General features: G+C 42.1%; 4 protein-coding genes and 1 long non-coding RNA gene across 11 annotated transcripts; 4 read left to right on the top strand and 1 right to left on the bottom strand.

The window, feature by feature from the left end:
• Positions 1–8,228: 8,228 nt before the first annotated feature.
• Positions 8,229–9,968, top strand: LOC124281443 (neuronal acetylcholine receptor subunit alpha-7-like). Its single transcript, XM_046717491.1, has one exon. It carries the CDS (start codon positions 8,229–8,231, stop codon positions 9,480–9,482), a length of 1,254 nt encoding a protein of 417 aa, XP_046573447.1. The 3' UTR covers positions 9,483–9,968.
• Positions 9,969–15,121: 5,153 nt separating this feature from the next.
• Positions 15,122–18,122, top strand: LOC124281442 (neuronal acetylcholine receptor subunit beta-3-like). Its single transcript, XM_046717490.1, has 3 exons — positions 15,122–16,279; positions 17,286–17,492; positions 18,051–18,122. The coding sequence occupies exons 1-3, from the start codon at positions 15,122–15,124 to the stop codon at positions 18,120–18,122; spliced, it is 1,437 nt and encodes a 478-aa protein (XP_046573446.1).
• An 8,309-nt stretch (positions 18,123–26,431) lies between these two features.
• LOC124281406 lies at positions 26,432–34,244 on the top strand. Its single transcript, XM_046717441.1, has 3 exons — positions 26,432–26,526; positions 30,391–31,256; positions 33,423–34,244. The coding sequence occupies exons 2-3, from the start codon at positions 30,448–30,450 to the stop codon at positions 33,523–33,525; spliced, it is 912 nt and encodes a 303-aa protein (XP_046573397.1). The 5' UTR covers positions 26,432–26,526; positions 30,391–30,447; the 3' UTR covers positions 33,526–34,244.
• Positions 34,137–35,249, bottom strand: LOC124281411. The gene is made up of 4 exons (XR_006899923.1): positions 35,204–35,249; positions 34,834–34,980; positions 34,266–34,412; positions 34,137–34,186 (listed from the first exon to the last, which is right to left on the bottom strand). It is a non-coding gene; the product is annotated as an uncharacterized LOC124281411 (long non-coding RNA).
• Positions 35,250–37,186: 1,937 nt separating this feature from the next.
• LOC124281408 lies at positions 37,187–58,314 on the top strand. 7 transcript variants are annotated; one of them, XM_046717449.1, is made up of 2 exons: positions 37,187–37,702; positions 56,202–58,314. In XM_046717449.1, the coding sequence occupies exon 2, from the start codon at positions 56,527–56,529 to the stop codon at positions 57,163–57,165; it is 639 nt and encodes a 212-aa protein (XP_046573405.1). In that variant the 5' UTR covers positions 37,187–37,702; positions 56,202–56,526; the 3' UTR covers positions 57,166–58,314. The 7 variants fall into 7 exon arrangements, with proteins under 7 accessions (XP_046573405.1, XP_046573403.1, XP_046573401.1 ...); XM_046717447.1 differs by having other exon boundaries at positions 37,187–37,754; XM_046717445.1 differs by lacking the exon at positions 37,187–37,702 and adding an exon at positions 43,329–43,428.
• The last annotated feature ends 13,775 nt before the right edge of the window (positions 58,315–72,089 follow it).

The following is a 72,089-nucleotide window of genomic DNA, read 5'->3' as shown; positions in this document are numbered from 1 at the left end:
TTTATTTTTGACGAGTCTACACATCTAACTAAACATCTTTGATAGAATGGTTTAGTTTCACTGAGAAAATATCCTAAAACATGTAACACTCTTTCGATTTGCGTAGCGATCCTTTGTTTACATAGCTTGTACGGCTCCACGTGCTGTCATCGAAGCTGAGAGCAAACGATGCAGCCAGTGCGATATCTAAGTATGTACTGTCATAAACCTTACTGTCTCAGTTATTGAAGAATACATATGTAGCAATGTAAAACATTGCGAAGAGCGCGCGGAAAAGCTTGCATAAGGCCAGTCTCTTCTTATTATGAATATGCGCGTTTGTTTACAAACAAGAGAAATGTCCGGTCACGTGATATGCAAATTAGCCTGTGGCAGTGATGTTATGCTAAGTCATCACTGCGCCGGAGTGTGATACTAACAGATGCTGATGCAAAGACATGTTTTGAAATGCGAGAAATGTTACAATCAAAACCAGAAGTGTTACCACACTATTGTTATTCGAATTCAGCATTCAAGGTCATGGACAGTGAATTTTGGACAGTGTCAAATGTTACTGGCATTTTAAACGGTAAAACCCCAGTGAGTTGAAAACCCCCCATTATATTGCACTTACGAAATCACCATGTTTATGTTAGTTGACAATTCTATTGTTTTCATTTGTGCAAAAGTTCCTTAGTTTGCTGTCAACATTTGAATATATTGAATATTACATTGAATAACATATCTACATGTATAGCGTTAATCTCAGAAGTTACCTGTATTTAAAAAAAAGGAATTGTTCAACGGACAGTGATTACGTGATCTAGATGTTAGTTTAATTGCAAAAACAACGAAAACAGTTACATTTGCTACCACAGAAACTAAACGTTATGTACTAATAACGATGATGCTTTTGCGCTTCGCCACAGATGTAGAATGTTTTACGTTTATAAAATGCGACGAAGATAAGTGCATAAATGCAATACAGATGACATAACTTTGCGGAACTTAAATTTGCGCTTTATATTGACCACAACTTTGAGCAAGGGCTCGTCACAAGCCACACGTACAAAGGGAAATCACTCTGAGCTGAAGTGTGAAATTTGATTAACTGCCCCTGAATTATCAAAAAGGTCACGGTCACTACTATAGTCTACACGACCCCATCCGCTGCTGGTACTTCTAAAATTATCCAACAGGTAAGTTGTTTCACTTTTCTATCAGAATATACTGCGATAGAAAATACATATTTTGGCTATCGACTACGTAGTTATGGGACTCGTTATCGGCATATACATTATTTCTGACGAGAAATCTGTGGAGCGTTCTTCGTTTGTTCGAAGGGTCGATTTAAATGACAACAGTTTACATACATGAACTGTTAATATTTCAACAGGAAATGGAATATTTCTTGAAAACATTTATACGATAAAGTATGCAGCTATCTTGGATGACTGAGAGGTATACAACAGGTATGGAATTTGTTTGGAGTTAAATGAAGATCATGCCACAAGCTATTGCTAATGTGGTTTTTAAAATATGCTGCGACAGTCTACGCATTCCCTAAGATAATTTTATGATATTTTTACGGCTAATATCGTTTGGAAAAACTAGATCCTGGAATCTAAACTATAAAATAATAACGTTACTGAATTATCAGGTTTCAGATGTTAAGTTTTATTACTGTGAGAAAAGAATGGATGTACATCATTCTTTTTAATTTGGGAGATTGTAATACAAGAGGTGGTGTTCAATATATATAACATAACCGGTTGAAGGAATGTGGGCGGTGCAGCCGACAGTGACTGCATGTGTCTCACATTAAATGCAAATTCATTTTGTCTGGAGATAGATGTCATACTAAGGTTTGTTTCTATTCACCCGATAGCTTTCCTTCTGTGGGTGACGCCAGAGAAAAGAAGGCAGTTGAACATGTGCTATTTTAGAACTAAAGTGCTCTTATAACGCATCACATAACATCTTGTGGCGATTTTATTGCCAGAACAGGTCATCATCAGCAAATCTTCATTATGTACGAAGGCAACAGGCCCATATACATAAACGAAACAGTTTCTCAAAACGCATAGCATGTACCTGCCTACCCGCATAGATTATCGTACACCCTCAATAAAATATATTAGTAGCATACATATTATAGCTCAACTGAAATCTTAATACCTAGGAGGCTTGGATATTATGGATAGTTTTGACATTCCACCTGCTCCAAGGGACTCTTGAGACAAACAACTATGTGAAAAAAAGATAATAATCTTTGTTGCTGCTGTGACAGCCACATTGTTAATGGCAGATCAACATGATGACCCCCATGGTGCATTTACATGTTAGCAGAGGTGCAAGTCTTGAGGACTGTGTTGTAGGTTCCAGTGAACTGTTTAACTCAGTGTTTGACTTTACTGTTGTACACCAGTTGAATCTGAACATTACATTACCAGAAGTGTTTCTTTCAGAATATCACTGACAATAATATATGAACCATTAAGAAACATTTGTGGCCTGCTACACTTGCAGACAACTTTGAGAAGACATTAAACAAGAAATAGCATTCACTCTCACTGGAGGAGTTGCAGGACATATCTTCAGACAACCCATACCTGTTGGTTGATGTGGTTTAAATCTAAACTGTTGATAAACCCTACAACTTTAATATAGTGACATATTATGACTTATCCATGGTTTGATTAACACAGTTAAAGGTTAAAGCATAGATGAACTATGGGATGTTTTGGTTGACATTTGTTTTGTTTGTTTTATGTTTTGTTTTGTATTAATTTTGTTATGTTAGCACTAGTTGGTTATGGGGGATTATAAGCCACCTAAAAGACCAGTTTTGATAAGTGATATGTCCAGGGCTTTGAAGGTTTGGGTGCTATTTAGTGGGATTTGGTAGTGTTAGTGTCCAGTGAACTCTGGAGCACCATCCTGTGTTGTTGGCAGTGTTGGCAGTGTAGTAGGGCGTTTCTGGTTCATTGCAGTGTGTGCATTTGTCTGTTAGGTGATTTTTGAAAAAAATTATGTAGATGGGACTTTTTTTGTGACCTGTTTGTAATTTGATTATTGCCCTGTCAATAGTTTTGTATTTATGGACATGGTAGTTTTTTAGTTTTTTGGAGTAGTTTTTGGAGTAAATGTTTTAGTTTAAAATTTGAATTTTGGTATTTACTTTGTCACTTTAGGTAGATTTCTTGTTTTGATAGTTTTTTTTGCATATTTAGGTACATTTAAGTTATATTAGGGTATATTTAAGTTCTGGGAGTTTAAGTGCCACTTTGGTTGTTTGGTCTGCATGTTCATTGTCAAACACAGCAACATGGCCAGGGATCAATATGAACTCTACCTAAGGCCTGTAGATCCTGACTGGTTTTCAGTATCTCGTTTATTAGTTTAGGTTGATTTTTGGTGGTTTGGATTTTGATTGCTTCCAGCCTACTGAGTGAGTCTTAGAATTAAAATTGTATTGTGTTGTTTGATGAGCGGGTCATGGAGTGCTGTTACCATGCCCATTAATTCTGCTGTGAAACATATATTGGCTGTCTGAGAGTGTGAATCATTCAGTTTGTCTTGAGGGTTGTGATGTGTGGATGCCAAAACATGTTTTGTAGGGGTCAAAGGATCCGTCTGTGTGAATGTGGCACCAGTTTGACCAGTGTATGTAAGCTAGTGTTTTGTTTTTTTGCTAGTTTTGTTAGTTTTTTTAAAATTTATTTCGGACGAGAGTTTTGTGTTTATTTTATTAATTTTTAGTTTAGGTGCGAGGACACTGGATGGGGTGGTGTTTTGTTTTAGCTTATTTAGGTTGTTTTCAGTTATGAGGTTTGTAATGCGTTGCAAAACTGGGGTTAGAAGTTGGTTTTGCGAACAAGCTGTTGGAGGTTTGAGCACATCTTGCTATGTATCAGTTGTTTGATTGAGGGGTTTGTTTGGTTTGATGCCCAGAAAATTGGTTAATTGTTATGGTCTTAGTTCTAAGTGGATTTCGCCTGGTAGTGCTTATGTTAAGTGAGGTTCCTTGCTGTGTGCTTGTTTTTAGGGCGTTGTATTGTATTGAGTTTAGTTTAGTATTTATTTGTTTGGAGTGATGTAGCAGATGTAGTCTATTTTTGAGGTCATTAGTGATGTATATGATGTTGACAGGGTGTCCCCACAGGTCCCCCAGTCAGAGCCAACCAGGGTGTTTAGGTTTTTTGTGCCCCTGCTTATTAGATTGGTAATGTGGGCATCCGGGATGAGGTGCTGATCGAATATAAGGCCTACAAATTCAGTTTGCTTTGTAAAAAATTGATGGAACTATTTTAAGCTGAATTGATGTCGTAATTGGGCGCATATGATTACTTTTGAAGACTACTCCAGTGTTTTTTCGGCGTTCCATTTATCGGCCCAAGTTTGAACTTTGTTAAAAGCCTGCTGGTGTAGCTTTTTTACTACTTTAACGTTGAGTTAGTGCACAGAGTGAATATATATAGATAAAACATGATTACACAACTCAAAGTGGGAGAATGTAAAAAGATAACAATATAATACGAAGCCAATTAGATAGGATTGATGTAGAAACATGACACTGTAAGGGTGAAGCCAATTACATAGGATTGATGTGGAAACATAACACTGTAAGGGTGAAGCCAATTAGATAGGATTGATGTGGAAACATAACACTGTTAGTGTGAAGCCAATGAGATAGGATTGATGTAGTAACATGACACTGTAAGGGTGAAGCCAATTAGATAGGATTGATGTAGAAACATGACACTGTAAGGGTGAAGCCAATTAGATAGGATTGATGTAGAAACATGACACTGTAAGGGTGAAGCCAATTAGATAGGATTGATGTAGTCAATAACATGACACTGTAAAGGTGAAGCCAATTAGATAGGATTGATGTAGAAACATGACACTGTAAGGGTGAAGCCAATTAGATAGGATTGATGTAGAAACATGACACTGTTAGGGTGAAGCCAATTAGATAGGATTGATGTAGAAACATGACACTGTAAGGATGTGAAGCCAATGAGATAGGATTGATGTAGAAACATGACACTGTAGGATTGATGTAGGTGAAGCCAATTAGATAGGATTGATGTAGAAACATGACACTGTAAGGGTGAAGCCAATTAGATAGGATTGATGTAGTAACATGACACTGTAAAGGTGAAGCCAATTAGATAGGATTGATGTAGAAACATGACACTGTAAGGGTGAAGCCAATTAGATAGGATTGATGTAGAAACATGACACTGTAAGGGTGAAGCCAATTAGATAGGATTGATGTAGTAACATGACACTGTAAGGGTGAAGCCAATTAGATAGGATTGATGTAGAAACATGACACTGTAAGGGTGAAGCCAATTAGATAGGATTGATGTAGAAACATGACACTGTAAGGGTGAAGCCAATTAGATAGGATTGATGTAGAAACATGACACTGTAAGGGTGAAGCCAATGAGATAAACAGTAAGACAATGTAAGATGAGGCCGATAATTATAGCACAATGGAGTAGACACTGGGAAGGTATATGACCTAGTCTTGGTTAGTGGCTGGCTTCTCACTTTGGATTTCAATGCTTTCTTGAACTTCATGGTTGATGTTGGCATGTAGAATCATGTCAACAACAACGACCACTCTCAACGAAGCTGCCCTTCATGAAGAATTGTATGGTTTGTTTGTTGTTTAACGCCGCACTCAGCAATATTCCAGCTAAATAAGGCGGTGGTCTGTAAGTAGTCGAGTTTGGACCAGAAGATCTTGAGATCAACAGCATGCGCATCGATCTATGCAATTGGGATACGACATGTGTACGAAATATGACAAGCATGGGTTACTAAAGACTAGTTCTAACCCGGATCTACACGGGCAGAAGCATTACATGGAATCAACCAACCCGGATCTACACGGGAAAAAACATTACATGGAATCAACCAACCCGGATCTACACGGGAAAAAACATTACATGGAATCAATCAACCCAGATCTACACGGGTAGAAGCATAGCATGGAATCCACCAACTCGGATCTACACGGGTAAAAGCATTACATGGAATCAACCAACTCGGATCTACACGGGTAGAAGCATTACATGGAATCAACCAACCCGGATCTACACGGGTAGAAGCATTACATGGAATCAACCAACCCGGATCTACACGGGTAGAAGCATTACATGGAATCAACCGGAAACGGGTAGAAGAATCATGGAATCAACAACCCGGGGTAGAAGCATTACATGGAATCAACCAACCCGGATCTACACGGGTAGAAGCATTACATGGAATCAACCAACCCGGATATACACGGGTAGAAGCATTACATGGAATCAACCAACCCGAATCCACATGGGTAGAAGCATTACATGGAATCAACCAACCCGGATCTACACGGGTAGAAGCATTACATGGAATCAATCAACCCAGATCTACACGAGTAGAAGCATTACATGGAATCAACCAACCCGGATCTACACGGGAAGAAGCATTACATGGAATCAACCAACCCGGATCTACACGAGTAGAAGCATTACATGGAATCAATCAACCCAGATCTACACGAGTAGAAGCATTACATGGAATCAACCAACCCAGATCTACACGAGTAGAAGCGTTACATGGAATCAACCAACCCAGATCTTCACAGGTAGAAGCATTACATGGAATCAACCAACCCGGATCTACACGGTTAGAAGCATTACATGGAATGAACCAACGGTCGACCAGATCAACTTTTTTCATCAACGTTTGATGTCTGTCAGTATCGTAATTGTATTCTGCTAATAACTAATTGTGAAACTCGTGCTGCAATGCACTGTCTGGTTCCAACTTCCAAGATGCCAGCTGTTCGCCCCTGACGTGACAGACGTGTCAGAAGCTGAATTGAGTTTAAAACAATATCAGAATAAATTTGTAAATACATATACAATCGTGATTCGTAAATAATATCACCCCAAAATGGAATACCCCCTACCTTGTATATGTTTTATTAGGTTTTGCAAGTAAACTATAGATGGACAAGTGTTGCCGTATTGGCAAAATGTGCTAGAAATTATGTTCGTATTGATTTCTAAATACAAGTCGAATTGAATTGGTTTAAATTGTTACAAATGCAAATGCATCTTATATTTTATAACATGATTGATATCCTATGCAATATTATATATTATACAATGTTGACCATGTTGGTCGAAAATCACGAGTATATATGTTACAAATGATTAAATCAGTTATGGATATATGGTTCTGTTTGGGAATTGGAAATAAATCATACAGGAATTTTATCTCAGGACAAGTGATTGTGAGATACTTGATACTTACTCAACTATCAAACATAAATTTGTATTGAACCATATCTAACCATATTAGAATCATTTTTGCAAGATGCATGAGTTAGAATAACAATGTTGAGAATCGGTGCACTACATTTATATACGAATGTGTGATAGAGTGCCCTAGCATCAAACACTGTAAAGGCAACTTTGTAGAGGAATTTCATTTTCTCTTTGAATCATGTCTTCATATATTGATCTGTCATTCTATATCGCGAAACAATATTACATAGATACACTTTTATACAATAGTGTTGAAATAATATCAAATATACGCTTTAAACAGAGATGTTTTATGATTGTGGAAAGGGTTTTACCGTCTATATTTAACAACTCAATGTTCTAAAATCAAACATTAACATATTATTGTGTGGGAATGATAGCACCCACGCCGGTAGAATTACATTGTCCATGTTCCATAAACTAAGGTAAACAGTGCGTGGGCAATACGCTAGAACTAAAGAGAAAGAGGCCGAGTATTGATCTAAAATAGCTTGTTGAGTTTCTTTTATAACGGAAACATTTTGTAAACAGTTTAGTGCTGTGTCAATTACTATATATATTCCCTTGCTCTTGCAGGCACCAATACATTAATGTATCACTGAAAGGTAGCGATAATTATCTGTTTGCAATTCTTTGTAGGTATTATTGAATTCTCATTTCGCCATGTGATCAGTACACTAAAAAACAATTCGGCCCTTAATTGTCCCGTCAAAAGAGTGTAGCATTTTATAATGGTCGGTCATAGATTAACTCTAATAGAAGCACCGACTCAAAGCGCAATTCCAACAATGTAGAGGTAAAAGCTATAGTCGACGACAAATCAGAAAGCCCTCTTTATCTGATTTACTCTATGACTCAGCACTACTGCCTTCCAGCCTAACAGGATACCCACATTGCTGCTGAAGTACAAGGTAGAGAATGTATGTGTTGGGGCTGTTCACAGAGCTAGGGCTGCGTCATCTCAAAGGAGTGACATGTGTACTGTGTCTACTGTTGCTACTGAAGGCGAGTAGAGGTCAGGACGACCACCATATATTTCGACTACACAATGACATCATCAGAAACAACAACCCACTGGTCAGACCAGTCAAGAACAGCAGTGACACTATCACGGTCTCTTTAGAACTTCATCTTGTCAGCATGTCTGATTTTGATGACGTTACTCAGACAGTGACAGCTAACGGGTTTTTGTTAGTGTCCTGGAAAGATGAGTTTCTAACCTGGAATGCCAGTGAGTATGGGGGAGTCAGTGAAATAAATCCTGACTATGGCAAGATTTGGAGACCTTACATTGCTGTCCGCAACGTGGTGGATCGCGTTCAGCCTCTGGGACTCGACTTTGGGGTCATGAAAGTGACAGCCCAAGGAATTGTGACTTGGGCACCTGGCGATACCTTCAAGACTTTCTGCCAAATGGATGTTACCAACTTTCCTTTGGATGAACAGGAGTGTGAATATATACTGTTTGCTTGGGGAAGTGATCTGAAAGAAGTTGATTTAAGATCGACTAACAACTCTATAGGATTAGGTTTGTTTAACCCCAACAGCCAGTGGGATATCACCGACACATCTGCTTCAAGAATTGTCTTTGAAAACAGTGGCTCACATCTTGCTTTTGTATACTACAAAATGATCCTGAAGAGAAAACCATCTCTGGCGATACTGACAACTCTCCTGCCTGCCCTGTTGCTGGGGTTAGTCAATGTGGTGGTGTTCCTCATTCCTGTGGAGTCTGGCGAGAAGCTGTCCTTTGCCATCACAGTGTTGCTGTCTTTCACTGTATCCCTGTCCTTCGTCACTGGACTGCTGCCACAGAATGGTGACTCGTTACCTATGTTTACTATCTTTCTTGTTGGCATGTTTATTATGAGCTCTCTCTACGTGTTCCTGACCATTTGGATCGTGCAAGTATTCCATCGTGACGCAGCCATCAGACCTGTTCCGTCGTGGATGGGACGTATGACAAGGTCCTGGGAGAGATGCATCCTTGGCACTCCTGCTGTTGGTACGGAGATCCTGTCACTGGACAAGAAGTCGAATGAATCATGGAATCCACCACCAATGACTTGGAAGCGGGTCAGCAGAATGATGAGCAGGATTTTCTTCTGTTTGTTTTTTATACTGTTCATCATAGTGACAGTGTGTTTTTTTCTGAAGACATCTTATTTTTAATGTAACGGAAACGATGATTAGTATATATATGACACAAGTAACCGATGGACACGGAGACAATACGATACTATGGTACTCATTGATTTCAGTGTGTTGTCAGTATTGTCTGCTAACTAACTTAGACATGTTACTTGCACCCCATTGGTTGATCATCGCAGCTGTACGGCTAAAGTATCGACAAATATACCATACCTGTGTATATTGCTATTATCATTTACTAAAAGAATTGACAGTTCTAGTCTTGTCTCTTACCGCACTGATGTACTTTTAAGTCGACTTGTTCCATTGTCATTGTAAATATTTCTCTGCATGTATTCAGGCCAATGTGTTTTTTGATTTGTGTGTTGATATTTTATAAAATGTCAACGAGGTGTTATATTTCTACTTAAGTATTACAGCATACGTATGGTATGGTTGTGTGCACCCCCAGGACAGAGGTTTCTGCAGCTGATTGTTGATTGTCCTTTACAACCGGGTAGAATAACATAGATATTGTCCGCAGTTCACATGTCAGTTGTAAATATTATATCAGTAGAATAACATGTGTATGGACGTGTCCATTGTTAGGATGTGTTTCTTTTAAAAGTTTCCATTACATAACAAATCTTTTAAGGTGATCTGAAATCGTGGACTGGTGTCCGCAATTGTCACTGTCGCTTCACACACCTGCCTCCACTGAATCTGATTGGGACATCGCTCAAATTGTAATAAAGAAAGTCAAAGTCCATAAAACCTTAGTGTGAATTTTATTCTCTTCTTTTGTCTCACGCAGTCCAGACAGTGATTGGGACTTCTCCCATCCCACAAAGAACTCTCGAACATAAGCCTTCTGCATTTCCCAGAGAACCTGGACACTTACTGATCTGCGCCAAGGTTATTTTTAAAATTAATTTATTTTAATGAAGAAAATTTCTTTGATGCAAATAAGAGAAGGAGAAAACATATTTGTTAAACATACATGTATGTACTAATGTAATTATTTCCAGAGGTTCACCTTATACTTCCAAATTTATGTTTCTGAATAGGGTTTACGAATCATACATGGGATTTGTTTTATGGAATATGCAAATAAAATATAACAAAATCAGCTATATGCATAATTAAATATACTTTTCAACTGAACATTCGTGTAACCTTGCTGTCATACCCCTGCTAGAATTTTAAAATGAATGCGCTGAAAAAAATGAAGGACCCCAGAAACGTCAGTCTCAAACATCCCCAAAGATGTTAAGTATAAGCCCTGTGTTAAAGATTAAAGCTGATAAGTATATATTAATATTATATATTGTTTTGAAACTCGCAGCGATTGTATAATTATATTATCTTAAATTGTCGGAAAGGCGGACGTAAAATCTCCAAAACCAGCCCGTAAGATGGTCAAGAAACACTCAGCACAAGCAAACTGAGGCGCAATCAGGGTTGGGCAACAGACAGAACAATATAACCAGTCTTCCTATTTTTTGGGTACATGCCAGCGAAGCAGTTTGCCTGTGGTTGCTCTCATGAGAGCCGTTACGTGCGTGTATTTGAATCTCCTACCATTCATGGCATTATTCTTATTTAAAACTTCACATTAGGCAATGCGAGTCTGTTAGCTATGTTCTTTGTACTGTCCATATGACGATTTATATATTTTCACGACTTTTAAACATGTTTCCATAAACGATTTAGTACACGGGATTAGCACCGCAACCATTACGCGCGTTCTGATTGATTTGTGGCATTTCCGCACATAACAAGCATCGATAAGGGGACGCGTCTTCTTGGAGGTTACGGAAAGGGGCGAGTGGTGATGAACGGTTCGGTATAGTTTGTAAGCTTTTCCTGAATATTGGCAATCACACTATCAAAAGGGAAAATTCAATAACATAAAAAAAACTCCTTGACTTTATCAAACAGGACAAGATCAGGTTTGTTGTCAGGATAGGCTGCATGCAGGCCCATTGTTTGATAGTGTGGCATGGTCACGCTGGATGACCTGGTTGAAATTGGGGAATGGTCATGCCTCATCACTTGGTTGATGGTGTGGCATTGTCATGCTTTGATGACCTTGTTGGATAGTGTGGCGTGGTCATGGTTTATGATTTGGCAGATAGTGTGGCATGGACATGCTTGATACCTGGTTGAATGTGTGGTATATGCCCTGTAACGTGGAGTTACGAGTGCTTCCTTCACTCGTGTCCCGCGCACAATGAGTCCCAAAAACACGGACGATACGACAAACGTACGGAAGCATTCAGTAACGCAACCCCGAATTCACACACTCAAGTGTGTTACCCATCATATGATAGAACGTTAGAACTACGTGGAGGAGCCACGTACTGTATGTTTATCCAAATAATCCGCGCATAACAAACACGCATGCCATCCTTATATTGAATATTCAAGAGTTTTTGCACCATTTGCGACGTGCACACAACTTGACATGTAACACGTGGACTTCAGGCATGCAGGTTCTGACTGCGTAGCTGAATCGCCTGCCCAGTTACTCAAACATGTGTACCTCTGTGAAGCTCATATGCCATTTGATGGGCACATTGACCAGGGTTAAATAACACAGTCTTCCTGATGAAACGGCCGTCTCGTACGCCAGCTGTCCACCTCGGTCGACCAGATCTGTCATCAACGTTTTATGTCTGTCAACATCATGATCGTAATCTGCTAATACCTAATTGTCAAACTTTAAGAACTCGTGCTGCAATGCATTGTCTTGTTCCAACTTCCAAGATACCAGTCGCTCGCCCCTGACGTGACAGACACAACTTGTCAAAAACATTTAATTCTGTTAAAAACAGTATAAAACAAATTTCAGTCTAGTTTGTATCACTGAAATGTGCAACAGCACACTGACACGTTTCAATGTCAATTTCGAATTTCACCCCGACCATGTGTTAGACGTAAACTACAGATGAACAAATGCTGCAATATTGACAAATATGTGGAACAAAGTATACTCATGGAAACGAATAAGGGAACACATGAAAGTACAAGTGTTCCTATATTCTTTTCCAGGCTTCTTCCCATGGAATTTATTACACTGTGAGTGAAATTCTGGAAATAAATAAAGGAACACTTGTACTTTCATGTGTTCCCTTGTTAGTTTCTATGAGTGTGTATCAATATTGATTTCTAAACATGAGTCGAATATTTTTGGTTTACGTTGTTGTAAATGCAGATGCACCTATAACATGATATATATCCTAAGTAATATTATGTAATGTCATACAATTTTGGCCATGTTGGTTGTAAAACATTGGTATATATGTTAGAAATGATTTATTCAGTTATGGATATGGTTTTGTATGGGAATTGGGAATACATTTTGAAAGAATTTTATCTGAGGACAAGGGATCGTGAGAAATGCATAAACGTCCACCTCCAGATACTTACTCAACTATTAAACGTCTATGTTTAGTATTGAACCATGTTTAACCATATCATAATGTAAGATGCAGAGTTAGTTAGATTTACCATGTTGAGAACCATGTTGGTTATATAAGAACATGTAATAGAGCGCGCAAGCATCAAAGACTAAAGAAATTTTGTAGAAGAATTTCATTTTCCCTTTGAATGTCCTATTTACAATGATCTGCCATTGTACAATTATATATTACATATAGTATGACCAGAAATTATTGAGAATTTTAGGAATATGTTTAATTGGATTTCTAGTATAAACAACCTTGACCAGCTATCAAGTGCTTGGTTTCATTCAAGAGAGACAACTCCGTTAATCCTTTTTCATTAGTTTGTGAAGAGTTATCCCCCTTTGTTTACTTGCTAGCAGACGACATTATCAGTGATCCTCAGTATGGATGATTTAGAGAAGAGGAAGTTTGATTTAAGAGTATTATAACAAGGACATCAGATCAGCTAAAGTGATTTCAAGTAGAACAGGCATCCCTTTGTCCACTGTTTATCGTGTTTTGAAAGATATTGCAAATGGATATGGCATTGAGCACCAGGGAGGCGCAGGTAAGCCCAGAAAATTGACTGTCGGTGGCAGGAGGCGGCTTGGTATTTTTGTTTCTAAAAACAAACGAAGGAGTATAGAAAACTTAAGGCTGAATATGATTGATAGAGGAACTTTGGCTGTCTGTAAGGAGACAATTAGAACTGAGCTGCATGCAATGGGTTGGCAGAAAAGTCGAAGAATTCCATCACCGATCATGAAACCTGAACAAAAGGAGCGAAGGTTGAACTGGTGCTTACAGCATAGACATTTTAACTGGGACAATGTGATTTTCTCAGATGAAAGTTCTGTGTGGCTGTTTCTTAATACTCTGAAATTCTGGACCAAACAAACTGAAAACCTTTGTATCAGCGCCCAAAGTACAATCCGAAATTTAACGTGTAGGGTGGCATATCTGTGTTAGGGGCAACGCCCCTCTGTGTATTTGAAGGGAATATGAACAGTGAGCGGTACACAGATATTCTGGAGGGACATTTACTTCCATCTGCTCACGTGTTCTATGGAAAGTTTTGGATTTTCCAGCAGGACAACGACCCAAAACATCGTTCAAAGCATTCATGGGCCGGGTTTCGGACCCAAAATATGACATTACTAGATTGGCCAAGCTATAGCCCCGACCTAAATCCAATAGAAAATGTTTGGGGATTTATGAAGGAAAGTGTCAATAAGAAAAATCTGACAAATATTGCTGAAATGAAAGAATATGTGGTCCGATATTGGGACAGCATGGACCACGACTTTCTAACTTCTTTGATCAGCAGTATGCCCCGCCGCATTGAAGCCTGCATTGCTGCCCATGGTGACTTGACAAAATACTAACTGTTCACCTGTGTTTGAATCTGGAGTTATGTTCTGCTAATATTCACATTTAATGCGTGAGTAATGAGTGAATTGTTTTTTAAAAAAACTATACAATCTTTAATTTCTCAATAATTTCTGGTTGTACTGTAAATACGCTTTTGAACAATAGTCTTGGTATTATATATAAATGCTCTTTGAACAGATATAATTCTTGATTATGGAAAGGGTTTTACTGTCTATATTTTAATTAAGTGTAAGGTTATCTGATCAGATAACTCATTTCAATCTAATTGTTGAATGTAGGCGGGACAGCTCACACACCGGTGGAATTACATTGTTCATGTTCAATAAATAACGCAAACAGTGTGGGGGCAATGCACTAGAACTATAGAGAAAGAGGCAGATTATTGATCTAAAAGTGCTTGTTTCAATTAATGAGTTTTTATTGTAACGGAAACATTTTGTGAACAGTTTCGGGTTGTGTCAATTACTATATATTCCCTTGCTCTTGCAGGCATCCATACATTAGTGTATCACTGAAATGTAGCGGTAATTCTCTGTTTGCAATTCTTTGTAGATGTTAATATGATCTGTACACTAAAAACAATTCAGCCCCAAATTGTGCCGTCAGCTTGAGTCTCTGCTTGGGTAGGCAACTCCATCACACAGTATTTTATGATTGTTGGTGATAGATTAACTCTAATAGAAGCACTGACTCAAAGCCCAATTCCAACAATGTGCACGTAAAAGCTATAGTCGACGACAAATCAGAAAGCCTTCTTTATTTGATTTACTCTATGACTCGGCACTACTACCTTACAGCCTAACGGGATACACACATTGCTGCTGAAGTACAAGGTAGAGGATGTACGTGTTGGGGCTGTTCACAGAGCTAGGGCTGCGTCATCTCAAAGGAGTGACATGTGGACTGTGTCTGCTGTTGTTCCTGAAGGCGAGCAGAGGTCAGGATGACCACCATGTACTTCGACTACACAGTGACCTCATCAAAAACATCAACCCAAAGGCTAGACCAGTCAAGAACAGCAGTGACACAATCACGGTCTCTTTAGAATTTCACCTTCTCAGCATGTCTAATTTTGATGAAGTTACTCAGACAGTGACAGCTAACGGGTTTTTCTTAGTTTCCTGGAAAGATGAGTTTCTAACCTGGAACACCAGTGAGTATGGAGGAATCAGTGAAATAAGTCCTGACTATGGGAAGGTTTGGAGACCTTACATCACTGTTCGCAACGTGGTGGATCGTATTCAGCCTCTGGGACTCGACTTTGGGGTCATGAAAGTGACATCCCAAGGAATTGTGACTTGGGCACCTGGCGATACCTTCAAGACTTTCTGCCAAATGGATGTTACCAACTTTCCTTTGGATGAACAGGAGTGTGAATATATTACGTTTGAGTGGGGAAGTGATTTGAAAGAAGTTGATTTAAGATCGACTAACAACTCTATTGGATTAGGTTTGTTCAACTCTAACAGCCAATGGGATATTACCAACACATCTGCTTCAAGAGCTGTCTTTGAAAACGGTGGCAGATATTTTCCTTTTGTAACATACCAAATGATCTTAAAGAGAAAGCCATCTCTGGCGATTCTGACAACTCTCCTGCCTGTCCTGGTGCTGGGATTAGTGAATGTGGTGGTGTTCCTCATTCCTGTGGAGTCTGGCGAGAAGTTGTCCTTTGCCATCACAGTGTTGCTGTCTTTCACTGTATCCCTGTCCTTCGTCACTGGACTGCTACCACAGAATGGTGACTCGTTACCTATGTTTACTATCTTTCTTGTTGGTCTGTTTATTATGAGCTCTCTCTATGTGTTCCTGACCATCTGGATCGTGCAAGTGTTCCATCGTGACGCAGCCATCAGACCTGTTCCGTCGTGGATGGGACGTATGACAAGGTCCTGGGAGAAATGTATCTTTGGCACTCCTGCTGTTGGTACGGAGATCCTGTCACTGGAAAAGAAGTCGAATGAATCATTGAATCCACCACCAATGACCTGGAAGCGAGTCAGCAGAATGATGAGCAGGATTTTCTTCTGTTTGTTTTTCATGCTGTTCATCATAACAACAGTGTGTGTGTTTCTGAAGATATCATATTTCTGATATTATGAAAACCATGCTTAGTATATATACTCATGCCGATAATGGTTGTCACCCCCTTCATTTTTTTAATTGGAGAGGGGTGTGGGGTGTGAGGTGTGTGTGGGGTTGGGGTTGGGGTGGGGACAACCATTATTGGCATGGGTATATATAAACTATGTGACGTAAGTAACCGATGGACACGGAGACAATACGATACTATGGTACTCATTGATTTCAGTGTGTTGTCAGTATTGTCTGCTAACTAACTTAGACATGTTACTTGCACCCCATTGGTTGATCATCGCAGCTGTACGGCTAAAGTATCGACAAATATACCATACCTGTGTATATTGCTATTATCATTTACTAAAAGAATTGACAGTTCTAGTCTTGTCTCTTACCGCACTGATGTACTTTTAAGTCGACTTGTTCCATTGTCATTGTAAATATTTCTCTGCACGTATTCAGACCAATGTGTTTTTTGATTTGTGTGTTGATATTTAATAAAATGTCAGCGGGGTGTTATATTTCTACTGAAGTATTACAGTACAGGTATGGCACTGGTTGTGTGCATCCCTAGGACAAACGTTACTGATTGTTGATTGTCCTTTACATTCGGGTAGAATAACATAGTTATTGTCCGCAGTTTACGTGTCTTTTGTTAATATTATATCTCGAGTCAGTAGAATAACATATGTATGTACGTATCCATGGTTAGGATGTGCTTTTAAAAAAAATGTATCCATTACATAGCTAATCTTTTAAGGTGATCTGACATAGTGCTCTCGTGTCCGCAATTGTCACTGTCGCCACACACACTTGCCTCCACTGAATCTGATTAGGACATCGCTCCAACTGTAACAAGGAAAATCAAAGTCCATAAAACCTTGTAATTAATGTGAATTGTTTTCTCATCTTGTTTCTCACACAGCCCAGAATAGTGAATAGGACTTCTCCCATCCCACTTAGAACTTTCCAGAGAATTTGGAGACGCCGAAACAACAGCCTTCTGCATTACCCGGAGTGTCCGAAGGGCTGGGCTCCCTGTGGAGAACCTGGACACACTCCTGTTCTGCGCCAAGAGATCAGGAGGAACCAAATCAAGGGCACCGAGAACAATCGGGAGCCGGACGACAGTGTACGTGGGATGCAAGCAGGATATTTCAAACCCGAGTGCGGCATATTTAACATGATTTTCCTAAATCTTGCCAACCACATTTTCTAAAGGGAATATTCAATAACATACATAAATTCCTTGGCTTTCTCAAACAGGACAAGATCAGGTTTGTTCCGAGGATTGGCTGCATGTGGACCTATTCCAAATAACGTTTAAAGTATGATTTTCCATGACGTCCTTGACATGTTCAGGGTCGTACCATGGATGGACCTCTAAGTCAAAGCCACAGGTATTGCCAAGACGGTAGAAGAAGCAGCGAGCCATGCCATCATGTCTTTTAAGATATGCTGTTAGTGCCAAGGAAGGGCATCCACTGACAAGGTGTTGGACAATCTCTGCAAGTTCATAACACAGTCGACATTTCATCTTAATAATGACATTTTGGCGATTGCGATTGGGGAATGATTAGTCCTGAAAAGCAAAAATTGCAAGTTTTTTTATTTCCTCTTTGACACCATCTTAGTCAATTTTAGTGATGTGTTATTCAGACAAATCGTGAATACCCAATGTGTCCTACAGGTGATATCTTTGTCTTTCCACCTGAATCGGTATTTTGACTACTTCAGTTTGATCAAAGATATGGAATGTTAGCAAGACGTTAAACCACAGTTTCAAGTCTGTAGATGACCTGTTTGTTGTGGACAAATTAATATCCTTACCTATCCACCAGAACTGAAAGAATGTAACCTGAGAAACCACAGTGAATGTCCTCTCAGAAATTCAAAACGACTCTCCAGACTTTACTTTCGGACGATGTGACATTGACCTCAGATTATGCTACAGTTCACTTGATGTCATGCATTAAGGTTTTGGTTGATAGTGTGGTATTGTCATTCCATGATTTTATTGATGGCTTGGAATACTTGATAGTGATGAGGATTGTTTGATGACTTGGTTGGATCGTCATGGTCATGGTTTGATCGTGTGGATTGCATGTTTGATGTCATGCTTGGTTGATAGTTGGTTGATAGTGTGGTATTGCCATGCGTGATGTAGTATTGTTTGATGAGTGTGGTATTGTTTGATGACCTTGGTTGGTGGTTGATCGTGTGGTATTGTCATGTTTGATGACTTGGTTGATAGTGTGGTATTGTGCGTTGATGATAGCTTGGTTGATAGTGTGGCTTGGTTGATAGTGGTTGTATTGTCATGTTTGATGGCTTGGTTGATAGTGTGGTATTGTCATGCTTGATGGCTTGGTTGATAGTGTGGCATTGTCATGCTTGATGGCTTGGTTGATAGTGTGGTATTGTCATGTTTGATAGCTTGGTTGATAGTGTGGTATTGTCATGCTTGATGGCTTGGTTGATAGTGTGGTATTGTCATGCTTGATGGCTTGGTTGATAGTGTGGCATTGTCATGCTTGATGGCTTGGTTGATAGTGTGGTATTGTTTGATGACTTGGTTGATAGTGTGGTATTGTCATGTTTGATGACTTGGTTGATAGTGTGGTATTGCCATGCTTGATAGCTTGGTTGGTAGTGTGGTATTGTCATGTTTGATGGCTTGGTTGATAGTGTGGTATTGTCATGCTAGCTAGCTTGGTTGATAGTATCTCGTGGCACCTTGATGCCGTGGCCGCTGTCGCATGGCAGTATTGCTTGGAGCAGTATTAGCTGCCATTATTGATTTACGCTAGCATATGCATATATCTTTACTGTTTTGTTTTTCTGCACGATGGAGTCTGTTAAAGGTCACATGCAACGTAAAATACAACTTTGCAGATTCTGATACCTTTCGGTATGGACTTACCGAAACAAAGCGTCAAAAATGCAAATTCAACTTATAAAGTTGAAAAATAACGCGATGAAAAAAACCGCGCGAAATCGTAGTTCAAACAATTGACTAATTTTCCCCCAGCGCTTGGGGGAATTCAAGTGGTTTCAACAGCTGGGCTGCGCTCATAGCACATGCGCAGTGAAATAGGTTCGCGCAGGTTGGAAGCGGGTTGTCCTGTGAATACTGGGTGAAGGCTTTGATGTGAGCTATTTTTCTAATATTTTGTTGATATTTCACAGGCGCGAGCTTTTTATATGTAGTAGATTAACTGTTTATATAATTTCATTTGTCTATTTCACCACACGTTCTTCTTACCGAGTCACTTTCTCAGTTCGATACTTAGAAGCAATGTCATTATTTAGCGTTGAGAGAATTTCTAACTGTGATATAGATATGTCGTCACAGACAAAATTCAGTGTCTCTTTTATTGCTACCTATGTGTCTGCCTGCCTGTCTGCTAATGACAATATTCAATACACAACTTCGATCACTGACCACATGCAATTTGAACTTAAGACCTATCAGGCTATACACCATAAGCAAAACGCATTGATTTATGGCCCGAGTTCGGTCTCTGTCACATTATGTAATTACACAGACAGGCAGGTGTGATATTAGTACACATGACATGTTATGATGTCTGTTGATTGAAAAATGTTACACACAAAAAATTAGCATGTATTTACAAAACCCAACATCTCTATATATACACACACAATGAGCCTTGAGGGCATCTGCAAATGAACCAGCCGTTACACTTGAGTGCACTCCCACCCGCTCTGACTGGGTTCGGTATCCCGGCTGCTTCGTTTCTTGGGAAGTAAACCCAAGTACGAAATATTGCACTTTTGATTTGCGATTGTACGCTTATAATTTTGTTTATATGTTTTTTCATAACCAGCAAATATATATTATATGTCATGAATAAGTGATACTTGTGTTTTAATTAGGTTTGATTTTTTGGTTGCATGTGACCTTTAATATACAAACAATGTTCCTGAAGTGCCAGGTCTGATTCTTGCACATGCCCCCTAACGTGGAGTTACGAGTGCTTCATTCACTCATGTCCCGCGCACAACCAGTCCTAAACACACGGGCTGTGGGAGACGATATGACAGACGTAAGGGGTGAGTGAGTGAGTTTAGTTTTACGCCACACTCAGTAATATTCCAGCTATATAGCGGCGGTCTGTACATAATCTGATCTGGACCAGACAATCCAGTGATCAAGAGCATGAACATCGATCTGCGCTATTGGGAACCGATGACATGTGTCAACCAAGTCAGCGAGCCTGACCACCCAATCCCCTTTGTCGCCTCTTACGACAAAGCATGGGTTACTGAAGATCAATTCTAACCCGGATCTTCACAGGTCGACAGACGTAAGGAAGCATTCAGTAATGAAACCTCGACTGCAATATTTACCCACCATATGATAGAACGTTAGAACTACGTGGAAGAGCCACGTACTGTATGTTCATGCAAACAATTCGCGCATAACAAATACGCATGCCATTCTTATATTGCATTGAGAGAGAGGTTCAGAAACCTTTGTTGGTTATGGTCAAATGTAGCAATATTCAACACGTATTTCGACAAGGGTGCTGTTGGTAGTACTGGCTGTGTGAACTACGTAATGGAGACAGAGGGGCACAAACTACTGGGGAACTCAAAATTTGGTTCCTCAAAAGTTCTTGATTAGTTCTTGAAATTAGGGCATACTGTTCGTTCATGGAAATGCTTTCAAGCTGGTACTCTGTATGTAGCGAGACATGCCAGGGCTCCAGATAAAGGCCGTATCGGCGTATGTACGGATAAACAATAAACACGAAGGAAATAATTTAGAAAACGTAGCAGATACGCACCACAGCAATGGTGTACGGTCTTAGAATCATTTACAGACGTATTATCTTAAAAAATATTGCTCTATTGTTTATTGACCTGTTTACATAAGAGTAGCAAAGCTGTGGTGCATATATGAAACAAAACACAAGATTACTGATACTCCATTAAATTAAATTCAGTACTCTAAATGTACTCTTAAGTTTTTCCAATACTCCTATATTGAAAAAATAAGGAGTACGTACTCCTGATGAAAAATTATCTTGAGCCCTGCATGCAATCTTGCAGTATTTCGGTATTGTCCGATACGTGATGTATTGATTATGGTGTGCTTAAAGGACATTGACACACATTTAGTAAGTCCTCTGGTGGCCTCAAGATACAGCACGTGTACGATAGTTACTCAATATCTTGTATGTATGCTGTTATCAAATGAGGAGATAAAGTGATTCTGGTTTCATATGGGCGGTCTATCAGCTTGTGGTATAAGACCGGTAAATATTATTTAAAACCGAACGCGCTAAGCTGAAGAAGCGGGACACTTTCACACGACAGAGCACGGAGGGGTGATAGGACGTGTTACAGGAATCAGTGTGGAATCGGCACAAGTTGTGGCGTGAAAAGAGCAAACTATTAATGTGGATACAGAAACATAATTTTTCTGTTTCTATGAGTGGAAGCAATGGTGTTAGTTACATATGATGCCTAAACCATTTTGTACCCTTAAATGGAATCGAAAAAAACGCGCCCCCATATGACTGATTACCTCTCCCGTGACAACGTTGGTTGACTGTCAACCCGCTTAATTGAGCTTGCTGACATCAACTGTTGGAAAACTGCACGGAAAACTATCGGAATCCTAACTCATAGAGGATTTACGAAGAAGGACCGAACATGTAAATCCTGGCTCGGAGCAGAATGTTATAAAGGTCGTAAGAAATTTCATAAAGCAAAACGACGTCTACGAAAACACTACTCCATCTATAACAAACGCGTATTTAGGTTTGAATCTAAAAATTATAAAAAGTGTATGGATAGACATATAAAGCGGTATAAAGATGAGATCGGTAAAATGTTTAGGGAGTCTCATAAGCACTCTCCTAAACAATTCTGGAAAACATTAAATGGTGATACCACTGATAACAATGATAACATAGATATTGATGTAGTTTACGACTTTTTCAAATCACTTAATGAATCGGAATCGGAGGAAACAGAACTCGACGCAAGCGATTGTAATAGTCAAATAAATTGTGAAATATTAAATAGCAATATTACAAAGGAAGAAACAAGGGTGACCATAAAACAATTGAAACGATGCAAGGCATCCGGAATAGACTTTATCGAAAACGAATACTTAATTGATGGTTGCGATTTATTAACCCCCCTTGTTTTTGAACTTTTTTTATTTTGTATTTGAAAAAAAGCACTCTTCCCGATTCATGGCTTACTGGAATAATTAAACCAATTTACAAAAAGAAAGGAGATATTTCGGATCTAAATTCGTATAGACCTATCACTATTCTAAGTTGTTTTGGGAAACTATTTACTAAAATATTGAACAACCGCTTATCAAACCTTCTAGATGAAAACAATATATTGACACCAGCACAAGCTGGATTTAGAAAATCATTCTCGACTGCTAACAACTTGTTTGTTATCTATAGCCTTATGCATATACTGAAAAGTAAAAAACAAAAAATATATTGTGCTTTCAAAGATTTCACCAAGGCGTTTGACACAGTTTGGAGAGTAGGTTTATGGAAGAAAATGCAAACTATTGGTATTGAAGGGAGGTTTCTGAAACTTGTAAAATCAATGTACAATGGTATCAAATCTTTCGTGCAATGTAGTAACAATGTATCGGCCTACTTCTCGTGCAATAATGGCGTGAGACAGGGGGAAAACCTGTCTCCTTTACTATTTTCAATCTTTGTTAATAGTATTGAATCACACCTCCTTGCTTCTGACTGTAATGATGTTAGACTAGACTATGTTGAAGATAAAGATATTCAACACTTCATACAACTATTAATTTTACTGTATGCAGATGATGCCGTCCTGTTCGATAAATCACCCAAGGGATTACAGACGGCATTAGATTCCTTTAAAATATATTGTGATACATGGAAATTAACTGTCAACATAAGTAAAACCAAAATTCTTATCTTTGGGAGTGGACCAGCAAATACTTGAAATTGAACTTTTATTTTATGACAATAGACTTGATATCGCAGACAAATACAATTACCTAGGCATCACGTTTCATAGAAATAGAAGACATGTCAGAAGTATTAAGGATCTCGGTGACAGTGCCAGTAAAGCCATGTTCAGTCTGTTAAAATAAGCACGAAATATCGACATGCCGTTGGACTGTTTGTTGTTTGCTTTTGACTCAATGATAATAGCTATCCTGATTTATGGCTCAGACATTTGGGGTATTGAAAATGTGGAATATATGGAAAAAGTCCAACTAAACTTTCTAAGACTTATAACAGGACTAAGGAATTCTACTCCTCGATTTATGCTTTATGGGGAGCTCGGTAGATTCCCAATCACGATAAAGATCTATAAACGCCGCATTACCTTTTGGCATAAACTAACCAATCAAAATGGAGTCAAACAACTTTCAAAACTTATTTATAATTACTTGATAGTGGGAAATGAAAGTGAAAAAACTACTACAAAACTCATGGCTTGTAAAAGTGAAGGATATTTTAGATGGTACCGGATTGTCGTATGTATTTAAAAACCCGTCCTCGTGTACAACTGAGTGGGTGTCTTCACAGGTAGAACACATACTTAAAGACCTATTTATTCAAAAGTGGAGAAATGATGTTGTCTCAAGCTCAAAAGGATTTTATTACCAATACCTTAAACAGTACCCACTATTTGACACATACCTAACCTTCCCAAAGCGAATGTCAATTCCATTACTAAGATATATCACATCTAATCACAACCTACCAATAAAAACTGGCCGCTGGGAGAACATACCGCGCTGTGATAGAACCTGTAAACTCTGTCAATCTACATCTATTGCTGATGAATTCCATTATATTTTTGAATGTCCAAATCTTTGCGACGCTAGGAAAATGTATTTACCATCCCTCCAAACAAAATACCCAAATATGCAAAATTTTGTTAAATTATTCTCAACTAATGACACCAAAGAAATTATCAACTTGTCAAATTTTGTCTCAAAGGTATCAGCCCTTATAAGACACATAATCTCTGACTAGTTACAATCATCTTGTATTATGATTTTGCATTTATATATATTATATATTATTACTTATCTTTCCATTTATTTGTGCATATGATACATCTGTATTCGCTCTTGTACCACCAATCTTGGTTATCTGAGAATAAATGATTGATTGACTGATTGACCAATACCTTAAACAGTACCCACTATTTGACACATACCTAACCTTCCCAAAGCGAATGTCAATTCCATTACTAAGATATATCACATCTAATCACAACCTACCAATAAAAACTGGCCGCTGGGAGAACATACCGCGCTGTGATAGAACCTGTAAACTCTGTCAATCTACATCTATTGCTGATGAATTCCATTATATTTTTGAATGTCCAAATCTTTGCGACGCTAGGAAAATGTATTTACCATCCCTCCAAACAAAATACCCAAATATGCAAAATTTTGTTAAATTATTCTCAACTAATGACACCAAAGAAATTATCAACTTGTCAAATTTTGTCTCAAAGGTATCAGCCCTTATAAGACACATAATCTCTGACTAGTTACAATCATCTTGTATTATGATTTTGCATTTATATATATTATATATTATTACTTATCTTTCCATTTATTTGTGCATATGATACATCTGTATTCGCTCTTGTACCACCAATCTTGGTTATCTGAGAATAAATGATTGATTGACTGATTGGGAAGGTAGTATTGATCAGCATATCGCTGTTTCCAGTTTGGAATAGAGGAGACATTTTTATCTTGGCTCACATTTACAGTAGATGTGGAGAGGTTTACTGCTGAAGCCGCAGTGGGAGCCATAGGCAACGGGTCAGCTGCAGGGTTTGTGTTTTCACTTTTCTTGTTGTACATATATATATGCTCTCTGCCTCATACCATTCGTTCACCTGATGAAGAAGTTAGGATATATTCCGAAACGTTGTGTTCCACATAATGAAGAAGCTGACTTCCATAAAAACTCTTCTCCTTAGACCACATATCCGTAACATTAAGTCTCTTGATACTGTCTGAACTATTTTAAATAGTTGTGGCTTGTGCGTTTAGAATGATCAATTGTCTGTTTGAGTGAAAACTGTTGTAATGGTAGAAGTCAGGTCGGGGAAGATGGATGGAGACACTTATAAACTCTACTCTAAATCTACCTTCTATAGAAAATTAAACACGAATCTTATTTACGTTTCATTTGCCAAAAAGAACAAAATACCCCATTTTTGAATTCAGAATAGCTTGTCACAATATCGCCATGTCAACAGACCGCTGAACTACTGAAAGATGAACTCCATTATTTATGAACGTGTTAGTTTATATCGTTTCCTTTCCGTGGTCCTCGTTTCATTCCTTGAAAATTAACTGCTCTATATACATTCTTTCAAGAAATTAACACAGTGAAACCCGGATAAGTAAAACTCCAAGGGACCATGGCAAAAGTTGCTACTTATCCGTATTGCCACTTATCCACCCAAGCAAGTTGTATCACATTTCCAAGTAAAGTTAATAGACATCGTATCCCCATTGTATCAAGGCAACCTGACCCGTTCGGAATTGCCACTTATTCGATTTTACTTATCCAACATGAAATAATGACAAATAACGAAGGCTGTAGCCGGGACCGGGGGAAAAGGTGTACTTATCTGGGGTTGCCAATTATTAGTAGTTTACTTATCGGGGTTTCACTGTATGTTCTTAACAGGTTAGAGAATAGAAACACACTGTTAAGCTTTATAAAACACTTTTTACATATCCCTCTATCTGAGTCACAATGATTGTTAAGAGAACCTGCAGTAGTCTTGTACAGCCCAGGTATTTGAAAGAGAATAAACGATTTGAAATTTGAACCGTTAAGCGGTATCTCCTCGGAGTCGCCGCTCGAGCGTGTTGTGTCCGATATAATTGCCTGTATTGACTGACTACGTTCCATGCCCCAGTTCACACCCGAACCTAGTTAACCGACAAAAGCCGAGACGTTTGATTCCGACAAATCCACCCGCGTGTCCGGGTTATACCGCGGTGTACAAGGCAACGGGAAAACAACATGGCCGCGCCCTAGGACACTCTATTATTGACTACATACAAACATGTATTTCGACATAGCACGTCTTGGATTACATATTCTCTAGCACAACTTCGCAGAAAAAAGGTTTGTAGTCGATAGTTTTTGTAAGATCACTGATTGTCATTATTTATCGTGCTAATCAACATGACGTACGTGTGACTGTAAATAGACATCGATTTAAGACAAGTATCGATCTTGAGTCAAACAATATGAAAATATGTCCTGCTGTAATAAAGCATGTATATAACGGCTGTAGGGCACCTGTTGAAACAACCGTCCATTGCTTGTGTGTTTTGTGGATTGGCCAATTATGTACTTTACAACATTTTAGTGATAATTCCCACATCATATATGCTCATTGTGTCTCTGTACATTACAATTACTTAACATTCATGTAATATCAAACTTTGTTGGATATTCTTGGTCCCAGTGTTGCCTTGTATTCCCGTCAGTAGCAGTAAGCCCGGACCGGTCGTGTGAAGCAGAGCGGTGTGTTCTTATCGATCGATCAAACTGTGTGAAGTGAGTAGGTCTGTTATAAACACTGTAGAAACTTTCGGATCTACAGATATCTCGGTGGGAATAAGTGTTGTGTTAGGACGGCTTTGTTTTCTGTTTACACTGTATAAAGCAGGCCAGGTGATACCGTCCACACCGCGCCCAGGTAACATGGTACAAGTATTGGGTGGATGCAAGGGAATACTGAGGCCGGGGAACTGTAGTAGTGAGCATGATAAAGGGCATATATGCTTGAATCGTAATGAATGAGTATTGTTTTGCGCCGCATATAGCAATATTCTAGCAATATCAGGGCGGGGACACCAGGGCTGAGTTTCCTACGCTGTACACATGTTAAGTATGGTATGTACACGTGATAATACCTGGTTGTTCGGCGGGGCGAGTCACTGCACCACGAGGCTACCCCTCATCCTTCACCAAGTACTCACATACTCTTCTGTGCTCCCGACAGCTGTGTTGGGGACTTGACTGGTCTTGTAATATATACAGGCTGTATGTTGGGTACCCGTCGGGTAGAGGGACATGCATGTGTTTTATTCTCTCGCTTGTCGATACTGTTAATGTTAAACGATCCTGTCTGAAAGATTGACTTGGCCCTTGGCGGATTTTGGTTTATCAGAGAGTCCTGTACATGGATAATATCATGAATCCAAGATATATGTTTTCTCGTCTCTGAAGTGAGCCCGTTGTATTACATCGTCTTAAACGCTTTCGGACAATGTTAAAGTTTGTTTGGGCACTTTGTATTCTGTATATCTAAGCAACTTTAGATATCATTACATGTTATTTTGATAATGTGGAGGGTCCCCTAGTCAGCAGCCATCCCGTAGTGACGATCCTGAATATCATGGACGCGTCTGTCATTATATAGTGATGTCTATTAGAACTACAACAGAACTGTAGCAGTATAATAATAAGCAGAACTCGTTGTACGATTCTGAATCTTTTAATCGCGTGTATGAACCACTATCAAATAGTGTTGATACCAGCTGTTCATGAAAAGGTGAGAAGGTTAGAAGGTCCGTGTTCGAACTGATCTTACATAAACCATGCTTGTAGTAAGATGTGACTACTAGTCGGGTGGTCAGATGCACGTCATATGCATCTTGTCTGGCCCCAAGTCGTCTATTGACGGCCCGCTTGACCTTGAGTATTGCTGAGTGCGGCAACACACGCCGTCAAACGGACATTAGTATGTATATAAGTCGTGGTCGATTGTCCGAAACTGTAAACCTGTTCCAGAACCAATCATACAGAGATAAGATCTGCTCATACAATACGCCTCATACAGTCATACAACTACGATTCAAAATGGGGTTTAAGCTGAAATACATAGCGTGCAAACAAGTGTCTTGGTCAGTTCCTATCACAGACGGTGCCAAATATACTGGACTAGCATGATTGATCTGTCTGACGTGGTGGAATTTAAGCAATACTGTTCTAAACAATGTGTTTGTATTCAGAAGTGCTGTCTGTACATGACTAATCTGTGTGAGATCGTGTTTATAGGAGAAGTGCTGTCTGTACATGACTAATCTGTGTGAGAGCGTGTTTATAGGAGAAGTGCTGTCTGTACATGACTAATCTGTGTGAGAGCGTGTTTATAGCAGCAGTGCTGTCTGTACATGACTAATCTGTGTGAGATCGTGTTTATAGCAGCAGTGCTGTCTGTACATGACTAATCTGTGTGAGAGCGTGTTTATAGGAGAAGTGCTGTCTGTACATGACTAATCTGTGTGAGAGCGTGTTTATAGGAGAAGTGCTGTCTGTACATGACTAATCTGTGTGAGAGCGTGTTTATAGGAGAAGTGCAGTCTGTACATGACTAATCTGTGTGAGAGCGTGTTTATAGCAGCAGTGCTGTCTGTACATGACTAATCTGTGTGAGATTGTGTTTATAGGAGAAGTGCTGTCTGTACATGACTAATCTGTGTGAGAGCGTGTTTATAGGAGAAGTGCTGTCTGTACATGACTAATCTGTGTGAGATCGTGTTTATAGGAGAAGTGCTCTCTGTACATGACTAATCTGTGTGAGAGCGTGTTTATAGCAGCAGTGCTGTCTGTACATGACTAATCTGTGTGAGAGCGTGTTTATAGCAGCAGTGCTGTCTGTACATGACTAATCTGTGTGAGAGCGTGTTTATAGCAGCAGTGCTGTCTGTACATGACTAATCTGTGTGAGAGCGTGTTTATAGCAGCAGTGCTGTCTGTACATGACTAATCTGTGTGAGATCGTGTTTATAGCAGCAGTGCTGTCTGTACATGACTAATCTGTTTGAGAGCGTGTTTATAGGAGAAGTGCTGTCTGTACATGACTAATCTGTTTGAGAGCGTGTTTATAGCAGAAGTGCTGTCTGTACATGACTAATCTGTGTGAGATCGTGTTTATAGCAGCAGTGCTGTCTGTACATGACTAATCTGTGTGAGAGCGTGTTTATAGGAGAAGTGCTGTCTGTACATGACTATTCTGTGTGAGAGCGTGTTTATAGCAGCAGTGCTGTCTGTACATGATTATTCTGTGTGAGAGCGTGTTTATAGCAGCAGTGCTGTCTGTACATGACTAATCTGTGTGAGATCGTGTTTATAGCAGAAGTGCTGTCTGTACATGACTATTCTGTGTGAGAGCGTGTTTATAGCAGCAGTGCTGTCTGTACATGACTAATCTGTGTGAGAGCGTGTTTATAGGAGAAGTGCTGTCTGTACATGACTAATCTGTGTGAGATCGTGTTTATAGGAGAAGTGCTGTCTGTACATGACTAATCTGTGTGAGAGCGTGTTTATAGCAGCAGTGCTGTCTGTACATGACTAATCTGTGTGAGATCGTGTTTATAGGAGAAGTGCTCTCTGTACATGACTAATCTGTGTGAGATCGTGTTTATAGGAGGAGTGCTGTCTGTACATGACTAATCTGTGTGAGAGCGTGTTTATAGCAGCAGTGCTGTCTGTACATGACTAATCTGTGTGAGATCGTGTTTATAGGCGAAGTGCTGTCTGTACATGACTAATCTGTGTGAGATCGTGTTTATAGCAGAAGTGCTGTCTGTACATGACTAATCTGTGTGAGATCGTGTTTATAGCAGCAGTGCTGTCTGTACATGACTAATCTGTGTGAGAGCGTGTTTATAGGAGAAGTGCTGTCTGTACATGACTAATCTGTGTGAGAGCGTGTTTATAGCAGCAGTGCTGTCTGTACATGATTATTCTGTGTGAGAGCGTGTTTATAGCAGCAGTGCTGTCTGTACATGACTAATCTGTGTGAGAGCGTGTTTATAGCAGAAGTGCTGTCTGTACATGACTATTCTGTGTGAGAGCGTGTTTATAGCAGAAGTGCTAACATAGTAATGACCGATGTCTCTGACATGCTGTTTAGATTTAAGCAATACTGTTCTAAACGTGACAGATCTGCCTGATAGCGTGTTAATGTTTCAGCAATACTGACCCTAAGATGACGGACTTGTCGGATTCGGACAGGGTGGAGTACTCGTCATGACCAGTCAAGTCACCCGGAAGAAGCCATTGATCCGGGCCCCTCCAATATGGAAGAAGCGAATGTGTCAGTGTCGGCAGGCGGTGTTCCTGTGTTTCGGCATCCCCCTTCTTCCCCCATCAGCCGTGCTCCTGGGGTTCGCCTTCATGACGCAACCAAGTATCGGTGTCTTCCATATCTGTGGGTTTGTGCTCATATTCGTGTCGTTGGTGTGCATCACCACAGCAATAGTGATGAGCCGGCTCCATAGACTCGCTCCCTCCACCCACATCAACAAAGTGCACAAGTCTGATCCAGAGGGACCCGTGCTCACCATACCCAGGCCGCCGAGACCACCGTCATCCTCATCTGTGTCTTCCGGACACGGAAACAGTGGTGGGAAATTACGCATGGTCAAACTATCATCGTCTTCCTTAGTAGCGGAATCAGAACTACCTTACCGCCCCAGGAAGAAGCGGAAGCGGAAACACAATGAAAAGTCCAAGACTATTCTTCCGCCGGTGAAAGAGGAGGATGGGCGCGCCCGCTTCGAGCAGACCCTCCAGGACAGGGAGAGGGACGGGACCAGGAAGATGCACAAACGGACTAAGTCTGAAAGTAGGAAAGGTTTTGAGGAATGTATGCCACAAGCAGCACCACCTAAACTAGCATTGACTAAAAAACATTTACGAATGTTGGGTCTGTATGACAACCAGGGTTCTGAGGAGAATCTCCAGATGAAAAGGTCGCTGTCGATGTCTGATATAGGAGACTCGGCCTCGGAGCGTCTTAGTGTTGATTTCCCTGACACACCTTCGGGCGGCAGGAGGTGAGTAAACCTTCTCGTGGGTATTAGTGGGTGTCGTAGTAGGGATGGGTGGGTGTTGTAGTAGGGGTGGGTGTTGTAGTAGGGATTACAGTGACAGGGAATTGTTGGGATGTGTGTGGGCAGTAAAGATATTCGACACTTAACAAGTATTTCACTTTAATGTACTGACATATCTGGTATCCCTATGGCACTAGTGTGGCAGTACAAATTCAAATGTAATACAATATGAGTGCAGTGGCTATATAGCAATAATGACATCGATCGTAGTATTAACCTCTGAGCAACAGTACTCCACCTCGGGAGAAAGGGCGAGACAGGAGGTATCCAGGGTAGGACCATCACATACATACTGCTGGTCTTCTTGTGGCTGGATATGTAATGTGATATGTCTGTCTAAATCTAGCACTGATCGAAATATACTACGTGTACTCTGTATAACAGTGGAACCATTGTTACATAATTTATAACACTGCCTCATAACACTGCCCCTGACGAGTAAATATAGTCGTGTGGTCGGGCTATGGGGCCTGGCTGAGAGTTCGTACCCCGATCAAGGGAAGCATTGCCCATACTTCCGACTCTACCAGGCCGCCGTTATACAGGTGGACTGTTGTTGACTGGGGAACTATACATGCACTCAATTTTTGTGTCTGGTGTCCCTCGCCGCCTTATTGCTGGAATATTGCTAAAAGCGGCGTTAAACTAAACTCACTCACTAACTCAGTTGTTGTACATGTGTTGAGTAATAGATGGGGAAGGTTAGCGACTCTGCCAATTCTCGGGGTAGCATAACAATATATTATATATCAGAATTTTGTGTATGAAATATTTTATATGTATTGTATATTACCTATAAATTCTAACATTTAGAAGAAATTGTATAACTGTTTTATTGATTGTGTGTAACGAATAATGTTTATTATATTCTAGATCTAAGCTCACTTAAAAACGGGACTGCTGCATGTCCGTGTGTGGGTAAATGTAGCATTCACGTAATGTAGACCAGATGCTTGTCACGTAGTCGTAGACGTTGTCTAACCATGTAGCTTCTTGCATCTGTAGAGATGACGACGACCACGACATAGACATCATCGTCCTGTAAGCAACCCCTGGTGTTGACTGCTGGTAGTAAGCATGTCGGGGTTGGTTGTGCGCCATGAATGTTTCCCGTCTTTGAGATCCCGTCTCCCACCTCCCCTACACCCTGGCAAATGATCACTTTTCACTAACATATTTCAGTACTTGCGGTATCAGTTTGTGCACGCTGTGGTTGCAATCTAACAGTTAGAAGTTGTTTTTAGTTAGTGTTTAGAATCCCCTAATCCTTGACTGACATTTTAGTTCACTTCAACTTCAGAACAGCTCAATCGACCTGAATCGTGTATAAAATGGAGCACTGTCGACCGGAAGCGTGTATAAAGCACATCTCTGTCGACCGAAAGCGTGTATAAAGCACATCTCTGTCGACCGGAAGCGTGTATAAAGCACATCTCTGTCGACCGGAAGCGAGTATGAGCTACAGTTCTGTCGATTTGAGTTTTGAATTTTGCTAATAAGTCGTGTTCGTCTGATGTGTGGAACCAAAAGTGAGAAAAATTGATGTCATCCTTTTTACCTGATAACAACTTGTCACTTAGTTTGAAGTTAACATAAACGCATTTTTCATGATATTGTTTTATAAAATAACATGGCATATATGTGTTGCAAGTTTTCCACTTATAATATTAATGAATCTTTTGGAGAAAGGAATGGCTGCAGACTGCATGGTGAAGGGTTCGTTGTTACATGTCGTTACATGGAGATGCACAAGGCTGGCAAACGTATCAAACGGTGTGCCAACACGACTCTGGTTGTATTTGAAAGCTGAAGGCTTGCATGCAGCGGGAATAAATGTGTTATTGGAAACTGGAGCAAGTGATGTACCATAAGGGCTTCACTGGCTGAGAAACCTCTGATACCGAGGCTGCTCCAATGATAGTCTATGATAAACTTGTATACCTTTATATATTCTGATTTCGGCAGAAAGAACATTTCTACGTAGGTTAAATACCTAAGGACATTTCTATGGCGCCAAATGTGACAACGACTCCTTCAGCAATATGTATAGCTTTATATGTCCGTGGATTTGTTGATGACAAATGACAATAAATCTGGTACATGTTTCAGGGACCCGCCGGACACTGGCAGCGTTACAGCCCGCCCTGTCTTGGTGCACACAACGGCCTCCAGAATAGGTGTCAGGGCCTCTCGATTTGCGTCAGTGTTATGATAAAACGTAAATCTCGAAATCAGGACACAACTAGTTACATGTACACAGCTTGCTGGTGGCTATGGTGGCTGTCGGTTTGTTTTTGGTGTCAAGTTGGTGAAACGTGGGCTACCAGTACACTACGATATAATGCTCCCTGTGACACAGATATCATGCAGCTCCTGTACCTTGACAGCGAGGGGACACATATAGACACAGATATCATACAGCTCCTGCACCTAGACAACCAGGGGACACACAGACACAGATATCATGCAGCTCCTGTACCTAGACAACCAGGGGACACATGGACACAGACATCATACAGCTCCTGCACCTAGACAACCAGGGGACACATGGACACAGATATCATACAGCTCCTGCACCTAGACAACCAGGGGACACATGGACACAGACATCATACAGCTCCTGCACCTAGACAACCAGCGGACACATAGACACAGACATCATACAGCTCTTGTACCTAGACAACCAGGGGACACATGGACACAGACATCATACAGCTCCTGCACCTAGACAACCAGCGGACACATAGACACAGACATCATACAGCTCCTGTACCTAGACAACCAGGGGACTCATATAGACACAGATATCATACAGCTCCTGCACCTTGACAACCAGCGGACACATAGACACAGACATCATACAGCTCCTGCACCTAGACAACCAGCGGACACATAGACACAGACATCATACATCTCCTGCACCTTGACAACCAGCGGACACATCTCCTGCACCTAGACAACCAGCGGACACATAGACACAGACATCATACAGCTCCTGCACCTAGACAACCAGCGGACACATAGACACAGACATCATACAGCTCCTGCACCTAGACAACCAGCGGACACATAGACACAGACATCATACAGCTCCTGCACCTAGACAACCAGGGGACACATGGACACAGATATCATACATCTCCTGCACCTAGACAACCAGGGGACACATAGACACAGATATCATACAGCTCCTGCACCTAGACAACCAGGGGACACATGGACACAGATATCATACAGCTCCTGCACCTAGACAACCAGGGGACACATGACACAGATATCATACATCTCCTGCACCTAGACAACCAGGGGACACATAGACACAGATATCATACAGCTCCTGCACCTAGACAACCAGCGGACACATAGACACAGACATCATACAGCTCTTGCACCTAGACAACCAGGGGACACATGGACACAGACATCATACAGCTCCTGCACCTAGACAACCAGGGGACACAACACAGGGATCATACAGCTCCTGCACCATATAGACACAGATATCATACAGCTCCTGCACCTTGACAACCAGCGGACACATAGACACAGACATCATACAGCTCCTGCACCTAGACAACCAGCGGACACATAGACACAGACATCATACATCTCCTGCACCTAGACAACCAGCGGACACATAGACACAGACATCATACAGCTCCTGTACCTAGACAACCAGCGGACACACATAGCCTAGACCAACCAGCGGACACACAGACACAGACATCATACAGCTCCTGCACCTAGACAACCAGCGGACACATAGACACAGACATCATGCATCTCCTGCACCTAGACAACCAGCGGACACATAGACACAGACATCATACAGCTCCTGCACCTAGACAACCAGCGGACACATAGGCACAGACATCATACAGCTCCGGTACCTAGACAACCAGCGGACACATAGACACAGACATCATACAGCTCCTGCACTTAGACAACCAGCGGACACACAGAGACAGACATCATGCCCCTAGTGCACCAAGACAGTATTAGGAACACGTTTAGTGGCAGCACCAGGCTATACACGATGTTGTTACATACGGTGTCTTAGCAGTAAATATGATACCGGCAGTAGACTCTAAACAGGAAAGAGACTGAAAAGGTCATTAGTAAGAATGATCAATATGCTTGAGAACTTTTAAAATCCAATTTATTTGCTCAAAATCCGGTTATGAGAAAGTATGACTTTGACGTTAGCGTGTAACTGCTCGACTTATACACTCTGTTATATTTTTGTGTAATTTTGCTAGTATACGGTTCTGCTTTGGTCAAAATGATGCTTTCAAACACTTGAGTGATGTACATTGTAGTTGCCGCCATGCCTGATATCTGCCACATACATACAGTGTAAGCGTAACACGTCCAGGTATGTTCGTGGAGCATCGGAACCTTGCTTTACTCTAATTTCTGTCAATACTTACCTTTTATACTCTAAATATTTTAGTGAACATTATGTACCACTTGTCTAGTTAAGTGCAGGGAGAGTTCAGGTATCCTTCTTTACCATTCTAAAAACCAGTGTATCAGGATCTACAGGATCACGGGTGGAATGGACTGAGAAAGGTGATGATTTGACCATCAGGTGATACATGATCCTCTGAGACGTTTCTCATGATGCCTTCCAAACGTTGCTATGGAGACCCTTGGAGGGGAGTTAAACAGGACGTTTGCCGTTGAAACGCCGGAACTCTTTGTGCTCCCTGACTATACAACAACGGGTACACCCCTGCTCTTCCATACAGTCTGTGATGTCATTGCTAGCACTGCTAACATCTCGGTTAAACCAGTGTCACATTTGCGCTTTGTAGTGGACGTAATGGTGTTCCAGATGATAACACATTGAGACCAGGTTCATGTTATAACACATTATTCATGGGGGTGGATGGAGACTGTGATAAACTTTGGACAATTAGCTAACAATAAATGTACGTCCCTTGTCAGTGGTAAATTTGGTTTATGAAATGCTTTGTTCAATCAGTCTGCGAATGTTCATGTTTGTACATTTCAAGTATGAATAAAGCACACATGTTGTAAAGTGCCAGATGCTGATTGCATTACGTTACATATGCTCTCCATTATGTATCCACTGAATGTCAAGTCGATGTTCCCTGTGTTTTGGTTCATATCACATAGGTAACGTCCAGGAGAGACTCATTATGTAGAGACCTATACCTGACCACACAAACAAAGCTTGTTCATTTTGAGCCGATCACCTACCCGGGACACCAGGTCGGCAAAGCCCGCCACCAACTGTCGAACATGGAAGCTCCAACGGCTTTATCCACAATCACACTAAGGGACGCAACTCCGCTCACCTCATCGTAATGCGTTGAAACATGAACGAGCGTGCCACTCCAGAAATGAAGCAGCGTTTGTATTGTATGTTGTCTCTGAACAAAGGAACACTTATGTAGCTGTAGTCAAGAACTCAACCGTTGCTATAGACGATCCATCAGACCATCTCAAATGTCCTTCACGTGAGACATCGAAGGGCCGTAAAATCCTCAACCAAAGGGTAATGAATGGACGTTTTCTGCTTGTACACTCACTTCTGACACTCAGTTGAGGTGAATTAAATAAATTTGTCAGTTTTCCCAAACAAGAAAAGCAAAACGAAAAGCAAAACAAAAAGCTAAACATGAAAGCCAGTATTGTAAGAGTGACAACAGAAAGACCGATTCTAATCCGTATGTTCACGGGCAGTTGGTATATGCAGTGAAGACATTGCATCTTCGTGCCGGCGCATTACTTATTATATTATTTAATCAGGGCTCTTTACTAATGATGCATCCATTATTAAAGAATCTCTTTAAGATCCGTGCTAGAATTTGTCCTTAACAACCCATGCTTGTCGTAAGAGGCCACAAATGAGATGGGGTGGTCAGGCTCAAACAATATCGCTGGAATATTGCGCCTTTTAACAAATGCACAAATCCTATTGAAGCGATTGCACTGAGTGAAACTAGATTCCTATTGTTCAGACGCCGCAACCATCTGCTTGTTGAGTATAGATCTGACACAGATGTGTGTGCAGATAGATACCTGAACACGTTTCATGAACGTCTGAGTTACCCACGCTGTCACAGTTCAACATGCAGTGTGTTGTTTAAAATCGTTTTAACTCCTTCACCTGGCCACCGATTAGACAGTTCTGTACATTTCAACAGGTGTGACATGTGCCTTAAACACAGTGAATATGTTATGTGAGCAGTAGACGATGTGTTCAACCCTCTGACCAACATCCTCCATCAGGCTGCTTCAACAGCGGCGACAGATGGAGCGACACATCGCATGTCGGCAGCCAGGAGGTCGATACTGTCACTGGGATAACTACTGCTGCTGGGGAACGCTGGATTAAATATATACAGCAGGAAGACCAGGTATTGCCAGACAAATAGCTACCATTCACACGGACTGGTCTGATGATGAGAGGTAGGTGTGTTGAATATGATCACATGGTCAGACATTGAGGGGATTCAGGAAGCTCCATGCAGTGTACATGCAACTAGTGTGTTTACTAACAACCGTTGTTTAGGGGACACTGCAGTGTGACGAGTTTATGTCCTGATAGAGCATTCCTGCAGCTGTCAGTGGAGTGATTGAGTGAGTGAGCTTAGTTTTTCGCCGCTTTTAGCAATATTCCAGCAATTTCACGGCGGGGACACCAGAAATAGGCTTCACACATTGTATCGAACCCGGGTCTTCGGCGTGACGAGCGAACGCTTTAACCATTAGGCTACCCCACCGCCCAAACAGTTCGTGGAACTTCCCGCGGGAAATACCGTGTACGTTGCCGCACATACGACACGTGCTTGTTTATATGTTTCTGGTATGATCGTGATGCCTTCTGTGTTGTTTCAATTTATGATAATATTCGTTAAATTTCCCAAAATATCGCACAGACTGCTAAATTTAATAACGACAGACGCAGGCTGTTCCTGCAACAGTTCTACTGTCACTTTCCCCTCGTAAAACTTCACCCGGAAAATCAAAACAAACTGATGATAGTTTGTTAAGTAACTTTTTTATTTTGGGGACAAACGTTATGAAACTTTTTTCCAGATTTGGTCTGATGTTTGTTTTACATTCTGCGTTGAAATGAATGTTTGATCATGAACCCATGTGGAGTTAGATTGTGATTCATCGGTATCCATCTGACCCAAACAGACTGTAAATGCCATGTGTGTTTCATCGGTATCCATTTGACCCAAACAGACTGTAAATGCCATGTGTGTTTACATCTGTCAAAATGGCAGCTTCATCCTGGAAGCAGTGCTGGAATGAGGGAAACTTGGACATTTCCTCTTTGATAAAAATGACAGTACATGGAGATAAATGTTTACCCAGCATCTGGTAACGGTATGGGTATCGGATATTCCGTTATATGATCAGACTAAATTACCAATGGACATATTGTAGCTGGGAATGCGTCTGAAACGGTTAAATCGGGGAACACTGATATTGCCTGAATATTCTGGGGACAATGTATACTCCATGAGTGAATAACGCAAAACATATATTCCCTGAAAATGTCATATTTCCTGATTTGACATATCTGATTATCAGTGCATATCAACACATTATGTCTGTTATCGACATCGTGTGCACAGGTGTCGACCGGCTGGTAATGACGTAATACTTTAACACTTCCCATCTGCTACATTGAGCGATCAATAAACATATTTCTGGGGATCTCTGCAAAACAAATATTAATAATAAACAAATAAAAGAACTATGTTGGTTCAGAAAGATCGCTTTCAATAATTGCCACATCATTTCGAACATACGATCCAACATCTCATCAAGTATCGTACTGAAGAGAAGGTCTGGGGTGGAGTAACACTCATGGCATACCGCTGATAGGGGTTTCCTTGCTACTGCACACACTGATTTGTGATGGTGGTGTGAGTGACGATTCTAAACATTGCATAGTGATGTGATAGTGTCTAGATCCAATACATTACCTATCTAGAGATCCTACCCAGTGTGTGTCTATATCCAGTATATTGCCTAGACATCCAACCCAGTGATGTGACAGTGTGTGTCTATATCCAGTATATTGCCTAGACATCCAACCCAGTGATATGATAGTGTGTGTCTATATCCAGTATATTGCCTAGACATCCAACCCAGTGATGTGACAGTGTGTGTCTATATCCAGTATATTGCCTAGAGATTCAGCACAGTGATGTGATAGTGTGTGTCTATATATACACCAACGGTAAATCAAATTGGGTAACGAATGTTATAAATTTACTAAATCATTGTGGTTTTAGTAATGTATTTTTGTCACAAAAGATTACCTGCCCAAAGTCATTTTATAATGCTTTATCGCAAAGATTAAAAGATATGTACATTCAGACCTGGAACTCATCTTTAATACAGTCGCCAAAATCCAGTACTTTTAAATCTTTTTGCCATACAGAGCAATACCTACACGATATCACAGTGATGTCCAGATAGATGTGTGTGTCTTATATCCAGTATATTGCCCTAGACATGCCATCCACTTTTGCTGATGTGATAAGGACAAAATATCTACCACAATATTCTATATCCATGTTTAAATTTAAAGATAATGAACTCTAATAATACAACTTATATTCGTAAACTTGGTATGTATTTTGCAGAAAATAACTGCAAAAATTGTGATGTATAATTCGAAGATGAATAGGCCCAGTGTTGATTTGATAGTGTGTATCTATATCCAGTATATTGCCTCCAGAGATTCAACTACAGTGATGTGATAGTGTGTGTCTATATCCAGTATATGCCTAGATCCAGAGATTCAACACAGTGATGTGATAGTGTGTGTCTATATCCAGTGTATTGCCCTGGAGTAATTCCAACCCAGTGATGTGATATATTGGGTGTGTCTATATCCAGTATATTGCCTAGAGATTCAGCCCAGTGTTGTGATAGTGTGTATCTATATCCAGTATATTGCCTAGAGATTCAGCCCAGTGTTGTGATAGTGTGTATCTATATCCAGCATATTGCCTAGAGATTCAGCACAGTGATGTGATAGTGTGTATCTATATCCAGCATATTGCCTAGAGATTCAAGTGATGTGATGTGTGTATCTATATCCAGTGTATTCTATATCAGTATATTGCCTAGAGATCCAATTGCCCAGTCAAAACACAGTTTGATAGTGTGTATCTATATCCAGTATATTGCCTAGAGATTCAACCCAGTGATGTGATAGTGTGTATCTATATCCAGTATATTGCCTAGAGATTCAACACAGTGATGTGATAGTGTGTGTCTATATCCAGTATATTGCCTAGACATCCAACCCAGTGATGTGATAGTGTGTATCTATATCCAGTATATTGCCTAGAGATTCAGCACAGTGATGTGATAGTGTGTATCTATATCCAGTGTATTGCCTAGACATCCAACCCAGTGATGTGATAGGGTGTGTCTATATCCAGTATATTGCCTAGAGATCCAACCCAGTGTTGTGATAGTGTGTATCTATATCCAGTATATTGCCTAGAGATTTAGCACAGTGATGTGATAGTGTGTGTCTATATCCAGCATATTGCCTAGACATCCACCACAGTGATGTGATAGTGTGTGTCTATATCCAGTATATTGCCTAGAGATTCAGCACAGTGATGTGATAGTGTGTGTCTATATCCAGTATATTGCCTAGAGATCCAACCCAGTGATGTGATAGTGTGTCTATATCCAGTATATTGCCTAGAGATTCAACACAGTGATATGATAGTGTGTGTCTAGATCCAGTATATTGCCTAGAGATTCAACACAGTGATATGATAGAGTGTGTCTATATCCAGTACATTGCCTAGAGATTCAACACAGTGATATGATAGTGTGTATCCATATCCAGTATATTGCCTAGAGATTCAACACAGTGATATGATAGTGTGTGTCTATATCCAGTATATTGCCTAGAGATTCAACCTAGTCATGTGATAGTGTGTGTCTACATCCACTACATTGCCTAGAGATTCAGCACAGTGATGTGATAGTGTGTATCTATATCCAGTATATTGCCTAGAGATTCAACCTAGTCATGTGATAGTGTGTGTCTACATCCACTACATTGCCTAGAGATTCAGCACAGTGATGTGATAGTGTGTATCTATATCCAGTATATTGCCTAGATATTCAACCCAGTGTTGTGACAGTGTGTATCTATATCCAATACATTGCCTAGAGATCCAACCCAGTGTTGTGATAGTGTGTATCTATATCCAGTATATTGCCTAGAGATTCAACACAGTGATGTGATAGTGTGTGTCTATATCCAGTATATTGCCTAGAGATCCAACCCAGTGTTGTGACAGTGTGTATCTATATCCAGTATATTGCCTAGAGATTGAACAGTGTTGTGATAGTGTGTATCTATATCCAGTATATTGCCTAGAGATTCAGCAGAGTGATAGTGATAGTGTGTATCCAGTATATCCTAGACATACCCAGTGATGTGATAGTGTGTATCTATATCCAGCATATTGCCTTGAAATTCAGCACAGTGATATGATAGTGTGTATCTATATCCAGCATATTGCCTAGAGATTCAGCATAGTGATGTGATAGTGTGTGTCTATATCCAGTATATTGCCTAGAGATTCAGCACAGTGATGTGATAGTGTGTATCTATATCCAGCATATTGCCTAGAGATTCAGCATACAGTGATGTGATAGTGTGTGTCTATATCCAGTATATTGCCTAGAGATTCAGCACAGTGATGTGATAGTGTATCCAGTATATTCTATATCCAGTATATTGCCTAGATCAGTATATTCCAACCCAGTGATGTGATAGTGTGTATCTATATCCAGCATATTGCCTAGAGATTCAGCATAGTGTTGTGATAGTGTGTATCTATATCCAGTATATTGCCTAGAGATTCAGCACAGTGATGTGTGATAGTGTGTATCTATATATAGCATATTGCCTAGAGATGTGTCTATATCCAGTATATTGCCATCAGTGATGTGATAGTGTGTATCTATATCCAGTATATTGCCTTGAAATTCAGCACAGTGATATGATAGTGTGTATCTATATCCAGTATATATTGCCTAGAGATTCAGCACAGTGATCAGCATAGTGATAGTGTGTATCTATATCCAGTATATTGCCTAGACATTAAGCACAGTGATGTGATAGTGTGTATCTATATCCAGTATATTGCCTAGAGATTTAGCACAGTGTTGTGATAGTGTGTGTCTATATCCAGTATATTGCCTAGAGATTTAGCACAGTGTTGTGATAGTTGTATCTAGATTCAGTATATTGCCTAGTGATATGATAGTGATAGTGTGTATCTATATCCAGTATATTGCCTAGAGATTTAGCACAGTGATGTGATAGTGTTTGTCTATATCCAGTATATTGCCTAGAGATTCAGCACAGTGATGTGATAGTGTGTGTCTATATCCAGTATATTGCCTAGAGATTCAACACAGTAATATGATAGTGTGTGTCTATATCCAGTATATTGCCTAGAGATTCAACACAGTGATATGATAGTTTGTGTCTATATCCAGTATATTGCCTTGAGATTCAACACAGTGATATGATAGTGTGTGTCTATATCCAGTATATTGCCTAGAGATTCAACACAGTGATGTGATAGCGTGTGTCTAGATCCAGTATATTGTCTAGAGATCCAACAGAGTGATGTGATAGTGTGCGTCTAGATCCAATACATTTCCTAGAGATCCAACCTATATAGGTGGTAGTGTGTGTCTAGATCCAATAAATTCCATAGAGATCCAACCCAATCATTCCACCTACTGATGTGATAGTGTGTATCTAGATCCACAGCTAGGTGATTCTTGTGTGTTCAGAGTTATGTACACACATGCGGATGGGAGCGTGTCTCCACCAAGTTCTATGCACATCTCGGCAATGTCAGCCCATAAGAAAGTCCGGTACACACCGTGTAGTGGCGGTAGTGCCAAAAGCGCTACACAATGAGGAATCGATCGTTGTATCGATCAATGCAAATCTATTGGTGAAATATTCAGTTGTATAGATGGTAGCGGGTTGTGGTGTTTAGTGAGAAGGGAAAGCTACTTGACGCTGGTGAGAACGACCAACACAAGCCCTGATCACACCTCTGTGAGTATGACATGTGTCACTGACATTGACTCCGTTACACACAATACTTTAATTGAGGCTCGTTGTGTTGGGGGAGGTGTTGCTTTGTCATCCTCTATAGGCTGATGTCTTTAACTAAAACATAGTTTCCTATACATAGTTTCCTGGTTATTTGTTCATATGTTGAATGACAGCAGTTTCTATATATCCTGACGTTTTGCTGGGGGATAACCTTATTCCCAGGTAGCAATCAATACATAAGAGACGCCCTGTCACACTTTCAATATATCTATCAATATTGATGCACCATCGACCTGAGAGGCATTATTTCAGAAGCTCATGCCTGCTGATTCTATCTATATGTACATACCTTGTCATGATTAGAGTTGTTAAAGTTAAATACTTTATACAAAGAGATCCATGTATTTACCGAAACAATATTTGACTATTTAGTCTTTTGACACAGGCATGTATCATGACATATTGTAATATAATCACAATTGCTCTACCTGTAAAAACGTAGTAATGGTAATGGTGATAATTAGTAACGTATTTGTAGAGGTAATGTTAGTAATATAAGTTTGGTTCATGGTGGAGTTTAAGGCGTAGTCACCAGAATCCACAAGCTCCGATGTCGCTGTGGTTGATCTGTCACCAATGACAACCCATACACAAGACTGTAGACCGGGCGCTGGGAAGAAACACCAGCGGCACACAATCGGGCTATCGATTATGGAGACAGTGATATCCAGTATGACAACAAATATTCATTCACGTTGACTGAACGCTGAATTATACTGATGACAATCTATAGGTTTTACAGCCTCAGTTGTAGCATAAGTTTGTGCTGAGAACAGAGGTGTCAGTTACTCTGAAGCGGTGGCGGATTGACACCAGCGCAAATCATTGCTGTTATAGGTCCAGGCACAACGGTGTAAATAACCTGACATTATTCAATAATCGTATATCGCAAGCTGACCTATTCTGACTTGGATAACTACAATATAATGTATCTAGTTTACGATGTGTGTATGTGTTTATCTCCGGCATGTCCGGTAACTACAATATAATGTATCTAGTTTACGATGTGTGTATGTGTTTATCTCCGGCATGTACGGTAACTACAATATAATGTATCTAGTTTACGATGTGTGTATGTGTTTATCTCCGGCATGTCCGGTAACTACAATATAATGTATCTAGTTTACGATGTGTGTATGTGTTTATCTCCGGCATGTCCGGTAACTACAATATAATGTATCTAGTTTACGATGTGTGTATGTGTTTATCTCCGGCATGTCCGGTAACTACAATATAATGTATCTAGTTTACGATGTGTATGTGTTTATCTCCGGCATGTCCGGTAACTACAATATAATGTATCTAGTTTACGATGTGTGTATGTGTTTATCTCCGGCATGTACGGTAACTACAATATAATGTATCTAGTTTACGATGTGTGTATGTGTTTATCTCCGGCATGTCCGGTAACTACAATATAATGTATCTAGTTTACGATGTGTGTATGTGTTTATCTCCGACATGTCCGGTAACTACAATATAATGTATCTAGTTTACGATGTGTGTATGTGTTTATCTCCGGCATGTCCGGTAACTACAGATGGCGGATGGCATGTCGCACACCGTGCACACATCTAGAACATGCCGTGACAAAACGTTACCACCATAGACCTTTCCGAAATACAAAAACCGTTACACAGGCAGCAAACCATTGACACTGATACAGTCTAAACACAAAAGATGTTGCTCTGCCTCATTTCCCTTTGAATGAGAGCATGTAGTGACTATATTAACTTATATGAGCTGTAATGAGGGATGATCTCCTCTCACGTGAACTGTTGCCTTCCTGGAACTGGCATATTGAGAGATGATCTCCTCTCACGTCAACTGTTGCCTTCCTGGAACTAGCATAGTGAGAGGTGATCTCCTCTCTCATCAACCGTTACCTTCCTGGAACTAGCACAGAGAGAGGTGATCTCCTCTCACGTCAACCGTTACCTTCCTGGAACTAGCATAGTGAGAGATGATCTCCTCTCTCATCAACTGTTGCCTTCCTGGAACTAGCATAGTGAGAGATGATCTCCTCTCATCAACTGTTGCCTTCCTGGGACTAGCATAGTGAGAGATGATCTCCTCTCTCATCAACTGTTGCCTTCCTGGGACTAGCATAGTGAGAGGTGATCTCCTCTCTCATCAACCGTTACCTTCCTGGAACTAGCACAGAGAGAGGTGATCTCCTCTCACGTCAACCGTTACCTTCCTGGAACTAGCATAGTGAGAGATGATCTCCTCTCATCAACTGTTGCCTTCCTGGGACTAGCATAGTGAGAGATGATCTCCTCTCTCATCAACTGTTGCCTTCCTGGGACTAGCATAGTGAGAGATGATCTCCTCTCACGTCAACTGTTACCTTCCTGGAACTAACATAGTGAGATGATGATCTCCTCTCATCAACTGTTACCTTCCTGGAACTAGCACGTCTGGAACTAGTTGAGAGATGACCTCTCACGTCAACCGTTACCTTCCTGGAACTAGCATAGTGAGAGATGATATCTTCTCTCATCAACCGTTACCTTCCTGGAACTAGCATAGTGAGAGATGATCTCCTCTCACGTCAACTGTTACCTTCCTGGAACTAGCATAGTGAGAGATGATCTCCTCTCACGTCAACCGTTACCTTCCTGGAACTAGCATAGTGAGAGATGATCTCCTCTCACGTCAACTGTTACCTTCCTGGAACTAGCATAGTGAGAGATGATCTCCTCTCTGATCAACTGTTACCTTCCTGGAACTAGCATAGTGAGAGATGATATCTTCTCACGTCAACTGTTGGCTTCCTGGGACTAGCACAGAGAGAGGTGATCTCCTCTTACGTCAGCTGTTACCTTCCTGGAACTAGCATAGTGAGAGATGATCTCCTCTCACGTCAACTGTGATTTGAATACATGTCATAAATGCTTCCCGCATCCACAAGAAATCGCTACTAAGCGTGGATTGTACAATTCCGACTATACCATGAAAATGTATATATATCAAACAAATGACACCAGGTGTTTGCAAAACGTGAGAGTATCCATGCCCACCGGTGGTAGCCGCCGTATGCCAATGCCAGTCAATCATTCACGTCACAAAACACGGAAACGTTGGTACAAGTCAGCATCTATACAAGTCAAACTAGGGAATAGAATTTTCCAATTTCACATAAATTATTTTCTGAGTGTTCAATGTCTGTCAAAATGACAGAAAAACGTTTCGTTGAAATTCTTCCGTATGTCCTCGCTAACAGTGTGACTAAGTAGAGAGAAGAATCTGTGATCTGTGCAGGGTCTGGTCTTCGCCCAAGGTGTTCGTCAACGTTACTGTACTTATATTTATATCCGTGGCACGTGACAGAAACATGATGATGATGATGATGATGATGATGATGATGATGATGATGATAACGAATAAGACTGTAGGACGAGTACAATGGGAGCTTCATTTGTGATACATATATAATTCATTGCTACTTTGGCTCACCTATAACTGACCTCCCCCTGAGGGTACATTGACCACCACGCATTAAGGACACAACAAACGCCCCTAAAACAGTGATATAAACCATTCAACTAGATTATTTGATGAGTGACAATCAGGCTCTAACTACGATAGGTTTGATGAAATATTAATCGATTAACATGTTCCGACCTCGAGGTCACACACAGCACAGTACAGTTACAGGTAACGGTTAAATGTAACGTTGCATTTCTCACTGTTATGAAAGCGTATGTTTTTTTCCAAAACATTTTCAATACCTCTGATCCACCTTCTCGTCGGTCGACCGTGCTGAATAATAAACTAAATAACAATAATAAATAATGCCGTCAATCACAGTCCGGTTCAGATACCGTTACTAAATGTATGACGTCAATGTCTTATGTGTATCAATGCTAATATCTTCACCGGAGGACACCAACATCCTGATACATGGCCAATGATTCCTATACGAGAGAGTTTTCCTTAACGACAGCCAGACGTGTGATGCTCCCATGAATAGTCTGTTTGCTTGCGTTGTCAATTGAATCTGTTGAGACAGATTCGCCATTAGTTCGGCCACTTACCCGGGACTCCGAGCGCCGTACGCGCAGTATCGACCCAAGTTGTGAGGATGAAGTTGTTGGAGCGGAACGATATGGCGTTATGGATCTATAAGCATGTAGCGGGGTTGTGCTGTACGGATAGTAAGGTTACGTATGCAGAGATCAACGTGTACTATGTTCAGAGTTAAATGCCAGGTTACACTAATACTCTGATGGTAAGGTTGATCGTGAATCTATATGACGTGGATCAGATGTCTGGATGTGTACTTGTGTACCTGTGAGATATGGACCTCATCCTCACCTGAGTGACGGAGAAGCTGACTCTACCTGGTATGTATATCAGCATGTGTCCTGATGCAGACATGTTATGCAAGATGTCGGTGTCACGTACAACCATCTGTTGTAGCCTGTGATGTTGACGCTATGCTGTAAATTGTCACCTTCCTCCTTGTAACATAGTGATGTCAATACCATATAGGAGAATTAATGAACTGGGTAAAATGCTGTGCTGGAGGGCGAGTAGCAGATTTACGGAAGGTGTTTTATATGTTTACTTCTGTATGTGTCTACCCTGAGTAAATCTAGCAATCGTAGAGAACAGTTCAATAACAAGCAGCGACTAGACGCTCACCTGAAACCTCGTGAAACACCTCCAACTGTACTGGCTCTCTGCCAGAATCACAGCGCTTGAAACACATATACACATGTGCTGTTTCCAATACAAATATAAATAGGCACAATCATAGGAATAGCTTGAACAGTTGGAAAACGGGAGAATGGCAACTTGTCACGTGTTATGTTATACAGCGTTGCCAACAGCCTGCATATACACTTCGCCCTGATCAAGCATACAGGGCAGACTGATAGATGGTCGTGGTATTTGCCATGGAATATTCCAGGGAGCATAATCGAATGCATATCAAGGTGTTATGAAATTAAAGCATATTAGAAGCGAAATTTGAGCAAATCGATTATGACGAATTAGAGGGTTATGTTAGGCATGTCGAAAACAACTCAAGGTACGTAAAATATGCAGCACAAATGACGGCCATACTTTGAATGCTGCTTGAAGTTGGGATGAATGGTTGACAGGTTTTAGTGGTGGGCAAGGTGATCAGCCCAGATGGTGGTCATACTTTGAATTGTATGAAGTTGGGATGAATGGCTGACAGGTTTTAGTGGTGGGCAAGGTGATCAGCCCAGATGGTGGTCATACTTTGAATTGTATGAAGATGGGATGAATGGTTGACAGGTTTTAGTGGTGGGAAAGGTGATCAGGCCAGATGTGGTCATACGCAGTGATATAATCTGCTAGATGACAGCAGATAGTTTAGACTACATCACAGAACATTTCATGTCAAGCTTTGTGATAGACCAGAATGTCAGGTGTAGTTAAGGTATATGGTATAAGCCTTAAATGGGAGTAAAAACGACAGACGATTGAAAAGGGACATTGACCTTCAACAGGTTTGAAGCCTTTTTGTTTACAGAACAGGGTTACACAGTAGGTATAACAGGGTTACACAGTAGGTATAACAGAGTTACACAGTAGGTATAATTGTCAAAGGAAATCACCACCATCGAAGTTTAGCTCACTTGAGGTTGGTATGACAAGGAAGAACAAGGTTTTACGGATAGACTGTATTGCAACAGGTGCGACGTTTCCGTGTAGATGCTAACGCCGTTATGAAGCAAGTGACACACTACATTATGGACAAGGAGAATTATACATGAAGGATATTTGAGTGCATACAGTTATAGAGGTTGATGTACAGTGGGATGACATTGCTGGTAGCTGTGATTACAGACAATGGTTGAAGCCAGATGGACAAAGGGTGGGGAAGGGTTGCTGTTGATCAGCCTCAAGTAGATGATGAGTGAGTGAGTGAGTTTTGGTTTTACGCCATTTTTAGCAATATTCCAGCAATACCACGGCGAGGGACACAAGGAATGGGCTTCACACATTGTACCCATGTGGGTAATCGAACCCGGGTCTTTGACGTGACGAGCGAACGCTTAAACCACTAGGCTACCCCACCGCCCCAGTTAGATGATGGTAAGCCGTAGGAATGTCATAACCTCGATCTCTGTTGATTGTCGGTTTGAGTCGTTTGATGTTTGGGTTTTCTTAGGTCCTGTTGGCTGACCGGATGGCTGACCGGTTGACTGACCGGTTGACCTCAAGAATGTTGATGTTGTTCCCAGGGATGGTATGATTCCGATGGGCTTGGGTGTGGTCGGAAATAGCTGATTTGGAGTCTTTATTCTTCACTGATGCCACTTCAGTAAACATACTACGGATGAGGTACCCTAGAAATACTACTACTACTGACATGTTTTATATATTTATCAGTATTTAGTCATTAGAATAAATAGATTCCTTATCTTACTCCCATTATGTTTTCAGTATCATTTCATAAACTGTGTCGCTACTTTGAACAATGAAAGTTTAACAACAGATTCTTAATTCAATACGCTGTACGCGAGGCAGCCACGATATAGAGGGATAACATAATTGACCCATTTATTATCGATAGCGGCTGACCAGTTATAGATTTGATATAATAGTGGGCGGTTTGGAAAAAGCTTATTTAAATGTTAACGTCGTGCTTATATAAAACCCCAGGTCGTTGGTAACAGAATTGGGTAAAGCCCAAATAGAATCTTTATGTTGTTTTACACTGTATGATACCCCCTCTAGCACTATCTAAAGACCTGAAATAAACAAGTTTGTGTTTTGCTACAGCTAGTTTCCCTATGATGCAAACCAAAGGATGGCAGAGTGGCTGTCTGCCAGTTGCAATTAATTCTATACCACCTGCATATTGTAGTAAACTTGACGTTTCTTCTTTCATTAGATAACCACGGCCATTTAGGACTATTAATCTAACAAGAATACAATTAATAAAAACAGAAAACGTGTTTGAGATATTACATATCCTTGTACAACAGAGTTTACACTTGGGAAGCCATCGCATGAAGCACTTAATAATGATTTTTCAATGCTAACAACCGGCCTCTGATACCAAACCTAGTATTAAACTTTAACATTTATGGTTAAGTCGATCAAGCGCTTTGTGTGCGTTGATAAAACCAACACGTGTCTTTGCACTGTACTCAGTATTTACAATAATAAAAAAATAAAATAAAATAAAACGAGAGGTTATATATGTGCACAATAGCGTTGCGTGTTTTCACCAAACCATTTGCTCATTCAAAGGTACGTCATTTCGGTTTTAACGGGTATTTTGACAACCAGGGTATACTTTGTATGGTACAGGCACGACGGTAGCGACTCAGTAACCTGGGAGCTGACAGCTAAGAATACTGAATGCCTTGGGGCTAGGTTAATAATACCGTGTGACCGTAAGTTGGAACTGTGCCCGTTCTAAAACAAGAAGAAAATCACTTAACAGGTTGATACAAACATCACTGTTCAACGCTTCAGGTGGGATACCAGCTTGACTGACTGTTTCCTTGCCCTCGCTTGGTTAACAGAGTGCACAGTTTAACGCATGATGGCGCTGTGCAACTTATCGCGTGATAGCGGAGTTCGCGCTGTTACGTGCAGCAACTCATCCGAAGCTCCCAAATCACCAACATTATTATATAGATTCTCCTAGTTCTTTCTCCAACAGTTATCAACCATGATATGCGTATTACATCAAAATCTGGATACCAGGGACTATCATTGTAAGGTCTATGTCAACAGCAGCACACGGCCAGTCTGTATGTAAGTACCCTCTGTACTTGTTTATGTAAAACGTATGCTACAGGCAATCAGATGCAAATATGATGCAACGATTTCCATAAACGTTGGCTTTCCATCGCCTGCCTGCTCTTCCATGTAATCTGTATGATTCCTTCCCCATGAACTGAGGTCATCACTGATAGACAGATGTCCCTTGTGGTGATACAAATATGCATTTGCTATAGCAGAGTGTTCAAGAACTGACCTCGCTTCCTGGTGTTGTCTGCAGGAAGTAAGTAATAACCACACAAAACCATGTCAATGTTTGGTTGATGTCCGCTTCAGCCAATATATGTCATCGTAATCACCATCATTTTAAGTTGATGCATCATAGTTCTGGTAAAAAAAAACTTTGCCAAAACATCAAGCCCTGCAGACCCTCTATTGGCCACATACTCCCTAGTTTTTCCGAACTAGTTGCACCTGTGTAGTGAAATAACTCGGACGATCCTTATTTAGAAATGTTTCACATACATAAAACACGTCACAGTGTTGGCTGTGATCGTGGCCTGTTTCCTGTCTTGTCTTGTCCCCTTTCGTTTTGTAGGAGTGTATTTTCTGTTCGGGAGTCTCGAGTCTGGCTGTGATCGTGGCCTGTTTCCTGTCTTGTCTTGTCTCCTGTTGTTTTGTAGGAGTGTTTTTTCTGTTCGGGAGTCTCGAGTCTGGCTGTGATCGTGGCCTGTTTCCTGTCTTGTCTTGTCTCCTGTTGTTTTGTAGGAGTGTTTTTTCTGTTCGGGAGTCTCGAGTCTGGCTGTGATCGTGGCATGGTTCCTGTCTTGTCTTGTCTCCTGTTGTTTTGTAGGAGTGTTTCTTCTGTCCGGGAGTCTCGAGTCTGGCTGCGATCGTGCCCTGTTTCCCGTCTTGTCTTGTCTCCTGTTGTTTTGTAGGAGTGTTTCTTCTGTCCGGGAGTCTCGAGTCTGGCTGCGATCGTGCCCTGTTACCCGTCTTGTCTTGTCTCCTGTTGTTTTGTAGGAGTGTTTCTTCTGTCCGGGAGTCTCGAGTCTGGCTGCGATCGTCGCCTGTTTCCCGTCTTGTCTTGTCTCCTGTTGTTTTGTAGGAGTTTTTCGTCTGCTCGGAAGTATTGAGTGTGGCTCTAATCTAATCGTTTTCTGCCTCGTCTTGTCTTCTGTTTTGCACCTGCCGTGCGTACTTCGGTTAACTTTAATCCATCTTCCGATTAGCTGCACTGTTATATCTGTGTGTTCTTTTCCCCTGTGGCCGAGAGACTCATTCCTGAACACCACACTTAACACGTTGTTCGAGAAATCTCCCGACTTTGTAACATCAGAGGAATATCTCTCAATGTTTACAACCAGGATTGTTATATTAGCTCCATGAGCTGTGCACAGATTCAGGTTTCTCGTCTTTTTGTGAAACTACTTTGCTAGTTGACTTCTGAGATTCCTCATCCATGCATTTCCCTCGTGAATGGTGTTTCTGTCAGTTGGCCGCCATTGCCTGATTCACAACATCCTCGCTGTTGAGGATACCATTCAGTTGGTGTCCCTAAAGTATTTTAGAAATAAAAGCTACTTCCGATTACCCCCTACTTTCTTTCAGTAGTCTACATTAACCACAGCACCGCAATGAGAAGATATACTGCTGATGATTACTAGCTGCAAAAACACTCCCTCTGATGTTGCTTTATGAAATGTTGTCTTGTAAACCTCCTTGTCGACACCTCCATGACCTGAATTATAAAATACGGCATTCCAGAAATTCATTTAAAGTGGATTTCTGGAAGTAAAGAAGACATAAAAAAACCAAATACATGTATAAGGAACTTTGGGACTCGGGTACCCGAGGTAGCATTAAACAATCCGACTCCAATGCTTTACGGCTTTATTTAGAGTTAATTCCCTTAACTTAACAATGTGTCATTGGGTCATATTTTGATCTTTAATCCACAAATCAGAAAGTAACAAATAGCCTTATACAGAGTGAGATATTTCGTCGTGCTCATTTTTATGATTGAAGAACGAATATACACTGTATGTCTGGTTCATGATTTTGGTTATATGAGTTAATTTTACATAATGTATCAGACTATCAGTCACGTGACGAAGGGTAGTGTACTCAGGACCGGGGCAGTATTTACTTGACCCTGACAGTCGGGTAACCCGTCCCGGCCCTACGTTACCCTGACTGATGTTTTATGTTGACGAAATCTGTCAAATATTATTTCATTTTTCTCGTGTTGTCAGCAAACCGGTTATTCTTAATAGTCTCAATAGATTTCCCTCTGGAGAATCTTCTCCCTAATTATCGAGCTAAACAATACAACTCTCATGTTGTCAGTGATGATGCTTGAGCTGCTGTATTGTCTTTGGTGACATATTTGTCAATATTGTCAACACATAAGCTCGTCTGATAAGCAGTCTGCAGGGACGTGACTTGGATGTTTGTTGTTTGTTACCAATGGCAACAGGGGTATACAGGGTGTATCTACCGTCATGTACTACAACACACATGATGCAGGTGTGTGTGCTGAGGCGATCTTTCCCATCACTGTAAGTCTCTGTCATAACCCAGGTAGCAAGGGCATAACAATAAAATACATTGTCAGTTAAGTGTGGGTACGCGAATTTAACCTTTCATAATCTCAAGCCGTACGTCGTTTGACTGACGACATTAAACTTTCACGAGGTGTAAATCATCGCTTCACTTGTATCAAAGGCGGACATTATTGTTCTCATTGTGTTCTGAACTTCTTACGCAGAGACCGAGGGTAGGGAAAAACAAAAGAGAACAAATAACGGTTGAAAGCATCAGCATTAGACAAGTCAGCTAGGACGCATCATCAACAGAAGCAGTGAGGTCTTCCTGGTGTAAGTGTCACCTACTGAAACATGGTGTAGGGAGGTCTTCCTGGTGTAAGTGTCACCTTCTGCAACATGGAGTAGTGAGGTCTTCTTGGTGAACGTGTCACCAACTGAAACATGGTGTAGTGAGGTCTTCCTGGTGTAAGTGTCACCTACTGAAACATGGAGTAGTGAGGTCTTCTTGGTGAACGTGTCACCAACTGACACATGGTGTAGTGAGGTCTTCCTGGTGTAAGTGTCACCTACTGAAACATGGAGTAGTGAGGTCTTCTTGGTGTAAGTGTCACCTACTGAAACATGGTGTAGTGAGGTCTTCCTGGTGTAAGTGTCACCTACTGAAACATGGAGTAGTGAGGTCTTCTTGGTGTAAGTGTCACCTACTGAAACATGGTGTAGTGAGGTCTTCTTGGTGAACGTGTCACCAACTGACACATGGTGTAGTGAGGTCTTCCTGGTGTAAGTGTCACCTACTGAAACAAGGTGTAGTGAGGTCTTCCTGGTGTAAGTGTCACCTACTGAAACATGGAGTAGTGAGGTCTTCTTGGTGAACGTGTCACCAACTGAAACATGGTGTAGTGAGGTCTTCCTGGTGTAAGTGTCACCTACTGAAACATGGTGTAGTGAGGTCTTCTTGGTGAACGTGTCACCAACTGACACATGGTGTAGTGAGGTCTTCCTGGTGTAAGTGTCACCTACTGAAACATGGAGTAGTGAGGTCTTCCCGGTGTACGTGTTACCAACTGAAGCATGGGGTAGTCAGGTCTTCCTAGTGATAACGTCATCAACTCACAGCAGAATGTCGAAGTGGCAGTTTTGCTTCGTTATATTTATTTCCAAGAGCGGTATGAAGCCTATTAGATATTACCTGTATTAGCGTGTATAGCTTTCGTATTGATTTCCAATTGACCATCAAGCGGCATGGTTAATATTGCCGTGGTAATTGTTCTCACAAAAACAGGTAAATGGTTTATATGTATGCGCGAGGAGAAAATTTATAATAGAAATCTGATATGAACATGCCAGCACAGTGCCTCTATGAATTGCTAACTGTAACAGCTGGCTCGGACTGGAGCTTCAGCGCTTGACGTCAGGGGAGGCCTACCTGACAAGGACTTACTTGACTCTGACAGGCAGAAGGGAGATTCGGAACAGGGGTGGAGAGTAGGCACATGGGTGAAGGGCAGAAGAAAAGGGGAAAAGGGCAAAGAGGGTGGGGAATAGGTGATTGGAGGGGAGGGATGGATGGCAGGAAATAGGAGCAGATGGTAGGTGAAGGGAAACGGAGAGCAGGGTAGATGACAAGCCAAGATGAAGTAGGAATAGGAGAGAAGGGGTGGACACGGAACATGGGAATAGGAGGAGAGAGAGGGTGGGAGGGGACATTTGAATAGGAGAGGAGAGATTTGGGGGGGGGGAGGGACATTTGAATAAGAGAGGAGAGAGTTGGGTTGGGGAGGGAACATTTGAATAGGACAGGAGAGAGTTGGGGAGGGAGGGGACATTTGAACAGGGAGAGAGGAGAGTTGGGGTGGGGAGGGGGCATGGGAATAGGAGAGGAGAGAGTTGGTTTGGGAAGGGGACATTTGAATAGGAGAGAGAGAGTTGGGGAGGGGGGAGGGACATTTGAACAGGAGAGGAGAGAGTTGGGGTGGGGGGGGACATTTGAATAGGAGAGGAGAGAGAGTTGGGGGAGGGAGGGAGGGGAGATATGGGATCAGGAGAGGAGAGAGTTGGGGTGGGGGGTTATACGAATGGGAGAGGAGATAGTGAGGTGAGGTGAGGTGAGGTGAGGCTAGGTGAGGTGAGGTGAGGTGAGGTGAGATGAGGTTTGGGTTAATGTAACGATCATGTTTATTTTGCATTAAATGCGTCGTGTGTGCGTGCGCATCGGCGTGTGTCATTTGAAAAATGTATAAGAAAATAGGCAGGGGTTATGCCATGTTCTGGGATGGGAAAGGGTGAACGGACAGGGAGAGCTTCCCTGAGGCAAAACGATTTAGTTCATCAGGTTTAAGAAGTGTAAATTCTTCTCTTTTTTAAGTACACTGGACAAATATCCTGAGTACCATGTATCATTGTTGTATGATGATGTAACTCAATAAGTTTTCTATCTTTTATCAGGTGAATGTGAAACTCCACCTCGCTGAAGACATGTAGAGCCTTGCTGTAGACGTCAACGGAAGCACAAGACATCCCAGGTGATTACCGACACTAGCTCCAGGAGGGCGGGATCATCGGCAGCCTCGCATCAATGCTCATCACTGATGGTGGGGGAGAAATGATGGCTGCCTAAACCATAAATGTACCATCTCCCCATCCAAATGCACCTTCAAGTAACACTACGTAACTAGGAACAGAATAGCGAGGGCTGAAGTTCCCCTCCAACTCGTTTGACATCTATCTCGCTTGATACCAAGAACCACATGGGCACACGCTGCAATCACTGATGACTGACCAGCCCTCTACGATCAACACCCGCAATCCAAAGATAGTGTATTCACCAAGGTCTATCAGTACCCACCCGACATACAAGAATCCCAAACGACCAGTCACGATGTTTGTTAATACATTCATGAAACACCTGAAGCAGGAGTACTGGGCTTACATCGCCCTGTTTGGCATCATGTCTCTCTACAGCGGCGTCATGGTCGCCGTGTTCGGCTTCACCGACATCGTACACGCGTCAGGCGGGGAGATCGAGTGGTTCGGCATCTTCCTGATTCTGGGAGGTATTGCCCTCATCATCACTTCCGGAATCCTCTACCATCGGAAGTCGCGGCGCCTACGGCCGTGTATCTGTTGCGGCATGGACATGGACGACACGCCCGAGTTTCCGCCCAGGAACAAGAAGCGTCTGCGCTTCGCACCCAACTTGATATCGCCTTATTACGAAAAGGTAAAGCATGAGGAACGGCGGCAGACATTGCCCGCAGTCAAAGCTCCTATTGTCCGTTTTCAAAGAAGCTCGTCCGATATAGAAACGGCCGACATTGTGAGCGCCGAGGAACAAAAGGGAGACAACTCGGAGGGCAGTAGCACAACTTTGATAACGGACCTTCGACGTCCTCAGGTCACCAAGTGTTGAAGGTACACAGAGATAAGCAAACTGTACACATATCATTCAGCCGCTACATGCTTTGTGGAATCGGAATAGGTTATCTGGCGATTGTTGCCATCGTTCTGAGTAAAATGCGACAGCTGGAAATGTGTTACATTTGAACAAACTTTGTAGGCTGCTCAACCTGTGAGTTCTGAAATTGATATGATCTGCCATTGATCGTCATTGATAGCCAACAGACCCGATTTCCCGTCATGTGACATATATGTGACACCTCATGCATATCGTCACCGACAGTAACGGCGTTCACGTGCCTTTGTACCACTGTGCCGTACTTTCTTCTAGGCAGAGAGCGACCTGACGGCCGTGACCTTCACAGCACTATGGGTCAGATTGACGGCCTGACGTGGTTGACCGGATCTTGCGGTCTGATACTTTAATAACTGAATTAGAATCGTGCAATAATGTGTGTCACATCATAAATAAAATGTGTAATATAACAAAGAAACTGTATCTAACTAATACATTTGTCCTATTCATATAAAATATGTGCAATTCCTTTGTTATATAACGATGTCAGGTTAATTGATGAAGAAAGAACATCGAGAGTATCTCCAAGCATCGAACCACGCACCTGCTGGCGCCCTTGTTTGGTTGTTCAACTCTTGCATCAGAGGCACCAGATGTATGAATATTGTAACGACTCCAGTGTGATGCCTCCTTGTTGAAGTGAAAGCTCCCTTCATAGACAGGGAGGTTTTGTTTTCTTTGTTATCTTCACGTGTTGATAGTTTAAAATGGCTTGACTTTACGGACAAGTGATGCGTGTGTTTGGTGTGGAGACACTGGATGATATTGAGTTGTGTGATCAATGTTACAGTGTGTGGGTGACACCAGTTGCCGGTCTTACATCGCACCTTACGTCGCACCTGTCGTCGTGCCGAGATGCTGCTACATCATGGATCGTCACGTGCTTCACAAACTGTGGAATGTTTAAACATTTGAATATTGAGTTACGTGTATATTTGTTCCAGTTATTGTTGATATTTCGAGCGTTGTTATTATGTATTCTTGACTTTCATGTTCAATTTTTATACTTGATAACTATTTAATAAAATCGACTGAGGTCTGGATGGTTCTCTCCACTGCGGGAATCGTGTCTCAGAGTTGCACAGACTTGACAGGTTGTGGTTTACACCGGGGAAATATCGACTGTTTAATTTATTTCGTGCCAGCTGATAGTGGGGAAAAACCTAGATGAAGCGGCTGGGGCAGGTGCAACTCGTGAGCATGGCGATGTAACGTAAGAGCATGGCGATGTAACACAAGAGCATGGCAGGATAACACGAGAGCATGGCGGTGTAACATGAGAGCATGGCGGTGTAACACGAGAACATGACGGTGTAACACGAGAGCATGGCGGTGAAACATGAGAGCAGGGTGGTGTAACATGAGAGCATGGCGATGTAACACGAGAGCATGGCGGTGTAACATGAGAGCATGGCGGTATAACATGAGAGCATGGCCATGCAACACGAGAGCATGGAAGTATAACACGAGAGCATGGCGGTGTAACATGAGAGTATGGCGGTGTAACACGAGAGCATGGCGGTGTAACATGAGAGCAAGGTGGTGTAACACGAGAGCAAGGCGGTGTAACATGAGAGCATGGCCATGTAGCACGAGAGCATGGCAGTATAACACGAGAGCATGGCGGTGTAACATGAGAGCATGGCGGTATAACACGAGAGCATGGTGGTGTAACACGAGAGCATGGCGGTGTAACATGAGAGCATGGTGGTGTAACACGAGAGCATGGCGATGTAACACGAGAGCATGGCGGTGTAACATGAGAGCATGGCGGTATAACAGGAGAGCATGGCGGTGAAACATGAGAGCAAGGCGGTGTAACGTAATAGCATGGCGATGTAACACGAGAGCATGGCGATGTAACACGAGAGCATGGCGATCAACATGAGAGCATGGCGTAACACGAGAGCATGGTGGTGTAACACGAGAGCATGGTGGTGTAACACGAGAGCATGGTGGTGTAACACGAGAGCATGACGGTGTAACACGAGAGCATGACGGTGTAACACGAGAGCATGGTGGTGTAACACGAGAGCATGACGGTGTAACACGAGAGCATGGCGGTGTAACACGAGAGCATGGCGGTATAACACGAGAGCATGGCGGTATAACACGAGAGCATGGCGGTGTAACACGAGAGCATGGCGGTGTAACACGAGAGCATGGTGGTGTAACACGAGATCATGGCGATGTAACACGAGAGCATGGCGGTGTAACACGAGAGCATGGTGGTGTAACACGAGATCATGGCGATGTAACACGAGAGCATGGCGTTGTAACACGAGAGCATGGCGGTATAACACGAGATCATGGCGGTGTAACACGAGAGCATGGCGGTGTAACACGAGAGCATGGCGGTACAACACGAGATCATGGCGGTGTAACACGAGAGCATGGCGGTGTAACACGAGAGCATGGTGGTGTAACACAAGAGCATGGAGGTGGAACCCTTGAGCATGGTGGTGTAAAAGGAGATCATGGTGGTGTAACACTAGAGCATGGAGGTTGAACCCTTGAGCATGGAGGAGTTAGACGAGAGCATGGCAGTAAAACACGAGAGCATGGCGGTGCAACACGACAGCATGGTGGTGTAACACGAGAGCATGGCGATGTAACACAAGAACATGGCGGTATAATACAAGATCATGGCGATGTAACACGAGAGCATGGTGCTGTAACATGAGAGCATGGCGGTGCAACACGAGAGCATGGTGACGTAACACGAGAGCATGGTGGTGTAACACAAGAACATGGCAGTATAATACAAGATCATGGCGGTGTAACATGACAGCATGGCAGTGCAACCCATGAGCATGGTGGTGTAATATCAGAGCATGACAGTGTAACACGAGAGCATGACGGTGTAACACGAGAGCATGGCGGTGCAACCTGTTTGCATGGCGATGTAAAATGAGAGCATGGCGGTGTAATATCAGAGCATGACAGTGTAACACAAGAGCATGGCAGTTCAGCCTGTGAGCATGGCGGTGTGGCACGAGAGCATGGCGGCGTAACACGAGACCATGGCAGTGTAACATGAGAGCATGGCAGTTTCACACGAGAGCATGGCAGTTTCACACGAGAGCATGGCGGTGTAACAGGAGAGCATGGCAGCTTCACAGGAGAGCATGGCGGTGTAACACGAAATCATGGTGGTGTAACACGAGAGGATGGTGGTGTAACACGAGAGCATGGCGATGTAACACAAGAACATGGCGGTATAATACAAGATCATGGCGATGTAACACGAGAGCATGGTGCTGTAACATGAGAGCATGGCGGTGCAACACGAGAGCATGGTGACGTAACACGAGAGCATGGTGGTGTAACACAAGAACATGGCAGTATAATACAAGATCATGGCGGTGTAACATGACAGCATGGCAGTGCAACCCATGAGCATGGTGGTGTAATATCAGAGCATGACAGTGTAACACGAGAGCATGACGGTGTAACACGAGAGCATGGCGGTGCAACCTGTTTGCATGGCGATGTAAAATGAGAGCATGGCGGTGTAATATCAGAGCATGACAGTGTAACACAAGAGCATGGCAGTTCAGCCTGTGAGCATGGCGGTGTGGCACGAGAGCATGGCGGCGTAACACGAGACCATGGCAGTGTAACATGAGAGCATGGCAGTTTCACACGAGAGCATGGCAGTTTCACACGAGAGCATGGCGGTGTAACAGGAGAGCATGGCAGCTTCACAGGAGAGCATGGCGGTGTAACACGAAATCATGGTGGTGTAACACGAGAGGATGGTGGTGTAACACGAGAGCATGGCGGTGTAACCTGTGAGCATGCGGTGTAACACGAGAGGATGGTGGTGTAACACGAGAGCATGGCAGTATAACACGAGAGCATGGCAGTGCAACACAAGAGCATGGCGGTGTAACACATGAGGATGGCGGTATAACACGAGAGCATGGCAGTGTAACACGAGAGCATGGCGGTGTAACACGAGAGCATGGTGGGCGAGCTGTCTAAGGCGCCAGGCTAGTGATCCAGCGAGCTTGGAGGTGTCGGGATCGATCCCACCTGTGACCGGGTGTAAAAACCTTGGAATCAACTTTGTGTGCAGGCTCTTTCAGCGTTGCCACAATCCCTAGTGTACATGAACTCGGTGCGCCTAGTGGCAGCAAGAGATGTATGTCCCCCAGGGAGTTGAGCTTTATAATATGATGTGATTGACATCCACTGATCGAGGGGAAAACAAAGAAACGATTTGAGAATACATGTCGGATGGACTATAGTGCCATATAAATACCCATATAATAGTGGCGCTGTGACCCGAGAGCATGGCCGTGTAACACGAGAGCATGGCGGTGTAACACGAGAGCATGGCGGTGTAACACGAGAGCATGGCGGTGTAGCACGAGAGCATGGCGGTGTAACAGGAGAACATGGCGGTGTAGCACGAGATCATGGCGGTGTAACAGGAGAGCATGGCGGTGTAGCACGAGAGCATGGCGGTGTAACACGTTGAAACATGTGGTCTTCGTATTACGACACGCGAGTATGGCGATGAAAGACATAGGCATTGTGTGTTGTGAAACCTTTTGATCATGTCGGTGAAAACCGTAGGCTTGTCGGTGAGACCCGTGAGGTTGTCGGTGAAACCCGTGAGGCTGTCGGTGAAACCCGTGAGGCTGTCGGTGAGACCCGTGAGGCTGTCGGTGAAACCCGTGAGGCTGTCGGTGAGACCCGTGAGGCTGTCGGTGAGACCCTGAGGCTGTCGGTGGAACCCGTGAGGTTGTCGGTGAAACCCGTGAGGCTGTCGGTGAGACCCGTGAGGCTGTCGGTGAGACCCGTGAGGCTGTCGGTGGAACCCGTGAGGCTGTCGGTGAGACCCGTGAGGCTGTCGGTGAAACCCCTTGAGCATGATGAAGAAACAAGTGAACAAGGTGTTAAAATATGGGAGCATGGCAGTAAACCTCGCAAACATATTATTGAAACCCGTGAGCTGGTGACACTCAGATCGAACCCGGTGTCGGGCGACTACGGGAAATAATTGTTTGCGTCAAACAAATATGGTCAATGTTGTTCTAAGAAGCGCCAGTAAAATCTAGGAGGCATATCCTTGTCTCACCTGACCTGCTGACAGTAACATGTTCTACCTGGTGTGCCGGGTCCGTTTGATCAGCGTCGCCATCCAAAACATGTCACGTGCAGGGAAAGGTGGAGTGGTATCTAAATGCAGGTAGAGTGGAAATGAGCAACGATTTACAGGACAATAGTAGGATTAAGAAAATAGAGAGAAATTTAACAATTTAACAACTGGTCTACCCCACCGCCTTGGGCGGGATGTGTTAACGAGGCATCATCGTGATGTTGGAGACGCAAAGATGGCAAATGTCGTAAACGGCGACGTGTGATGTTTCTGATGAGGACTGAGCTGGTTTCAGCTGTTAAAAATGGACGTTTTGGAGAAACAACGGTGACCTGTTTAATTGAAGACCGTTCCATAACAACACAACATTTAGCTTGTCCAGTACTTACAGGCATATTCTACATACAGGCAGTACACACTTGTTCAGCTATTGGCAGGCGGTGTTTCAATGGGTAGGGCAAATGGGTAGGGCAAGTATATATATTTTGATGGGCTATCTGTTACCAGCAATATCACGGCAAGACTATTCCATGTTTGTTATTCATGAGTCAGAATTGGACGTCTGATGACCTTTCGGGACCTCAAACGGTAACGCACGGTCTTAGCTGGGCACCCAGACTTGCATCAAGCGAGTGCGAGTTCACGCATCACGTAATGGACAAGACTGCGATCTTCCAGTGGAGTGGTCTTCCTGGGCTGCCCTGGCCTTGGTCAGTCCTTGACATCACCTGATTGTTAGTGTTTCGGGAATCTTTATAAAGTCTACTGATGACAGAGTGACGGTAACCAAACTGACGCCCGGTGGCCTAGAATGACATGCCAGCTGATATTTAGATTTTAATAAATTTTTAACTTACCTTACCATAGGTCTTATGCATATGGATTCGACAGTAGGACGGCGGTGTCGGGCTCCAGAGGACCGTCCCACGAAAAACACACATGCCAAGGGAAAACCAGAAGAAACTACTGAATCGCCAGACTGTCGCAGGAGGCGCCTGGAACAGGAGACAGATAGTAACTAAAGGCAACCCTAAGGAAAACAAATACACCCAGAGTGTAAGTTAACCTGAAGACCAGAAGGTAAGAAGAAGTAGTTACCTAATGGGCGGTAGGATGGGTGAGTTGCTGAGCAACCACCAGTGGACCAAACGATTGAAGACCTTCCACGTCCTCGACGGCCAAATCCCGCAGGTAATGACTAGCGAAGACAGTAGAGGACTTCCAAAAACAACCCTCCATGATGGCTGGAACGGTGCAGTTTCTGTGGAGAGCCATGGTGGATGCCAGAGCCCTAATCTCATGCGGATTATTGGCTGTAGGATGAGGCAGATCTTGCGCATCGTAGGCGGTCAGGATGGTAGTACGGAGCCAGAGCGCAAGCGTATTCTTATTAACTTCACCTTTGGCCACAGAAGACAACGGGATGAACAGTCTCTTACGAGACTGCCTCCTGGAAGATGACTTGGCAATATAAATCTTAAGTGCCCTCACGGGGCAAAGCAGCTGTTCCTCAGCGTCGTGAGGTCCTAGAATGGAAGACAAAGGAGGGATGGAGAAGATCCTATCCGGTTGTCCCGGCAGCTGGTTCTTGGCCACGAAATCCCAAAGCAGTCCGAGATGAACAAGACCATGCCGTGACTGCTCAAAACGCACCCTGGTGACATCCAATGCGTGGATCTCACTAACCCTCACCTCACCTCACCTCACCTCACCTCACCTCACCTCACCTCACCTCACCTCACCTCACCTGAGATGCCCACGTAGTTCTACCCACATCATCAATGGATGAAACGGATGATATATTCATACCGTTATAGTCTTGAGCGGCCAGGCAGTGATAGTGTTTGTCATGATATGAGAGGGTAGCATGCGTTTTGGCCAACCCTTTCAAACTGAAACCTTGTTTATCATCACATGAAATGTGCTACAAGACAAAAGCATCATTGATATATCATCATCGGTAGCTACATCACTTTGATGAAATATATCAGGGTGCTAAATCAAGTTCCATGTATATTTGTAATGTGATAACTCGGCAGGTCGACTGTGAATCAGTTCATTCGCATGAATGGCGCCACGACTGTGAGGGAATATGTGTTATATGTTATATACACAACGCTAACGCTAGTAAATATAATAAATATTGACAGAAATATTTCTATTCAGCTATGGCATCTTTTGACATTCTACCCGGCCATCACGTGCAGCCGCTGGCAGAATGAAGTTAAACATTAATGACAGATCGATATGTCCCAAACACAACTGCAGTAATTGTTGATTTCAATGCACGATAAGATTTCCAGGAAAAGTATCCGACTTCGATGGTATCGATCTGAATAATCGTCTGATACCGCGAGAACTGGTAATTGGCGGGCGCTTGAGATATCCAGGTTGAGTCAAGCGACAGATTAGCACCAAGTGAGGGATTATTGAAGGCGGCGTGTTTGTAACATGTGTGAGGTAGTGCCAATATCGACAAGGTGCCAAGTAGGGATCATCAGCATGGGCCGTTTGATACATTGGTGCCAATCTCGACAAGGTGCCAAGTAGGGACCTACACCTTGTGCCGTTTGATACATTGGTGCCAATCTCGACAAGGTGCCAAGTAGAGACCTACAGCTTGTGCCGTTTGATACATTGGTGACAATCTCGACAAGGTGCCAAGTAGAGACCTACAGCTTGTGCCGTTTGATACATTAGTGACAATCTCGACAAGGTGCCAAGTAGAGACCTACACCTTGTGCCGTTTGATACATTAGTGACAATCTCGACAAGGTGCCAAGTAGAGACCTACAGCTTGTACCGTTTTATACATTGGTGACAATCTCGACAAGGTGCCAAGTAGGGACCTACACCTTGTGCCGTTTGATACATTAGTGTCAATCTCGACAAGGTGCCAAGTAGAGACCTACACCTTGTGTCTTTTGATACATTGGTGACAATCTCGACAAGGTGCCAAGTAGAGACCTACAGCTTGTGCCGTTTGATACATTGGTGACAATCTCGACAAGGTGCCAAGTAGAGACCTACAGCTTGTGCCGTTTGATACACTGGTGACAATCTCGACAAGGTGCCACGTAGGGATCATCAGCATGGGCCGTTTGATACATTGGTGCCAATCTCGACAAGGTGCCAAGTAGAGACCTACACCTTGTGTCTTTTGATACATTGGTGCCAATCTCGATAAGGTGCCAAGTAGGGATCATCAGCATGGGCCGTTTGATACATTGGTGCCAATCTCGACAAGGTGCCAAGTAGAGACCTACACCTTGTGTCTTTTGATACATTGGTGCCAATCTCGACAAGGTGCCAAGTAGGGATCATCAGCATGGGCCGTTTGATACATTGGTGCCAATCTCGACAAGGTGCCAAGTAGAGACCTACACCTTGTGTCTTTTGATACATTGGTGCCAATCTCGACGACAAGGTGCCAAAGTAGGGACCTACACCTTGTGCCGTTTGATACATTGGTGCCAATCTCGGTGCCAATCTCTACACCTTGTGCCGTTTGATACAGGTGCCAATCTCGACAAGGTGCCAAGTAGAGACCTACAGCTTGTACCGTTTTATACATTGGTGACAATCTCGACAAGGTGCCAAGTAGAGACCTACAGCTTGTGCCGTTTGATACATTGGTGACAATCTCGACAAGGTGCCAAGTAGAGACCTACACCTTGTGTCGTTTGATACATTGGTGACAATCTCGACAAGGTGCCAAGTAGAGACCTACAGCTTGTACCGTTTGATACATTGGTGACAATCTCGACAAGGTGCCAAGTAGAGACCTACAGCTTGTGCCGTTTGATACACTGGTGACAATCTCGACAAGGTGGTGCTACAGCTTGTAGGGATTGGTCAATCTCGACAAGGGCCAAGTAGAGACCTACAGCTTGTGCCGTTTGATACATTGGTGCCAATCTCGACAAGGTCCCAAGTAGGGACCTACACCTTGTGCCGTTTGATACATTGCTGCCAATCTCGACAAGGTGCCAAGTAGGGACCTACACCTTGTGCCGTTTGGTACATTGCTGCCATTCTCGACAGGAGACCAAGTACAGATGTCCCAAGTATGGCAAATGCGAGATTCGTGCCAGCCTCGACGTGGCGCATGGCAGTTCTCCTGGTTGTATCACGTGGAGATCTCCGGTACGATCGATTCAGAGATAGTCTTGGTCGGCGTCAGTGTGTGTTTACGTTGTTTCATATGTGAGGCCGCGTGAAGGCCTGATAAAGATTGGAGATAGTTTTTGGAAAGCCTTGTATATCCGTGACGTTATTGAAACATACATTGGCGGGTTAACTCGTGCACGTGTTGGAGTTCCGAGCCTAGGCCTGGAGGCCGGCCTGCATGATGTTCAAGTAACAGCCTTGAATCCCCGATGAGATGACGCGTGTTGAATTATAGATAAGGAAAACAACTTTCCTCTGGAACAGTTCAGATCGATAGCATGTGGAACTCCTGTTTACCTGTTCCAACCTTATAGAGAAGGGACACCTGGCAATATCTCAACGTCCTGAAATATCTGTAATGGAATATACTGGGTGTACATGGGACGTAGGCAATCCCTTAACATACAGTGTAGGGCACCGGTCAGATGTATATACGGTGTGAACACAATGGGTATAGGCTATCTGTAAATACAGTACAACTAGAAATTATTGAGAATTTAAAGATTGCAATTTTTTTCACTTATTACTCACGTATTAAATGTGAATATTAGCAGAACATAACTCCAGATTAAAAGACAGGTGAACAGTTAGTATTTTGTCAAGTCACCTTGGGCAGCAATGCAGGCTTCAATGCGGCGGGGCATACTACTGATCAAAGAAGTTAGAAAGTCGTGGTCCATGCTGTCCCAATATCGAACCACCTCTTCTTTCATTTCAGCAATATTTGTCAGATTTTTCTTATTGACACTTTCCTTCATAAGTTTTCTATTGGATTTAGGTCAGGGCTATAGCTTGGCCAATCTAATAATGTCATATTTTGGGTCCGAAACCAGGCCTGTGAATGCTTTGAACGATGTTTTGGGTCGTTGTCCTGCTGGAAAATCCAAACATTTCCATAGAACACGTGAGCAGATGGAAGTAAATGTCCCTCGAGAATATCTGTGTACCGCTCACTGTTCATATTCCCTTCAAATACACAGAGGGGCGTTGACCCTAACACAGATATGCCACCCCACACGTTAAATTTCGGATTGTACTTTGGGCGCTGATACAAAGGTTTTTCAGTTTGTTTGGTCCAGAATTTCAGTGTATTGGGAAACAGCCACACAGAATTTTCATCTGAGAAAATCACATTGTCCCAGTTAAAATGTCTATGCTGTAAGCACCAGTTCAACATTCGCTCTTTTTGTTCTGGTTTTATGATCGGTGATGGAATTCTTCGACTTTTCTGCCAACCCATTGAATGCAGCTCAGTTCTAATTGTCTCCTTACAGACAGCCACAGTTCCTCTATCAATCATATCCAGCCTTAAGTTTTCTACACTCCTTCGTTTGTTTTTAGAAACAAGAATACCAAGCCGCCTCCTGTCACCGACAATAAATTTTCTGGGCCTACCTGCGCCTCCCTAGTGCTCAATGCCATATCCATTTGCAATATCTTTCAAAACACGATAAACAGTGGACAAAGGGATACCTGTTCTACTTGAAATCACTTTAGCTGATCTGATGTCCTTGTTATAATACTCTTAAAATCAACTTCCTCTTCTCTAAATCATCCATACTGAGGATCACTGAAAACGTCGTCTGCTAGCAAGTAAACACAGGGGGATAACTCTTCAGAAACTAATGAAAAAGGATTAACGGAGTTGTCCCTCTTGAATGAAACCAAGCACTTGATAGCTGGTCAAGGTTGTTTATACTAGGATCCAATTAAACATATTCCTAAAATTCTCAATAATTTCTGGTCATACTATACATTAGGGAATATGCTCTCAGTGTACACATTGGGAATATGCTCTCAGTTTACGCATTGGGAATATGCTCTCAGTTTACGCATTGGGAATATGCTCTCAGTGTAGACATTGGGAATATGCTCTCAGTGTAGACATTGGGAATATGCTCTCAGTTTACGCATTGGGAATATGCTCTCAGTGTAGACATTGGGAATATGCTCTCAGTGTAGAAATTGGGAATATGCTCTCAGTTTACGCATTGGGAATATGCTCTCAGTGTAGACATTGGGAATATGCTCTCAGTGTAGACATTGGGAATATGCTCTCAGTGTAGACATTGGGAATATGCTCTCAGTTTACGCATTGGGAATATGCTCTCAGTTTACGCATTGGGAATATGCTCTCATTGTAGAAATTGGGGAATATGCTCTCAGTTTACACATTGGGGAATATGCTCTCTGTACACACATACTTACCAAAAGCCATAGTGTGTTTGTTCCACCAATACTTACACAACAGCCTCAAAAGATAACGAAAGAAATACGGGAACTGTTACATAACTGTTGAATGTCTACCAGTGTCACAGGCAGGCAGGTTACAAGCCTATATTACAGTGACTTACTTAGTCAATACTAATCTGAGGTAATCCGTGTTGGGATTATCCGGATTATCTCCATCTGTTCCACCAAAGTACAGACCTGACCAGCATGTGGTCACTGTAGGTATTTGACATTACTGACATCTGACATCATTAGTTTACTCAGGTACGTGTTCCTGCCCGAACCGTTAGCCCATAATGCCATGTATAGATCCGGATATGTTCCTGCCCGAACCGTTAGCCCATAATGCCATGTATAGATCCGGATATGTTCCTGCCCGAACCGTTAGCCCATAATGCCATGTATAGATCCGGATATGTTCCTGCCCAACCGTTAGCCCATAATGCCATGTATAGATCCGGATATGTTCCTGCCCGAACCGTTAGCCCATAATGCCATGTATAGATCCGGATATGTTCCTAATGTTTATGCAGTGGATTAGTCTGCAGAATTTCAAAGCATCGAGTGTGTATTTGTGGGACTTGCTGTTTTCATGGTGAGGTGCTAACAGAACCATCCAGGGTAAGGCAATAAGGCCTGCAATATTCTTCAGCCGTTAATAAGATCGATATGAAATAATAGATTTCACAGATTACCATGCATTATAAATCCAGCACGGATCTGTAGTCTGCGGGGAATCAGTCATGGTGCATGACGATGTTGCAGCTGCGGTCGGCTCGATACAAGACAAAGCAGGTACAAGTGACATGGTACATACCAGACACAAGCATTCCTCTGGTCACTGCAGCGAAACGATAATCCACTTGTAGTCACTGCAGAGACGAACCACAGGCCGCCATGTCATCGCCGCATAGACGAGAAATAGAACTATACAGCCAACCCTTGTACATGTGACATGTAGGCTGTATTATACACGAAGTCCTTACACACGTGACATGTAGGCTGTATTATACGCTAAGTCCTTACACACGTGACATGTTGGTTGTATTACATACACAATCTTTGCACGAGGCATGTATATAGGAGTTTGTTATGAAGATTTGCATTAAGAATATGTGTGACATTAATGATCTTCAAACGTTTCTCAAATTAAGCACATGGGAAACAGTACTTGCACTACTGGTTTTAGTGCGCAGAGAGCTCCGTTCACAACATAAAACAAAATAATACAACCAACGCTCATATGATGAAAATAGTTTATTTCCGATTCCCATTGCACAGTGTATATGGATTCAGTTTAAACTAAACATGTGCAACGGCAGCAGTTATTGACAAGCTCTACGACTTGTATAAGGACGTCAGACATTGTATGACAGGTTGTACAAAGTGTCAGCGGTAGATTACATGAGGCGTACAGTCTCTCAGCAAGATATTGTAAGGCATGTGGTGTTAATTGTTCATTGTACTTTCTCCCAGTTACAGACTATAAAACATGGATCCGTGAGTGAGTGTGGGTCCAGTCCCCGGGGGGAGGATCAATAAAGTGCCCTACCTGTTGTTAATGGATGAATGGCATGCCTACAGGTAACAATTACATTTAACATCAGAATAACCTAAATATGTTGTGTAATTCAGAGCAATACGCACAGAATATTGTAACGATTCTTTACTTCAGAATATATATGAAACTCATTGACTGTCGGAACTGTTAGTATACAAATGCGTGAAGCTTTTGTCGATGACAGAGACGGGAGAGTTGAGTACATTCACACACGTCGCAGTCCGGCAGTACTCACAAACATTTCTCAGGTGTCCCGTAATACATTCAAACAAACATTTACTGGCGAGAGACCCGATTACTGTTCGTGTAATTTGCACATTATAAACATGTTGACATCTGTGGACAACTACTGACTGTGTAAATAGTATTTCAGTCATATGGTGTTTCAGCTCTTTATGGGGCGAAAACCCTACCCGATGTGGCCACTAGAGATCCCTATCCCAGGTGTAAGTGAAACATTGGTGCGACAGGCACGAACACAAGCACCTTGTACATGAAGAAATACAACGTCGTCAAGGTGGACTGCAGTCATACTGGGTGACTGCACGCTAACTGCAAGCTCCAACGCATACATAAGTGTTTACAATGAGAGTGTGTCTAAAGGGCCACACCCACCTTGCAACTGGAGCCGAGTTTGAGCGTGTAACATTAGCCCCGCCATTAGCCAATATCGGGACACGCCAGCAAACACCGCCATCTCATTGCCGAGTGGAATTAGATGATGATTGTTGTATCACAGAGTAACACATTGTATATACACTTCAAGAATTGATCGTAACTACAGAAACAATGCGATGTACAAAGAGATAGTTAAACAGTGCCGATAATGAAGGTCTGCTAGCTAGCTTGGATAGTGTTGTGGCGGAAACAGGTGACGTAGTTGCTTGGCCACCACGCTGGCAGGAACAACTGACGACCCGACCTCCCATTAGTTAAAGCAAATATGCACGAGGAAATAGACTCATCCCGTTATGCTAACATACGCTACGTAGTGGCGGGTCCCCATTGTCAACACGTGCAGCAGTGAACGCTTGGTGTCGCCATTGCACTTTGAGGCGGAGACGCGTGACACGAACTGTCCACAGATCCGACACACCCTCGTCATACACATGCACGTGTTCTGGTGCTCCTGCGGCAGGTGATGTATATCCACGAGGGATTGGGGATTTCCCATTTCAAGATACATGTTGACTGACCCCTCGTATACCAATATATCTTCAGCAGAAAACGTTTTAAGCAGAATATGGAAGATTTTATGATATAACAGATAGAACTATGTGATAAAGTGACGGGTAGAGTGGATGGAACCATGTGTTAAGGTAGTGGATGATGTGTTGATATAACAGATAGAACTATGTGATAAAGTGACGGGTAGAGTGGATGGAACCATGTCTTAAGGTAGTGGATGATGTGTTGATGTTGCTGAGTTGATACGATGACGTCATGTTGCATTGCGTGTTGCCAGGTGGGATAAACCGTCTATATACACTAGGTGGTCATCTGAGCCGAACGATGATGACGATGGAGAAGTGATACATGTCACAGTCATGTCAAAGCTATACATGTCATAGTCATGTCTTCGCTAACAAGATTAAGGAGACAAGGTGAAAGGAACCTAAACACAGTTTGTCATGTGACCTCAATTACATATCCATCGGATCGAGATACAAAGTTTATCGTGTGGATGCTTTACAGTGTTACAAGTACACCTTTAATGTCACTCGATGTTTGATCCCATGTCACAAATGAGTAGATGCTTGTAAATGTTTATCAAATGTGAATCTAAAG

The sequence above is a fragment of the Haliotis rubra genome, unplaced genomic scaffold (genome assembly GCF_003918875.1).
Source record: "Haliotis rubra isolate DU_JTF1 unplaced genomic scaffold, ASM391887v1 Scf284, whole genome shotgun sequence".
In the NCBI taxonomy this organism is placed as follows: domain Eukaryota; kingdom Metazoa; phylum Mollusca; class Gastropoda; order Lepetellida; family Haliotidae; genus Haliotis; species Haliotis rubra.
Note: the sequence above shows the minus strand (reverse complement) of the source record. Positions and strands in the feature narration are given on the sequence as shown.

Excerpts from the sequence above, each read along its gene's own strand:
- LOC124281443 (XM_046717491.1), top strand. The coding sequence starts at position 8,229 with ATGTATGTGTTGGGGCTGTTCACAGAGCTAGGGCTGCGTCATCTCAAA.
- LOC124281442 (XM_046717490.1), top strand. The coding sequence starts at position 15,122 with ATGTACGTGTTGGGGCTGTTCACAGAGCTAGGGCTGCGTCATCTCAAA. Across the intron at positions 16,280-17,285 it reads CACCAATGACCTGGAAGCGA|CCCAGAATAGTGAATAGGAC; the intron begins GTCAGCAGAATG and ends TTTCTCACACAG. Across the intron at positions 17,493-18,050 it reads ATCGGGAGCCGGACGACAGT|GTGATATCTTTGTCTTTCCA; the intron begins GTACGTGGGATG and ends TGTGTCCTACAG.
- LOC124281406 (XM_046717441.1), top strand. The coding sequence starts at position 30,448 with ATGACCAGTCAAGTCACCCGGAAGAAGCCATTGATCCGGGCCCCTCCA. Across the intron at positions 31,257-33,422 it reads ACACCTTCGGGCGGCAGGAG|GGACCCGCCGGACACTGGCA; the intron begins GTGAGTAAACCT and ends TACATGTTTCAG.
- LOC124281408 (XM_046717449.1), top strand. The coding sequence starts at position 56,527 with ATGACTGACCAGCCCTCTACGATCAACACCCGCAATCCAAAGATAGTG.